Here is a 72,089-nt window from a genome sequence, read left to right on the forward strand (position 1 = left end):
GGGGGACACTGAGGAAGAAACCATTGGGGATGTCGGGATTGGGATGAGAAACTTTGTCGACTCTGCTTTTGGATTACACGGTGATGCGGTGGCAGGTGATGACAGTTTGGGAATTGAATTTGATGAGCCTTATGTTCCTGAACCAGACTTAGGAAAGAGGTATTACGATTATAAGAAAAAGGCAACTGAAAAATTGTATCCTACATGTGAAGGTCTTGAGACAACTCTCTCAGCACTTGTAGAACTTCATAATGTAAAGAAAGAATTTGGTTGGTCTGGAACTAGTATGACAGTACTCTTATCCTTGTTGAGGCGATGGTTGCCTAAAGGTAACACCCTCCCTGAGAAGTATCCGGTAATGAAGGAGATGTTGAAAGACTTAGGGATGAAGGCTACATGCATTCATACATGTGAGAACAATTATATCTTATATTGGAAGATGAACAAAGATTTGACAGAATGTCCCGAGTGCCAAGCACCAAGGTTTAAAGTTAAGGAGGGGAGTAAAGGGAAGAAGAATTCCAAGGAGCCTAACAAGGTACTGAGACATTTTCCTTTAATTCCAAGACTCAAGCGGTTGTATACTATACCGTGGATAGCGCAAGAGATGACATGGCATGCACGAGCAGAAACTTCTGCGGCTTATATGTGTCATCTAATTGATTCAGGTCAGTGGAAAATTTGTAAAGAAAAGTGGCCAAACTTTGCTAATGAGCAGTATGCGAATGTTTGGCTTGCAATTGCAACCGATGGGTTTAATCCACGTGGCATTCAATCTACTAATTATAGTTGTTGGCCTGTTATCACCGTGCCTTTACAATCTCCCCTTCTATGTGCATGAAAGCAGAGTTTAGGATGTTGTCTTTACTTATACCCGGTCCAAAGGCACCAAAAGGAGACATCGATGTTTTTCTTGAACCATTGTACGATGAGTTGAAAGAGTTGTGGAAAGGAGTGCCGACTTATGACATGAACAAAAGAGAAAACTTCACTTTGAAGGCTATGCTAATGTGGGGTATCCATGATTTGCCTGCATATGGAAACTTAGTGGGTTGCGTAACACATGGTTACAAAGCTTGTCCTGTTTGTGGTGACAATACTCCTTCCATATATTTGAAGTCTAGTAGGAAAAATGTATACTTAGATTACCGTATATTTCTTAAAGGCAATCACCCGTTCAGGAACGGCAAGTACTTAGGGCTAGTGGGTAGCAAGAAAGAAGAGCGTAGAAATCCTCCTCAACGATTAAATGGCGATGTACTTTTGCAAACATTGAGTTATGTGAAGTATAAACCTGGTCATAAGCGGAAGAGAGGTGGTCAAATTGTGGTTGACAACAATGAAGGTAATAAAGTTACATCGGCCTGGTATAGAAAGTCCATATTGTTTTTCCTTGTTTACTGGATCTATCACAAAGTTCGTCATGTTATTAATGTGATGCACATTGAAAAGAATGTTGCAGAGCACATACTAGACACGATCCTTAATAAGAAAGACAAATCGAAAGATATAGTCCAGGCACAAGAGGATATGAGGGAACTTGGCATACACCGGGATCAGTGGATGCAAACTGACCTTGCAAGTGGGACACAAGTTAAACCTACAGCACCGTTCTTCCTAGATAAAGCAGAGAAGATGAATTTCCTTAAAACTTTGAAAACTTTGAGGCTCCCTTCAGGTTTTTCATCTAATCTAAGTAACATTGTCAGTCTTGATCCACCTGGTTTGCTTGTAATGAAGTCACACAACTATCATGTGATTATGTAATATCTTTTGCCCGTGCTACTTCAACATGTTTTTCCAACTCATCCTAATTTGCGGAAAGCTCTTCATCAGATAAGCTTATTTTTTAACCTTTTGTGTTCGAAAGTTGTAATTCGGAAAGAAATCCAAGATGCCAAGTACATGGTTGTAGAGGCGTTGTGCGAGCTGGAAAAGTGCTTTCCACCATCATTTTTTGATATTAGCATTCACCTTGTTGTGCATCTAGCTGATGAGGCATTTATGTGTGGACCAGCTCAAAATCGTTGGATGTATCCGTTTGAACGGTAAATAATCCTTCTTTCAATCCCAATTCTTTTTTCCTTGCTTTTAAATAAAATTAATAAATGCATTCATGGGTTTATCACTTAATTAGGTCAATGAAAGAGTGCAAAGATATACCCAGTAACAAACGATTTGTTGAAGGATCGATTGCAGAGTCGTATCTTGTCTCAGAGTCTGTTAGGTATGCAATGGAGTACATTCCAAATTCACAGCCCAAGAATCACAAAACCAATGGTCAAGTGTTTCTAGATGAATATAGCGATGAGGGTTCTGTGCTTGAAGGTAAAGATGTGATTTTGTCGAAGGAGCAATTTGTACAAATCCGTAGATGGCTACTTTTCCGTTTGGAAGTCGATGGACTTGATGATCACTACAGGTGTTAGTTTTTGGCATGAATGTTTACTTCCCTATTAATAAATTCACACATATATACTAACTTATTTGAATAAATTGTAGTGAGTATCGTGAGTCTTTGCAATCTAGTTCCCGAGGCAGCAGAAAAGGGATAACAAAGACAAAAGTAGAGATACAAACAGATTTTATCGATTGGTTATATAATAAGGTATTTGTTAATTAGAATAGTAAGTTATGTTTTTATGTTATTTTCACTTTTTGAATTGTGGTTTGTTTTCTCTGAAGTTGTTGGAGAATGGCGACACTTCATCTGAATTGTGGTTATTTGCTAGAGGGTCATTGTTCAAAGCTAAAACTTTTCGAAAGTATCGCATCAATGGTTATGTATTTTCTACTAAGTCTCACGATGAAACCGTTCTTACGCAAGACTGTGGTGTTTGCATGAGTGCAATTACTACATTTACATCAAGTAGGAAAGATAAAAGTCATATCGATGCGTCTGCTAGGTAGTATGGAGTCATCAAACAGATACTAGAGGTGAATTACACAAATTTCAAGGAAGTGGTATTTTATTGTGATTGGGTTAGGGTGGAAGATAAGACCAATGGATGTAAGTTATGCCTAGACTCTAACTTGGTGGTGGTAAATTTTAATCGGCTCAAGAGTTCCAACAAAATGTTAGATGAGCCAGCCATTTGTGCCAAAGAAGCCAATCAAGTATTCTATTCGAGGGATTTGAAATATCCTGATTGGTGGGTGGTCATACATTCACCAAGGCGAATGACTAACAAAGTGGACAAGCTAAAAGCACCAGAACCAGAAGACTTCCAATCTACTCTTGCAGAGCAACCTCATTTGAGATCACTGCTAGAACCACGTCGTTGATTGTAATGTGCAATAATTTTGAAAATATGTTCAAATGCCTGCCTTCCTTTTTTTATGACCATCTTAAGATTTTCTAGTAGTTTGGAAAATTAATTTTGGATATTATGGTTAATTTGATAGTGCATATTCTTTTATTTCTTTTCGTTCTTTTTGAATAATTGGTTATGTCATATTTTAAGTGTTATGAAATCCTTAAGTGTTATAAAAATGATCCAGGGGCTTTCCAGCTTCTGCAACTGCAAGAAGACATTCAACATCAATCTAAGACAGACGGTAATGGCCCTCGAAGTGATGTTGAGTCACATACTCTGATGTTTATGAAGATGCAAGCAGTTCTGATAGCTCTTCTGATGAGGATTCACCAAGAGCACTTTCTTATCGAACTCCTGCAATCACTCAGGTATGTCCAATTATTCTTCACATCTACCTTCCTACAGGAAAGAAAAACTACCCTTGCCCTTGCCCTTTTATTATGTAGGTTGCCAAGTTCCTACAGAGTGTTGCATTCTATTAACTAAAATTTAGTCAAAATTTTACACTGCCAAGTAGAAAAGAACTTGCCACTCTTATGAGGACAACATATTTCACACTTAGCTATTAGAAAATTGTTATTACTATGTGACGCGTTGTTATATAATCTGTGGCGGGGCATAGGAGACTGTTCGGATGTCTTTGTAATCCAAAGATATGCGTGGATGATGAAGAGATCGTGTACAAAGGCAAATAATCTTTGCCAGATCAGTTTTCATAATTAGATACTATCCCTTCGCCGGACAAGTAATTATCCATAATGATGTGATTATCACTTATGCTAAGCCACTAAGGTACCACGAGAACATCTCGAACTCTTTTCATCACTTTCTTGTGTGTGTGTATTGCTTGAAAAGCTTGCCGCTTCTCTTATATCAAGTGCGAACAACTAAGATAATCATATGAATTCTACTAATTGTCTAAAATAGCAAGCCTTTGGTGATTCTACATTGCTCATATGATGATTTGTGGTGATGAGTTTGGATCTGTTGAATTGTAAACAATCGTAAAACGAAAGTGGGGCGATTGTTAAAATAAAGAGAATTTACAAACACTGAGATTTTTACTTTGTTTTGTATTTTCAGCTAGCATCAGAATATTCAGAATGTCCGTCAGGAAAGAAGGGTGGGGATCTTGGATGGTTTCCTCGGGGAAAGATGGCAGGTCTTTTTCTAGATGTTGCTTTTAGCACTATTATTAGAGCTACCAGTGCACCATTCAAATCGAGTCGCGTGCTTTCATTTGTTTGAAACCGTGTATGCTAGCGTAGAGTTATTGCTTCCCTAAGTTATGTATCTCTATTTATGTCGCAGGCTCATGGATTGCCTAACGTGATCAAGAGTATCACAGTTCACAAAATTTAGTTGTACATCCATTTTCGCCAAGGATAGCATGAAGATAATTAGATAGCGGTGTTATATCATATAAGTGATGAACATAGTGGGATGGTACGAGTCGATGTTGCACAGACTATTCAGCTGGATCTGTGGAAGTCCTCACGATGGCATGAGAAATTTAAGGTCGGTTTGATAAAATCGTTTTGAGGGAAGAGTTGTTATTGACTTTTGGCGCAGGCAGGTGGGAGAGTTGGTTCACATCTTTCTTTTTACGTTTTTTTCACAGATTTTAGTGATGATGATCCCGGATTGACGGAAACCTCCTTGTTGGCGTTTAGTGGGAGCTCATGTTGATCTTGTGTCAAAGGAAGAGTATGCCAATCTTTTGGGAGTGAGGTTTGTCTCTTTGCAACATGTTCCAATGCTTTATTTATCTCTGAAAGTGCATCCTTTACATGCAAAAATTGAAATGTATGTTTGGATACCATTTCCATCTAAGTCTATACTAAAGGATTTAACAGTCTTCAAGAACCTAAAGTCCATAATTTGGAAATTCAAAAAGGAAAAAGGAAATACCTTGCAAAAGGTTCAATTGTTGTTGTTTAGTTACAATATAAGGTAAATCATTTTGGAGTTTTGGATCAACTAGGCCTGACCTGATAGAACTGTTGGGCTGAGGCTCTAACTGCTCATGCCATTACTATTGCTATCTTGTTTTCCTTGTCCAGCATTACTATACTTCTTTTTTTTTTTTTGAACAGTTGAAAAGGTATCACCCTTTTCTTTGCAGGTGCTTACTTATTGCTAAAGGAGAGCTTAATAAGGGAAGGAAAAAGACCTTATGTCATTCCGGTTGGTGGGTCTAACTTTCTAGGAACTTGGTAAGAAGGGGTTGGATTTAATGTTCTTATTTCTCATAAGATAACTGCTGGGTATGTTACTCTTTTCAAAGGTTGCAAACTTACAAGAATACTGTTGATGCCTTCAAGATTTGAACCTTGTGGCATAAACCAGTTGTATGCAATGAGATATGGAACTATTCCTGTAGTTCATTGCATTGGAGGACTTAGAGTGAGTTAACTTCTTACAACAATATTTGGACCTTAAATAGATTAGGTCATATACTTGTAAGGCTCTTTTGACTATGCAACACCTTTTTCTGCAGGATACAGTCGAAAATTTCGACCCCTTTGCTAATAATGGCAGTGGTTAGGGTACTAGGTACGTACTTCCATGTCTTTATCTCATCTACCATAGACTCATAATTCCTCGATAATTAAAGTTTTGGAAAGGATACCTTATTGAAGGTGCTTCAAGGACACCCAATTGTAACTGTTTATATTTAAGACAGTCTGTTCCCCCCTCCCCTTCTGTAAAAGAGGCCATAATTATTGTAAACATGTTAAAATTCATGTACATTGGTGAACTAATGAATATTAGATTCAAACCCACTCAATCCTGAATGAGACCAACATTTTACTTTGAGGTAGAACTCTGCTCCTTTCATGGTAGATTTGAACTGTCGTAGGAACTTAACCTCAGTATTTTGAGAAGAACCAAGCAATACTACTATCTCGTCATTTTATTATTTCCTTTGAGTTTTTTGTTCAGATACATTTTAGTAATCACATACTCTGGCATTTTTTGGCAGGTGGAGAATTTTCCAAAAGAGGGTGGTGTCTGACGGATTTTTATTGGTCGATGGTTTCCTCGGGGAAAGATGGCAGGTCCTTTTCAAGATGTTGCTTCTAGTACTATTATTGGAGCTACCAGTGCACCATTCAAATCGAGTGCGTGGCTTTTCGGACAATAATGAGATTATAGGTCATAATCCCAGTGCAAAAAAATTGGTTGGCATAAGTAGGTGTCTACTTGTAACCCTTGTGTGGTTCATGAATAAACCTTTATTTATTTGTATCCTTAACATAATCTTGACTTATTTCTTTCACTTGCAGTCAAAATTGGACGGCCTGGCTACCGGGTAACTAAGCAATTTGATCTGGAGACAAAGAAATGGTCTATTCTCTTCCAGGTGTTTATCTTTGTCTAATACCATCCGTTTAGTTAACTTCTGTGACTTTTTTTTTACCAGTATTCCATCCTAATGCCTTTGTCAAAAAACATTTTACTAGAGCTAGTAAAGTCACAAAAACCATTGTGGGTCGGCTTAAAGTGATTTGTATGGGCTGAAATGTTTTAGTATGCCTTCATCTATAGAAATTAGTTGTTCTTATCCATAAGCTTTATTCAAATAGTGGTCTAATAGCTGAGGAAGTGCTATTGCAAGAGCTGACATTAGCCCACCACACTAACCCACTCATCATTTCTTCAGTTCTCACAACCCGGTGAAAAGTTTCATAAGAAATTTTGTAATGTTTCTCACTTTTTTCAATTCTTGTCAGGCTTTGTCAAATAAGTGGTGATATCGTGGGAGAAGTTATGGGAATTGCAGATGTGCACCCCTAAAACTGATGGGGGAACACTCGAGAGAGCAATAACAGGCAACCAGTGACGACCAATACAATGGGATATTCTATGACAACATATTAGACATCCCAAGATTAGGTTAGGTGAAGTCATTTTTATATAAGTTTGATTTGTAAATTGGGATTTGGACTAGTGTCTATATTTTTATAATAATGTTTAATTGATTAGTGGTTTTGTTTTTTGTTATTATATGTTGATTAAGTTTGTGGAATGTGATATCTCTATAAGATGAAATATTCATATGTGCAGGGTGAACTTTTTTTGACATTTTGACCCAGGAAAAAAATAAATATATATTTTTTTAACTGACAAAAATTTAGTAACGGATATATCCGTTACACACATCGATATCAATAGCAAGTGGCACATTTATTACTAACGGATGTATCCGTTACACATATCGATATTAATAGCAAGTGGCACATCTATTACTAACGGATATATCTATGACATATGAAAATTGATTTCCCGCCAGAAAAGTAACTAAAGCAGCGCCAGACGTTACTAACACTTATATCCGTTAGAAATGAATAGATTAAACTGTCGATCAACAGTTGGCTATCCGTTACAAAGAATTATAGTAACGGATATAAATGTTATTAAGATTAATTTAAGTAACAATTATATCCGTTACTAAATTTAGCCTAAGTGACTGTAACACCCCAGAGCTAACGGATATAAGCGTTAGTAAAAATATAAGTAACGGATATAGCTGTTAGTAAAAACCTTTTTTGGTGTAGTGTCTCTTAGCAGTGGGTGGAAGGGAAGAGTGAGTCTGGCCCTAAATTGACCGATTGTGATGAGCGCTACTTCTTTGTAGGCCAACTTATCAGACGATCTCCCCCACTCAATACCAATATCAGCAGGGATGTGAAATTTCTCTCGGATCAGTTCCAGGGAAGAAAGATCACCAAAGTTTATAAGTGACCAGTTGGGATTTATGATCGAAAAAGAGAGAAATTTTGGAGTTTTGGTTAAACCCTAACGGGAGATCAAAGGGTTCAGTGTACAGGGAAAAGATAGCGGAAGAGATAATGAGGGTTCTTTCACCAGATCCTTTTTATACAGATATGACGGATGGTTACAATTAGTCCATGCATTGCGTCTTTTAGGATAGAACTGCCATCATTACCTTTTTCGGGAAATGGCGTGTCTGCTCGAGCCGTCTTTCAGAAGTCTTAATTAGATAAGTATGTAAGCAGTTCCAACAACTGTTTATAAAAAATATTCTCGCGCCAAAAGCAGTGTCGCTTCAAGCGCCCACATGCTAGATGGCACAAGAGGGGGCATCTTTAAGGGGGATTTCCCATCATTGATTAGATGACACGTGTATGGGAAATGACCAAGGACTATAGATGTCCAAAATGAAACGAGAACCACTAGATAAGTACTGTGAGTTAGTGATCTCGTGTTTATCACGACTATTTAGTAAGCACGTGCTAGACACGTGACTGACCGCCTCTAGGCATAACAGTTCTCCAAGTCGTTAGGAACTGATATGGACAGTTCCTGAATAGAAGAAAACTGAAGAGGGCGATCTTTGATGATAAGGAAGGAATCGTAATGACATATCTTAAGAGTTACCTTTTAGATATAATCTTCCCATATACAATGAAATATTATGATCAACAAGGAAACCTACCTTTAATAAGATATGATATAGATTCAGACTTCCATAAGGAGAGGGTTCCTAATAGGAAGGCAGAGTCCAAAGATGGAAGGGAGCTCACAAGTAGTGAGGTTAACCCTAACCCTAGGACTCTCAAAGCTCTTCTTATATAAACCATAAGAATTCACTCTTAGGAACTACGCAAAATAGGGTTTGATTCTCCTAAATAAATAAGGAGATACATAGGCAGCCGCCAGGCGATTCAACCCTGAACTCTAAATCATCTCATCTCTTCTCTATCAAGAAAAAAGCTCTTGAATCACAAGGCACAGAGGATGATCAAGGGATACTCAGAAATTCCCCTACATCTTGTGGCGCCATCTGTGGGGACGAAAGCAGGTAAACATTCGTTTCGAACGACTGATTTAGTTTAAAAGCTCTTACCATTATGATGGCAGGAGTAAAGAAAACAAAGGGTGATACTACCACGTGTAGCGTCGCTGTCAGAGAAGAAGAACACGAGATGCCTGAAGGGGGAGGGGGGGGAATGTCGGTCACCATGATGCGAATAATCCCCTCCAAAGACCTGTGGCCAGCACCGATGGACTAGTTGCTCATGGTGCAGGCCCTAGGAACAACGCTCAAGAGGAACGTCAAAATGGTGAGAATGCTGTTCTCACCAACCCAGAGTCCATTTAGGCGAGCCTGGCGGTACAAGCTCTGGAACAGCAAAGAAGCAACCTTGAGCGAGAGTTACAGCTGCTGAGGCATTTGTATCAATCTAACACGAGGAAGGAGCCACTCATCAATCTCGATGATGACGACCTTCCAGAAGGTGGTCGTGCTAGGAACCCAAGGCGTGGGTATCTAGTTCGACGAGAACCATCAGAGTTGGAATACAGTAACTCAGATGAGGACTCAGATACAGCATCAGAGCCGTAATCAACTGACCAAGATTGTGATGTCGACCCCCGACACCGAAAAAGGACCCAGAACAAGAAACTTTCTACCAAAGAAAGTGCATGGAAAACTGAGAAAAATGACATGATCCGTTAGATCCATCAGATGATAGGAAAGGGGAGAAAAATTCAAGACTCCCTTGTTCAATCTGCCATAATGGGGGCAGGCAGATTTCCTTTCGCATCATGAGTAATGAGGAATCCCTATTCTCGCGGTTACAGACAACCGAAGTTCAGTATCTTCAGTGGCAAGTCAGATCAGGTAGATCACGTATTCAGATATCGTGCCACCATGGGACAATATGAAATGTATTCAACACATTGTCACTAGAACACTGCAGAGCATTAGAGATGCGCTCCCGCGTAGTGATAGACATGCTAGGACCTAACGTCATCAAGGAGAAGGATTTTCTAGACGTCGTAACGAGTCACGTGTAGATTCTGACTAGGCAGCCCCCTAGTGTACGTATAGATAGTTTATAATATTTAGTCGTTGTTTATTTTTATTTATTATGATGTTTAATTATATGTTTAATATTATATGTGCTTGTTTTATTTGTTTTCTTGTGGAATTTGGTATATGAGTAGAAGGTAATACAGATACATCATGCCAAATTTTTCCATTTTTCTTTCATGCATTTCATATATGTTTTCAAAAATATAAAAACCCAAAAAGATTTCATAGTAGAATAATTATCCCTAGTATAATAAACCATATATTTCTCATTCTATATCAAACAACCCACGCCCCAAACTTATTTGGGGGTGACATGTTTTCATCATGAAGAACAAAATACAGATGTATCACCGTTTTTGCTCATGTTTCTATAATAATCTCTTTCCTTATCTCTTCATACTTTGAGGACAAAACATAGTTATATTTTGGGAGTGGTATAGTAGCATTTTGCACAAACTATGCATTTTTTATATAATATATATAATTGTATATTTATTCTTTTCTTAAATTAAAAAAAAAATTTGAAAAAGACCAAAAGTATTTTTTTGTTTAGTATTAAAAAGTCCTGTTTCCCGTTTCTATAATTAATAAAAAGTTTAGAAGTCTCATTATAGCAATAGAGTAAGGTCTTGTTCTTCGTACTTAAACTAATATACGTACAATAGTTTCTACATCTTTTTATGAATGACATGCATCAACATTTGTTTGTATATAGTGGCGAGTTTCTGAGACCAAGGTTAGAACAATTAAGTTTCATATCCTGTGAGAATCTAGCCAAAAGCCTCATCTGAATGATTATTGAGTGATGAAACAAAGGATGTCCGGATAGAAAGACCACACGTCCACTTGCTTGATCACCACACCATATCCTATGAGAGAATTTAGGCCATTTTTGGATCAATATAGCCAAATAAACGTTAAAAACCCAAAAAGATATTTTTCCTCTAGTTACCCCTTTTAAGCCTTCACCATTTTCTAAAAAGCCTTTTTATTATTCACCAAAAATTCCTAACTCATTACAACACATAATAAAAAGCTTACCCAGCCTAGGCTATTAAATTGTTGAGTACTCCCCGAGTAATCAGTGAGTACTCGCTACTCGCTGCTTAGCCGACCCAACTAACAATTTAATCCCCGATCACAATCAGGCTAAAAAACTCCCCGAGTACTCGACCGATTAGCCGATTAGCTGAGTAATTGTGTTCACTATTTCAATGTTAAACATTGAACTCGACATTTCGCCGATTCGACCAACTCTCGATTCTGTAAAGTTATACACTTTAATCATATATTTTTTAGTTGATTGAGTGTTTTAATTGTTTATTGATTGATTGGGTTCTTAATTGGCTTCATTATGTTGGTATTTCAACGTTAAATATATTTAATAATTATTTGTAAAGAAATATAGTGTTATGAAAAATCGTCCAATTAATCCCGATTAATCCCTGACCGATTACATATACTCACTACTCGCTCTTCAAGCGAGTAGCGATTTAACTGCACAGTACCCAGTTGACGAGTTGAGAATTGGATGGATATTAGAAAAAGATAAGAGAAGACCTTGTACAAAAACAGATCAGTTAGTTGCTTTGAAAATAAAAGAAAAGAAAGACCTATCAAAAACCAAAACTCTAAAAAATCAATAGAGTCAAAAATCGAATCTCCCAAAAATTCAAAATCAAAAGGAGACGATATCATAAGCAAAAACAAAAAGAAACAAAAGCAAAGTTAGAACTCCCAAAATTCAAAATCATATGGAGTCACAAAGCCAAAGGGCAAAAATAATGTATCACAATTCGGAAGCAAAATAACAAAACGAGGTTCTTCCCTGGTTACAAGTATCTTAAAGACCCAGTTTGTCAACTTATCATATTTTGTTTTTCCCTTCCTTTTTCTTTCTAAACTATCACCTTAGCCCTATAACTCCTAATAAAATACCTCTAGCTCAATTAGGAATATGATGGTGTGATAGTAAGTGGCAAGTATGATCAATCGACCCCAGTTTCCTTGAACGTCATTTGAGTATGTGAGGAATATAAGTGTCCGCTACACTTGAGAGAATGAACCTTGAGTGAATCTATTAGAGAGTTGTGATTACAATACATCCCTTGGAGAACTCACCTTAATGACACTCTCCAAAAGTCTCATAAACAACTCTACTTTTGCATTTCATTGATCTTGTTTTGCACATTTATCTTTAGATGATTAAATTACTATACGTATGTTATTCTAAGTTCAAAGGAGCTTGTCCTTATTTCCCGCTAATGAGATGTATGGACTTCTGAGAATAAATAAGAAAACAAGACCTTTTGTACTAAATAGAAGAAGTTTGTGAGTACCTTCACTGGAAAACTCTCACGAGGCTTAAAGCTCATCCACTAGGGAATTCCTAGTGGTTTAAGGACTTGTTGCATATGGTCAATGCAATCGCACTCCGCGAAACGAGATTAGTATAACTTATAATAAATAACTCATTTGTGATCTTAGTTTTTTCTCTCATCCTGGCTTGAGGACAAGCAAGATGCTATTTAGGGGTGATGATCAGCTCCCAAATGTGCGTTTTATTACCTTTATATTAATGCATTGCAGCCCTTATTATATTTAATGAAAAGACAACTCATAGCTTTTATTGTCTTTTTCAGGTTATAGATAAATTCAGACCACTTATCATAAAAGCTACGTCTTAACACCAAAATGAGCCTTAATCACTCTTATTATGAATACCAGAAGCTGCTATGAAAAAGTGCTGAAAAAATCAAAGTCAATGGTCAAGACCCTCAACTCAAAATACCAGAGATGGGGGTCCTTAGCACAAAATATGACATTCTCTAAAACCTATCTTGATCAAGAATAAATAAAAAAAAAAAAAAAACAAAAGCATAAAGTAAAGGGTGAGATGTCTCAAATGTAATGGAGAATGGCAAATCAGTCAAAAACATAAAGTAAGAGTATATAAACTAAAAGTTATGGAGAGAAAATGCACCTAGACTTAATCTAGTGTCATGTAGGATTTATTTTTCTAGTATTTTTTCATTCAAGTCATTTTACTTTATTGTTCTTCATTTCAATATTATTATTTTGCTTTGTTATTCAATCAATCAATCTTCTTTTTATTGTTCTTTGCTCCAATCTTTCATTTCAATTATTCCTTTCAAGTTCATGTTATTTTAATTTTCAAAACAACTTAAGTTTTCAATGTTCTTCATTCAACTAGAAACTAAACAAGTCCTAAAAAGAAAACTATATTCCTATATTCTAAAACTCTCAATCATTTAACTCCAAACAATCTATGGTGAACCTCACTTATAATCTTTTGAAGATACACACCACAACTATAACTTCAGTCACTCGATGCCATTACGAACTATATAGAAATTTTGCAGGTTAGGATGTGCGGTGGTGGTAATGGGATATTTGCAATCAAACCCTTGCAGCACTGATTCGAGAGTGCGGCTAGGATGTTTAAAAAGAGACGATGTTCTTTGGAACCTTGCTTTGATACCAAATTCAAAATCATAATAATTAGTTATTTTATTTCATGAATCTATACAGGTGTGAGTGAAAGAGAATATTAGAAATTTGTAGTCTATAAAGTTGATACATGAAATGAAGTTGGTGGAATAAATGAATTTGATTGAAACAATAGTTAAATGGAGTTAGAACAATGGATGAATGCGATTGAAATGGTATAAATAAAATTGGTTGAGGCTATGAGGGTTGAGGCTTTGATGACAAATAAATACATGTGAGAGAAAAATTGGTTGAATTTGACTAAGTAAAAATCGTGTTGAGTGTCTAAAAAGTACAGAGCTGTCTGTCCATTTAATAAAAATGAGAGATAGACAAAATTGCCATTTGTAAGATGATAGAAACTGTGCCATTCGTCCTCGATAATTTATTATGGCAACTGCTAGACAATGCCACAAATTTGAGCTGGGTTTATCACACTAGCCAAATTTAAGACCCTTTTCTAATAGGCCAATTGGAATAACATTTTGGCGTTTGGGGCATTGGAATTGGTGTAACAATTTTTTATTTCGGGTAACGTGAGTGAAATCGGAACTACTTGTCAAAATTTTGACCAAACCATCTTCGGGTGACATAAAGAATCAGACCCAAACCGCACCACGACGAGTGTTAGATGACACCTCATTTCAATTATGGAATCATCAAACCCAAATAACAATACTAATAATTCACTCGAATCATTTCATTCCCTAAAAACAATGAACAACAATAACAAAATGGGTTCTGATCCAATTCCACAACAACAACAAGAGATTGAAATTGAAGGCGGTGGTGGGCAATTGAGTCCAAGTAGTAGTGGTTATGCTGGTGGAATAGGAAGCAGTAGTAATAGTAATCCTTCTTCTGAGATTGAGTCCTCCGAGATTCAACATGGGGAGAATAATTCGACTAGTAATGGGGTTGTTTATGATTCGGCTTCTTGGGTACCTGGAAAACGACACGACGATGAGGTCAGCTGTAATTCTTATCTTCCATTACGCCCCCTATTGCTATATAAACTTTTTCATCTCATCGATTTGTTCTTCTACGTACGTACAGGATGATGCTTCATTATCTTGGAGGAAAAGGAAGAAACACTTTTTTGTCTTGAGCAACTCGGGCAAGCCAATATATTCCAGGTCTGATTTTTATCATTACTTTACTGTTGTCTACGTGCACTAACGTTCTACTCTTCTGCTTCAAGGTATGGAGATGAACATAAGTTAGCTGGTTTTTCAGCAACCTTGCAAGCCATCATTTCCTTTGTGGAGAATGGGTAGATAGATTTCTACACTCATCTTTCATTTTCATTTCTTTTATCATATTATAAGGGGTATTTTATTTTATTTATGCCTTGCCTTGCTTTTCAGAGGCGACTGTGTTAACTTTGTAAGGGCCGGAAAACATCAGGTCACAACTTAAAACTCAAACACCAATGATTTTTTTTTTCCCACTTATTATTGAATGTCAGTTTCAGCTTTCTGTCTTGTTTGAATTATATTATTTTTCGGATTGGTTGGAATCTTCCTACAAATAATATAATAGTCAAGGTCCCTATAGACAGTTGTCCTTTGTGGATGACTCCTTGAGTACGAGGTGGCTATGAGATCCTTACCCAGCCTTCCTAACTCCATTTAAGCTGGAGGCTGAAAGTGAAAAAAGAACTTATATCCTTAACCATCAACGGGGATTTTTTTCATTGTCAATAGGGGCATTAAAATACTTATAGCAAAGGAGCTTACTATCAATGAACAAGTGAAAAAACGCCCATGGAATTATATTTGTACAACTAAGATGATATTTCTGAAAATTGCAAACCCATGTTTCTTTATAATATTAGGCTCAGTGGGAATTGGAACTTTAATATGTGAGAGAGATCTTTAGGGTGGTTTTTGGATATTCTGGTAGAGCCTGGGGGACTCTAGGGAGGGAGAGAGACGAGTATTAATCAATGTGCCTCTTGTTGAGTTGCCTCGTAACCATCAATTGTGCCTTGCTGTATTTGAGTAATTTTGTTAAACCACACATGATTCTTAAAAAATATTGCTCTATAAAATTTTACAGCCTGCAGTATTCTCTGGTATTGAGGATTGACTACTTATAGATCAGATAATTTGCGTGTTACTTTTTCTGTGTTCTGCATGAGAATGAAGTGTTCTATGCTTTTTGAGCAGGAATTTAGACTACCGTGTTAATTTGAACTTTATTATCTTCCTCCTGATAAGTACTTAGTTCAGTTTGGTAAACTTTGAGGAAACGTACCACACTGACAGAGAGTTTTCTTAATGTGAAAGTCACTGAGTCAGTGTATTCTTTAATATGGGTAAAGAAACTTGCTTGCACCCTTTAGGGGGGACTAGATAACCTTACATAATTGACTAGCTGCTTTGTATGTGCCTTCCACTCCACCATTCATATTGGACTACGAGAGCCAAAACCAATACTACCAAGTTTATGTTTATTTCTGAACAGTCTTCTTACATCTCAAAGATCTTATCGCATTGCTTACAGTACTTTATTTGCAATCATTTTTGACATATTTTTTCTTGGTTTGTTGCATATACAGGTGATTTTTCTTGTGAAAGGTCCAATTTACTTGGTCTGTATTAGCTGCACTGAGGAGCCACATGAGGCATTGAGGGGACAGTTGGAGCTTATTTATGGCCAGGTACTATTTTTCTTCCAGGATTGGAGTCATCTAATGAATGCCATTTTTTTTTTTTTTTTGATTGGTAAGCATGTTTTAAATGAGATTAGTAACTCTTTGATGCTGGCGGGGTTCGAACCCCATACCTCTGGTATCATCACCCAAAGGTTTTACCGACTTTGCTAGTCGGCACCTATATGAATGCCATTTTTCTGTTGTTTTATATTTTATCATGTGTCATATTTCTTTAGTTTTGAGTTTGCGGTGACTTACATAATAGCTCTTGGGCCTAGTAGGTGTTACACTGTCGAAGGCGCCATTTTTTTGTCTGTTTGTTTATGTGGAAATAGTTTCTATTTGTTGTCTGCAATGCTGCAGCACTGAAGTCGTCCACTTGGGAATCCTAATGCCTCATCCCTGACAGCACATAGTATGTGATTTCCCATAGTATAAGTCCAAAGACAAGCATTGCTTTGCCGATAGAAGATGATAGGGAGGGATTTGACCCCCCCAGGGTTGTGCATTTTTCGTGTTATCTTGTACGTCTTTGTTTAATTATTAATAAAAGTTTCACTAATAAGGGAAAAGAAAAAATGGTTCCCAGTATTATTCTATTTTGCGATTCAAATCGGCCTGTACTAATTTTCTGTTACCATTTTAAAGTTATTTTAGTCTTTTACTATATTTAGTATTAGCATGATTGATATATTATTGTTGTTGCTACTACTACTACTATTATTGTTGTTGTGATTATGGCTGTGTTTATCATTGTTATGATCATCAAATTGAGCCTAGATCGTCGTTTTTCTCTGTTTAATCAAAATAGGACACAAGGAACTGATATTGTAAACTACATCCTTGTGGATTGATGTGGCATTGCTATGTGGCAAGAGTTGTTAGAAGTGAGTACTTTGACCATATGGGAGTTGATTGGGGGTATTTTGGGCATATTCATTATGTTATGCAAATTTAGAATGCGTGCCACAATGTGGAGCGTCCTTCAACTTGGTGGTTCAGCAACGGTCTGTGCAACAATAGTGTTGCACTGTGATTTTCAATGCAACATTCATGTTGTAGTGTGATTTTGCACTGTGAATGTTGCAGTTAACCTTCTCGATGCAATAATGATGCTGCACTACACTTCTACTAAAGCTATTCGTAGTGCAAATAATATGGGATTATTTCATGCATTCTCTTAAGTGTCATGGTGACGCATCACAAGGTCTGATGGGGCAGTTCAACTGCAAGCCAGATGGTAGAATCTCCACTGCCGGTCAGATACTGGCAAAGGTTATAGCTCACGCAGTTACATGGTCCATATGGTTGGAACGAAATCGTTGAACTTTCGATGCTGAGTCTAGGGATGTCCAACAACTTATTGTCAAATGTAAAACATTGATGTGGGCATGGGTGTCTTTCTTACCTAGTGTTAAGAGGTTTGAAATTGGAGGACCTCATTTTTAGATGGGAGTCTGTGGTTGAGGGGTAGCATTTTTATGTAATCCTAGTAGTGTGAATCTCTCACACTACATCTTCATTATTATTAATATAAAATATTGTTTTGCTGATAAAAAAAAAGAAAAAAAAACATGATGCAACATTCATGTCTCACCAAAATCCAGAACTGCTTGGTTAAAATAGCATGGATACAGGGATGTCATTATAAATCAAGTTCGTCCCCATCCGAGACACACTTAGATCAAGCAGTGGGGGTCGGTTATTGTTATTGGTATTATAGTATCCGTATTGTTGGTATTGTTGGTCAGGCTACTTGTCGCCCCTAAGTGACACATAGAATTGACACCCTACTCAAAGGTGAACCTACACTATTGGTTATATATATATACTAGCCTAATTATATGTTATTATGAAATTGGAAAATTCTGGACCGTTAGATAAACGTTTAAAATTGAACACTAGTTTTCGCAAGGTTAGATATATCCAAATAGGATGAAATTTTGTGGGAATACTGTCCATTGTGAGAAGATCATATCCACAAAAAATAGGGTCTTACTTCAATTGGTAAGTCGATGGAGTGGCTCTATCCCTCCCCTATATATATATATATAAGAATGAGTGGACTATTATGTTCTTGTACTTGGTATTTCTTCATTTGTGCAGAACTACTTGCTGTAGCTGGCTTGGTTATGCTTTCTGACTTGTATATAGTAATGTGCATGCAGTTGCTAGTAATCTTGACGAAGTCAGTCAACAGATGCTTTGAGAAGAATCCGAAGTTTGACATGACACCTTTGTTGGGTGGAACAGATGTTGTCTTCTCGTCTTTGATCCATTCCTTCAGCTGGTTTGTTCCTTTGACTTTTGCGTGCATGAGTTTTAGGATTTACCTGATTGCTCATATCATATTAAAAGATTACTAGGTTAGCTGTAATTGTTGAATGAGAGCAAGGACTTAACAGTCCCAGTCCCTTTAAAAAGTCTTATGGAAAAACTTTGTATTAATAAACGTTGTTTTTATAAACCGAATTTTATAGGTTAAGAAAGCTGCAAACCTGGTAAAAAATCGGCGTGTTTTAAGTAGTCTTGAATAAACCAAAATTTTTTAATGTATTCATCCATATGTGCTAAAATCGATTCAATGACTTAATTCTCATACTGAATGTGAGGTTGATTAGAAAATTTACCACAAGTCACTAGCTGAGCGAGATCTTAGGAAAACATCTTATTTTCTTCTTCTCCATGTACCTCCTGTCGCGTGCTTCCTCCATTATGCGGTTTACTAGTACTTTGTAGATGTTTTGATGACTCTAAGATATTGTTGCGAAGGACTTGTGTATTTACTCAATTATACGGAATGTTAATCAAGCAAAGAAGAAGGTGACCTCCAGGTAAAGAATTCGGAAAGCAACATTACATCCACTTGGTACACATTAAACAATAGTAGGCTGCGAAGAATTCAGAGTCAAAAGAACCCCATTTTCCAACAGAACACTCAAAAAGTGTGCCACTAATGACTAAAGTCACTAAACTCCTTGAATAGGCGTGGTTTACACTGAAGAAAAGACTTTTGGTGCCAAGGATGACCTAAGTGATCAAAACACCAAATGTGCCCGCAAATGAACCAAACTTCTGGGTCAATTTTCATATGAAGAGATATGGTCATTAGCCTGAGAGTAAAATCCATTCTGTAAAAGTAAAGTTGTAGATTTAATATTTTATAATTGGTGTTAACTTGGAGGATGATCCTAATTTGACTCTTTCTATCAGGAATCCTGCGGCGTTTCTTCATGCATATACTTGTCTGCCTCTTGCTTACCCAACCAGGCAAGCTGCGGGTGCTATATTGCAAGATGTTGCTGATTCAGGTGTTCTGTTTGCGATATTGATGTGTAAGCACAAGGTTTGTCTTTGTACTTGAGCATTTTGAAATGAGTGAGATGGCTTGCATTAGCTTGGGCTTGGGGACACTCACCTTCCCTTTCTAAAAAATTTAAAATATAGGGAAAGGAGGTCCCATCATCCTATTGTCAATTATCATTGATCCCCTTATAAGTTTGCTCTCATATCATCATTCATGGATGCGTTTTGGCGGGTTCTACCCCAATTCAAGCCAGGCTCGTGCTGGTACTTTTAGGCTTGGATTTGGCTTTTCGTCCTGAGTGCAAGTCCTATAAGAATTGGGGTGGTGGAGGCTTGACACTTTGCTAGGTGGATCTTACCTGCATGTAATTACATGTGTGTTTTCTAGAGAGAATCGTACAATAATATGTGTTTCCCTACAGTTCGATATAATCAAGCGACAAGCGCCATTATAATTTTTGAAGAAAATGGTTTGCACTGTTGCACTGCAAATCATTTTATATTTATGGAGAACTTAAGTTGAAAACATTTATTTTTTTTAAATTGATCATTTATCGCTTAAAACCAAGGTTCAAAATATCGATATCGATGAATATATCGGTGTACCCAAAAACCGATATATATCGGATATATCCATTTTTTTGGTGATCAGTCCAAACTATTTAAAATATCGGAAATATAATATCGGAAATATTGGAAATATATCGGAAATATATTGGAAATATCGGATTTATATTAAAAAATGGTCAAAAAGTCAAACGATATATATCGTAAATATCGGATATATCGATTATATCGGCGATATAAACTTTTATATCGGAAATTCCGATATATATCGGAAAAAAGGGTACTATATTCGGTGGATATATGTCGGAAATATCGACATCGGTGTACCAAAATACCGATATATATCGGCGATATATCGGATATATCGTCGATATTTTGGTCCATGCTTAAAACTCCTAATATTCTTCCTATGGTTGAACATATGCATTTGTTTTCTGGAATTTCATTTTACGTTTCACTAATCTTAATATTCTTGCACACTCTATATAAAATAATGTAGGCATGTATAGCAAACCACGTTAAGGATTTATTGTTTATTTTGGACAGTAGATGTTGTGTACATCTATTTAGTTTGCTTCCTGTAATTTGTTCTTGAAGTGAGTATCGGTTGAATAAAATTTTAAAAGATGGTCTGTTTCATAAGAAAATTATGAAATTGATGTTTGCTATGCTGCTGTGTTCTTGAAAGTGTCTTAGTTCTATACATCTTTGGATGTGCAGTCAAATTATTTTTTCATGTTTTAATTTTTCCGGCTGTTTCATGTTGACTACTTTTTTATTTACATCTATGTTTTCAGGTTGTTAGTCTTGTTGGTGCGCAAAAGGCATCTCTTCACCCCGATGATATGCTACTCCTTGCTAATTTTGTCTTGTCCTCAGAATCCTTTAGGTATGGAGAACTGCTTATTGACTCAGCTATCTCTTTTTCGCTTGCTACATATCAATATATTTACTTTACAGATAGACCTGGGTTCTTGAACATTGCTCCTGGAATTCTGTGTTAGTTTGATCTGGTTATTTAAACCCATCAACTAAGAAATAAGGACCAAGTAAAACTTTCAAATACAACCGTTTAACAGTAGTGAGTAGTAATACGCTAAGAAGTAACTCACGTATTAGTCGCCTTAAAATTGCCTCAGTGAAAGATGTGTTACCTCTTCGGATTCCTAAAAGTGAACTTGGAGGACCAACAATATGCACAAAGTGTCTTTCCATGATGCTTCATGAATAAGGCTATTTCCTTGAGGCAACAACTAGTAAAATACATATGAATCTCTAGCGGGTAAGAGTCAAAGCTCACCCCCCACCCACATGCCCCCCTCACATCATCTCTGATGCTTATATCTTTGATTGGGCAATAATGTTTGTGTGATGGGCTGATGGCCTCTTATGAGAATCAAAAGAATGAAATATGGCATTGAAGAAGCCAATTTTCTTTGAAACAAATGTGGCTTGTGGAGGGAATTAAATATCTTTTGGAGGATGTTTCTGAGAGAAATTTTACTTTTGCCTTTTCACTGGTTACAATTGCCTAAGACTTATCATCCATGTATAGTTTCATATGCCCCTGATAATATAAGTTCTCCCATTTTGGTCGTATTTGAACACCAGTTAAAAGAAGGTGCAGTGCATAAGTTGGTAGGCGAAGTCAAGATATTCTCTTTGAATGGGGATATGCTACTCCATTGTTTAGGAGTATAAAATTTGTTGATTTTATGTGCAATTGGGATGTGCTTGTGAGATGAGGGAGCCATTGTTATTTGGGGATTTGGGACATTGTAGTATCTTTTTCATTATTATATTGTTAATACAAAGTGAACTTTACCAATCGACAATAATAATTTTAATAATAATAATAATAAAAAAACTAAAGAAAAGTTTCTCCCTTGAAAGTTCTCAAGGTGGAAAATTACCTTTATCTACGTCTATATTTTGCAACTCCTGGTCACCTAGTCTCTATGAAAGCAAAAGGGAAAACCAAAGTTCAGCATTAAACAATCAAATTATGGGTTTGGTGGAGACGACAGTTCATGTTAACATAAACTTGGAATCATATAAGTATATAACTTTACGATGTATAGTAAAGTGAACTAAATCAGCATTTATGTAGGTTTGGAAGTTGTTAATGAGTCCTGTTGCTTACATTGTCTGTTTAAATTTGCAGGACGTCGGAATCATTTTCACCAATCTGTTTGCCAAGATATAACCCAATGGCTTTTCTGTATGCATATGTCCATTTTCTTGATGTGAGTAAATTGGATTTATAACCTGTTCTAACTGTTGACCCCTTTGTCATCTGTTAATTTTCTTTTAAATCGAGTCAGTGCTGTCTGCTGTTTGTTATTTTCTGTTATATTCATCTGAATATAGGTTCAGTAATTTGTGGATGATATGATATTTCATGGTCTTGTGGCAGGTAGAGACATACTTGATGTTGCTTACTACTAGTTCAGATGCCTTTTTTCATCTTAAAGACTGCAGGTAACTTCATAATCTATAGATGTCTTATGTCGTCATTACTGCAGTTTCTTAAGGACGTAAATTTGATTCTATAGGATCCGTATTGAAATGGTTCTTCTGAAGTCAAATGTTCTAAGTGAAGTTCAGATGTCCTTGTTAGAAGGGGGGTTGTATGTTGAGGATCTTCCAATTGATCCGTCTCCCCGATCTGGATATTTATCTCCTCATTTAGGCCATCACAGACCTGGGACTGAATCTCCTAGCAGATGCAGAGATGCAAATCCTGGTATAGGAGGCCCTGCTGGACTATGGCATTTCATATATCGAAGTATCAATTTGGATCAGTATGTTTCTTCAGAATTTTCATCACCAATAAACAGTTCGCATCAGCAGAAAAGGTAATGCCAGTTCTTTCTTGACATAGGCTTGTGGTCTTGCACTGAAGAGCCACTCCTTCACTTTCATTCAGAAGATGACTGGGTATATTTTGGTGCAGACTGTATAGAGCCTATCAAAAGCTTTACGCCTCGATGCATGATAAGGGAACTGGCCCGCATAAAACGCAATTCAGAAGAGATGAGAATTATGGTATGTAGTGCATATTCGGAAAAATTAGGTTATAATGAAATGGGTCAATTGAAATTATATCGTAAGTTTCACGGATAGTAGTTTTTCCTATAATGTTTGGTTCAGGTTATGGAAAAGTTAATTCACACGTGATGGAAATATTAATAGAAAATATTTTATAACAAGAGTAAGAGTATAGTTATAAATATCGTATGACACGATATGTATCGTATCGAAAGCCAATCGATATGTATCACACTAGTGTATCAAAAGTTTTATGTATACAGGGAGCGTATCGTACGATACGATACACGATACATTCCGTATCGAGCGGTACGCTTCAAACACATGAAATATTAAAAAAATAAATATCCGAAAACGAGTTTTTAAGATTTATTTAGTTTTTTCTTCTCCTTTCTAAGCCATAGAAAGCCATCTAAGGTTTTAGGATATGATTAGGGTTGTCAATGGGCCGGGACAAGCCCGAAGCCCGATTGAATCCGAACAAGGTAAGGACTTAGACTTTAAATTTAGCCCGATAAGATTATTGGGCCAGGTCTGGACATACCTATGTCCGATCCGATAATGGCTCAGCTCGAAATTTATAATAGTTTATGTGTTTTATATTTAATATTATTAATATATCTATTATATTTATTGGAAGTTGACATAGAAAATTGGAAGCCATATTGGTTAGTATTGTGCCTGCCACACGAGTTGTGGGTTCGATTCTTCCCACTTACAAATTTGATTAAATTTTAGACAAAAATAACAGTTCCTATGTATTGCTAACGGACCTAGGCCTGGCCCGAATCCGAACTTGCCCAATAAGACTTCGGCCGGGCTTGGACTCAAGATATCAAATATGATTCGGGCCGGGCCTAGACCTAGGTGTGTCCTATTTAGGTCCGGCCCGTTGACAGCCCTAGATATGATAAACAACAATTGTAATGCAAAAACTAGTCTATCCCTTTATGTCTAATACTAATTTGGGCTTAATGGTTGAAAATGATGACATTTTGTACCATACACTAGTAGTATTGTGTGTGATAAGGCTATTTTTGTGCAAAACTTACATACACATGCACAAACACATGTAACGATAACCATGAGTCTTCACTCTTCAATGCTTAATACCCTTTCCTGCGAAGTATGAATTTATTGCATATATATATATTCAAATAACTCACACACACACATACAGTTTTGCTCTAGTCAGGACTTCCCAGATAAAAAAACTTCCGAACCCAAACAAATTCACGTGACTTTTTTTTTCTCTCCTTTCTCTCCACTTTTTTCTCCGACCCCACCTTTTCTCTCTTTATTTGACCTTGAGCAATTACTCACGCTCTCTCTCCTCTCTCTCTCCATTTTGACCGCACACTCTCTCCTCTCTCACCTTTCTTCTCTATGGAATCACTCTTTCTCCATTTCTCTTTCAATCCTAGCAACCCACTCTCTCTCAATTCTCCCGGATTTTATTTTTGAAATCCTATCAAGCCTTTTCAATCAGAGTAATAGAGACTCTGTGTTTTTTTATGCAACATCGATTATGCACAACTTCACCTATTCTTTTGCGCTGCATCAAACAAAAACGGTGACTGCATGGAGATAGAAGCAGAGAGCCTATAAGTGAATACTTACAAAATCATAGGTCCATGATCTTCCTTTCCATGGAAACCGGCATGAGGAAAGTTGAAGATGATATGATCAAATTGGCGCATCCCCAAATCAGTATGAAGTTTCATTTTGGTTGCATCAACCCCATGTATAATTGCCGCTCCGAGGTTCTTTAGACTTTCCAAATTGGATTTTCCATTACTATATTTTTTCACTACAGTATCTGGTTGGGAAGTTCAGTATTGTAATAAGATGCAACGAAACTATGGATTATACAATGAAAGGCAATGTTGGAAGCAGAACCAAAGCAGTTAGCCAAACTTAGAGAAAACGAGAAGTCCCCATCTCCAACTAGAAGTATTTGGTGTACAGAAGAGTGGTACTTTAACCACTTCTCTACTTCTTCATCATCATCGTCATCGTCTTCTATCACTATAACGTCTTGCTCTTTCTCGTCTGCCATTCACCGTTTCTTCTTCTTGTCGTTTAGTCAACATGTTTCAAAGTTGATCCAAGGATGTTGGAATGTTGATCTAAGGATGTTGGATTGGGTATAGACTATAGAGAAAACACAGATCATAGAAAGAACGGAAGAAGTTGTTTTATAACTTTATAAGTACGAGTGGTGGTGTGATTCTTGGGTGGGAATCTAATTGTTCTTGAAGTTTAGTTAGTAGAAAGTAGTGATTGGTGCTAGTTGTTGCAGACAATGTGCTTAGCAAAAGTAGTTGAGACTTGAGATACAAAAAACTTTGATGGAAAGCGCTCTTTTGCCCCATCCTTGAATCTGGACCTCGTTGATTGTGATGACTACTGAATACAACACCAGAGCAGATTCAATTCAATTCACTATGGTGTATCATTCAAGTTTCACTAACGAGGATGACTACACTAAAGCTTGCGGGTGCCCTTTGTTTCCCTTGAAAACTTATATTAAAGGTCTTGCTCCCCTCACTGATCAAGATAACACGGATATTGTGGATGAAGCCATTACATTCTTCCGAGCCAATGTATTCTTTAGAAATTTCGATGTCAAGAGCTCTACCTACAAGCTCATTTATTTGACTTTTTACATGCATCAATGTGGCTATGAAGAGACTTGAAGGTTGCCAAACGTTAGCTGGAGTGACCAAGGCTATTATTAATTTGGGCCTTGAGAATGTCCCTATCCTTGGGGAGGCAGGATTTCCTTATGCTGGCCTTTTAGCTATTCCACAGTCTCAGGAAGAAGCAGAGTTGTTCAAGAATTATTTGAAGCAAATAAGAGAAGAAAAGTGGGAGTGGATTTAATCATTTAAAGAAGAGACCCGGATTGATAATGCCAAGAGTTGATAGTGTTGTCTAAAAAAGTTTAGTTGTTTTTTGCCAAATGATCATATTTTGACAGTAAAGAGTTTTAGTTGCAAAGTAGCACTGAGTTACTGACGCACTTGATTTCTAAGGCTGAGCTAGAGAATCCAAAAGAAAAATCATGGAGTGCATATATTATTGTAATTTATGACAGAATGACAGAGAAGTCAGAGCAGCACCTCCCTAGCTTAGCTTAGGTGAGAAAGCACTATATGCTAAACCGTGGTTCACCACATCCACATGCCCACATCAGTACATTAGTGTACACAAGAACTAGTGAACTACAATACTATTTTTGAAAAATAAAATAGCCTATTTGTCCTTCAATTGATTGGAATCAATTCTTTAGATAACCTTAGCAAGCGTACCGAGAACTAGCCGAAACTCACTGAAACTTGAAGTTTAAAAAAATCATCAGATGAAAAAAAATAGCATAGTTGCTCCTCAATTCATATACCAAAAGTAATGCTAGTTCTAGCTACAAACTTCGTTTAATATACCGGGAAGGAAAAAAAGCTACAAACTCCACAAATGGACATCGTTAACTCTCTGTCGGTTCACTGTTTTCACACTTGATGCTTCTCTCACAATCATGGCCCACTCAAGATAATCATTCAACTTGTGTAGAGACTGACGACATACAACTGCCATCTGCTGGACTTTGGGTGCTAGTTGAACCTATAACATCAAACATTAAGCTCACTATAAATAAAAATAAGAGTACGTATTAAATAAACATAGTAATTAATCGATTATTACTAATCAACTTCGGACAGTTTCGTTTGTCATGTGATTGCCCAGTAAGTCCACATCCGTTACAACGCCTCGCTTGACTTGCTTGAACATGCCCCTTCTCTTTTCCCCCTTGCAATATATGTTTTCCACTACCCTTTGCTCTAACAAGATTAGGCTCATTCAAAGTCACATGTCAAGGCGTTTTTTCTGTTTGAGAAATTCCAACTCTTTTACTAGCTAGCACTTACTTAATCTTTTCATGTACCACTTTCAAATGTTGTTCATATATTTCACTTGCTTCTTCACAAGCTACAACGTCATCAAGTACCCTTGAAGTAAGATGAGATAATTTTGTGTGCTTGGCTCATTCAAAGTCACATGTCGAGGCGTTTTTTATGTTTGAGAAATTACAACTCTTTTACTAGCTAGCACTTACTTAATCTTTTCATGTACCACTTTCAAATGTTCATATATTTCACTTGCTTCTTCACAAGCTACAACGTCATCAAGTACCCTTGAAGTAAGATGAGATAATTTTGTGTGCCTCAACAACATAAAGTCGTTACTACTTTCTTTCACCTCTTTCCCACCATATGTTATTGTTTCTTCCAATCTTGTGTCTTTCCTCCATCTACTCAGTATATAAGCATCCGGCAAGTAAATAATTTGACTAACTTTCAAGTAAGCCAAAATGTGTCTACAAAGAATTCCTTCAAATTCAAATTTCTTGCAGCTACAGGTAGCAAAATTTAGAGCCATATCATACACAACTTTCCGCGGTCTAGAATCTCTTGCACTTGGCCTTTTAACCATGTAAACAACCTGTTTTTCATTATCTATTAAACTTTCAATCAAGTACTCTAAACTCTCCCACAACTCATTCTGAAATCTATGAAAAATAGACAATGTATAAATATCTACCATCTACTTCTCCGTAGAAATTGGGGTTCTCATCACGGGACGTTCATTACTATCAACATGATCAGTTTGCAATTCTTTATGACGTTGGTATTTGAGTGCGCTATTAAATCGCATAACAAATTCATTTAAAGAATTTTCTCTAGAGACATATCTCTTGAAAAATGCATGTGCACTTTTCGGCCTTTGACTACTTGACATGCCAGCAGAGAAAATGTGTTTCATGCATACTATACATTGCAACTAACCAAATGTTATCGTTTAGTACGCTTTTCCCTATTGTATCTTCCCATATTGCCTCAAAATCTTCTCCAGACTCTGTATTCCAAATGCATTTTTGAAATACAGTATAGTGATCTCTATAAGCAATTGCATCCAATTTTTAAGAAAACTTGTTTAGAATATGCCAAATGCAGTATGTATGAAGTGTTTTTGGAAGAGCTTGAGCAATTGTTTTTGACATAGCCGGGTCTTGATCAGTGATAATCATTTTGGGAGGGCCAACTGACATTACTTCCATCCCTTTTTTGAATAGCCAAATGAATGAATTTGTTGACTCATCACACAGTAATGCACAATCAAATATTATAGTTTGACGATGTTTATTTACCCCTGCAAATGGTGCAAATATCATACCATATTTATTGGTATTGTAGGTTGTATCAAACACTACCATATCACCATAACGCTTGTACGCCTTTATTGCCTTCGCATTAGCCCAGAAACAATGAGTCAACATGCTTTCGTTGTCTCTTTTAGTTCTAAAAGAAAATGAAGATTTTTTTTCCTGCTCTGACAAAAAGTATTCCATCAATATCTCTGCATCATGCCCATCTACCAAGCTCTTTGAATCTCTAACAAAATTTCTAAGGTCTTTTTCTGTACAGCCAATATTTTTCTATTCCACCCACTTCCATTGAAAAAAATACTAATTTGTTGGTTAATAGGTATATTAGCAAATGATAAAAGTTGAGACAATGATTTTTTTGTATCAGATACGCCACGGTGGGATCTTAACAGATGTACTTTATGAGGGGTCGAAAGTGAATGGTTGTGGACCTCGATAAATTGGCTGACGTTGTAACCTGACTTCAATTTATTCCTCAAAATTGACAATTTTGCCTTGCAAGTTGCAACCCTCGTGAACAATCCCCCTATGCCTTTTCTTTTTTCTCTCATTTTTCTGTTTAGGTTTCCCCTCTTTGAAACAACAATACTCCTTCCTAGTTATTTCATTGTTTTCTTTATCCTTCTTACTAGAATTACTTCGTATCTTAAACCCAGCCACGTTTGCATAATTGTTGTAAAATTCATAAGCCTCATCCAAAGACTGAAATTCTTGTCCCATTTTCGGTTTGCATTCTTCTTTTATTTAAGGCATATAAACCATATCAGACTGTTCTTCTTCATTTGAGTCCAAATGTTCAAACTCCATATCCATTCAATAGATGCTACACAGAACAATTTCAAACTATGAACAAAATTATAATTAGTTGGCATTTAATAATAATTCTCCAGAAATTAAATGTATATAAATTGAACATACCAGCCCAATATGTTGAAAATGGAATATAATTAATTAGCATTTAATAATAAAAATTAGAGAAAAAAAACAGGGAAAAAATTAAGCGTACCAGTGTACTGATGCTGAAAAGCAAGTGTTATGTAGCGTTGGCTATTTTGTTCCACGTTGGAACACTCTTAAAAAGTGAAAAAGGTGTGGTGGTGATATTGAGGTGAGAGAGTGGGAAGGTGGGTCCGGAAGTTGGGAAGTGTGGAGAAATGAATTAAAAGAGAGAGAGGAGAGAGGCGTGAGAAGCAAAACTGGAGAGAGAGAGAGAGAGAGAGAGAGAGAGAGAGAGTGGGGTCAAACAAAATCAATAAAGTGGGGAAATAAAGTGGAGAGAGAGGAGAGAGAATAAAGAATGGTTTGAGGTCACGTGAAAGAAAGTGGAGAGAAATGAGAGAGAGAAAAAGTCACGTGAATTTGTTTGGGTCCGGAAGTTTTTTTATCCGGGAAGTCCTGACTAGAGCAAAATTGTGTGTATATATATATATATATATATATATATATATTTTATAATTAATTTTAAAAATACCCGTATCGTCCGTATCTGACGATACTTGATACAATATGTAAAAAATGGAAAATGATATATGATGTGATTTGACAACTATGATAATATCTCTAAGTGATAAAAGAAATTGTTTCTGGAAAGTGGAAAATGTTTTGGCATTGAAAACTTTCCGTTTCTATGAAAACGATGATAAGAGGAAATTTTGATAATGCGGAGTTTTTATATATATATATATATATATTTCATAATTAATTTTAAAAATATCCGTATCGTCCGTATCTGACGATACTTGATACAATATGTAAAAAATGGAAAATGATATATGATGCGATTTGACAACTATGATAATATCTCTAAGTGATAAAAGAAATTGTTTATGGAAAGTGGAAAATGTTTTGGCATTGAAAACTTTCCGTTTCTATGAAAACGATGATAAGAGGAAATTTTGATAATGCGGAGTTTTTTCCTTTGAAGTTATATGAAATAATCGACACATGTAAAATCTCAAACCTTAATTATGTGTAGTCTAGTTTTCTGATATTTATATCATTTAGTTTATTCACATATACTATGTAACCACCAATAGGGATTTTTCTTTTGATATACAACATATGTTGGTGGAACCCGATTCCTTACCTTAATGTGTTGGGATCTTAATTTCCTCTCCTTTGCTTCTTGATTGCATTTTTATTTATCTTGTTCTTTACAAAAAATCTGCCATGAATGAAACAGTTTAAAAAGAAAGATAAGTACGCCTTAAAACTTAGGGAGATTAGATTTATTGTTCAATAAAATAAACTTCTGGTGGAAGTTTCTGTCTGATATCTTAATTTTTAGGCCTTACATTGGTTTTGGGTTTATTGAACCCCAAATTAGCATTGGCAGGTTCTAAGTTTTCACTGGTGTTGTGATTTTTAACTGTTTCTTAAGCGTGTCCCACCTAGTTCAATCTCTACTGTCCACATGATTTTCATAAAATACACCCTCATTACAGGACTACAAGTTCGAAGTCCTAGAGTAATTCTACATGGTATAAAACTTTCATATATGGGAGGTTGTAGGTTTGATCTTTTCCAGGACATATTCTCTGAAGTGGAGTACTTGAGATTTGTTGTTCCTCCCCTAGGTGTGTCCCACCTATGGTCAATTTCCCGGCCATTTTTTTTTTTTTTTTGTCATAAATTACGCCATCTCTACAAATTTGATCTTCTAGAGTAGATGGTTAGCAGGGTAGAACTTCTTCTGAATCCTGTTGGTACCCATCAACCACCTGGCGAGTTGATGTTCATGCCCAGTAGACTTTATGCATGCAAGAGGCATAGGTTTCTGATCAGAATGGACAAGATGCTGTTAGTATTGTTTGTTTTTGTTTGTTACTGCTTTTCCAAGCTTCAATTATCTTTAGACAATATTTTTCCTGCCTCCCTTGAAAGTTTCACATGACAAATATATGCAAATGTTTTAATGTGGCAGTTCTGCTATGTTGGATCACTCAAGACTTCGAACTTTATGCTGCATTTGATCCACTTGCGGATAAGGTTGGTTTCTTGTTTGTTCTTGATAATGTCTTCAGCGTTCATTTACTCTTTTATGTCAGAAGACCAGAAAATCCATTTGTATTTAGTTTTAAAGGCTAGCATTGACCCTGTTATATCAGCCAAATTGTACAGGAATCTTTAACATTGTTTCAGTATCACCACCTTATCCCAAATATTTGTTATTAGTTGGATTTATTACCTCCGATGGATTTTGTCCGAATAATCTTTTGAAAACTTAGTCATCAAGTCTTCTTTTACCATTTTAGGCCACTCCCTCTCCACTCTTCTAGCACACCGTTATGCACGTCATCCCTTAGACAAAATATTATATTGGAAAAGTTTCGACACATGATAACCCTAAAAGATTATAATAACAGGATGGCATCTTGTACTCTGTCTCGACCTCTATTTTCCTGTATTCCCTTATGTAGTATAGGCCATAAGTATAGAGTTTTACTCTTTAAATTATTATTGCCCTATTAGAAGCAGTTTACGTGTTCTGTGTTCTGTTGACATGGTAGTCATTTTTTATTATTTTTGGCGGTAAAAATGCGGCAATGGTTTTTATGACTTGATCTGTAAAAACGTACTTATAGTAAGATGTAAGTTCAGAGGGAACAAATTCACGTTTGCCTTGTAGGAACAAGCTTTACAACTCCAAAAATAGGGTTAACTAGTATTACCCCCCACTAGATGAGCCAATTAGGATTGCCCCCAACTAGATGGGATTTCCCCCCTACGTACACAAAAAAAAAAAGTCAACTTGGGTTGACCGTGTTTTTTTTTGTGTGTACTTGGGGGGAGACCCTAATTTCCCCATCTAGTTGGGGGAAATCCTAAGTGGCTCATCTAGTAGGGGGGTAATACTAGTTAAGCCCCAAAAATATCGTCAGACGATAAAATATGATGGCTTTACCTCCTAGAAATGGTGTACTGGAGGAGGATTAGCTGAGAAGTGAGCATTAGGCCAGTGTTGTAATTGAACCTAGTAATTGTAGTTTTAGAGTTCTATTGTCTTTTTCCGTTTCCCCCTTCATTGCACTTGATTTATCATCTTCATCTTTTGGATACATGCTGACTTCATTTAAAATTGATATTCACAGGCTTTGGCAATAAAAACTTGCAACCGAGTATGCCAATGGGTTAGAGATGTGGAAAATGATATTTTCTTGTTAGGAGCAAGCCCGTTCTCTTGGTGAAATTTTGGTAGTTGTATGTACGCAATGTATACTAGTTTAGTTTTTCTAATAAAATCGTCCATTTTTTTTCACTCCACGTAGATGGTATCTGTATACTAGTTTTGTATACTATTTAATCCTGTACAAACATTTTTTAATTTTTTGGGGATATAGTTGTGGCTTATGGGGTTAAGCAGCCCACACCTCTTATTGCGAAATCAGATTTTTTACAGTGCTTTCCCATGGCATCCTCCTGTACACATTGAAGTTTGGTCTTTAAAAACTGGTTGTGATACTTCGTAATATTAGTATCTAAACCAGTAGACTTAGCCATGTAGTCTGCAGCTGCTCAACCTTGCTCCAGATTAGCTTCTTCCTAGACTTATTATCTCTACTACGTATAAGTGGCCGGGCGAGTCAGCTGTTTAAGCTGTAAGTCTGTTCTGCCAACTGCTGTTTTATGGACACGTGTCCCATATAGCTATCTAAGCCGGTCAAACAAAAAATCAGTTCTATTTTTTATTTTTTATTTTTTCTATTTGTTTTGTGGGGACAAAACTGTTTGTTCAGTTCTGTCTCTGAATTCTGTCTGTTTTTAAATGTTTGTTTTTTGTTGGACCCTACCACAAAAAAGTGAATAGAAAAAAAAAAAATTAAGCAAATGTAATTCTTGCACGTGCTAATTGCTAGTTGATTTAATGATTGTTAAAGTTACAATGAGTCGGAGTAAACTAGAACCTTCAACATGTTTCTGTTTAGACACATGTAAAGTCCTGTCTCCATGGCTTCTAGCTTTTGAGAAAAACTAGTCTTCTTGCTGATGCTACTTTGTAGGCCATTTGAATGTGTGCCAAGTGATTTTGTGCAAGACCTCCGTTTCCAAAGCTATGTTGTAACATTGTACATTGTAGTCCGGCTCCTCTCCGCAACGGATAATTTCTTTGCTTTGGAATATTGCACCTACTTCAATGTTGTCTAGAAATACTCTTGCACTGTCTTCTACTTGTTTTAGTGTCTTTCGTCTGTAATCTGTTATTTTGTTTAACACTAGCTGTCTTCAAATCTTCTAGCATTTCTTCCCTTCCCAATTGCGGGGTCTGTTACAGCACTTGAAGCCCTAATAAGTTTTTAATATCTTCCCTAACACGGACAAACAATCAACGTACATGCAGTTTTCAGAGTTTTCTCTGCTGTTCTGACAAACAACAAGGGAGTGGTTTAGAATCCTGTGTTGGACCAATCTATCTTGAGTTGGAGGCTACCTGACAGAAATTGTTAGGAAAAGGAGTGTCTAGGAACAATATATTCCCCCAAAGACCAAACTAGGTTGCCCCATCTGACCTTATTTCTAATTTTCTCCAGTGCATTATAAGCAGATTTTGCAGTGACCTCAGTTGATCACTTGGTCAACGTCAAGCATATCTTTGATTGAATCCCGCAGCATCCACTGTTTGGGTTTACAATTCGGGGAGTTGTCACCCATTTATTATTTGACATCAAATCAACTGACTCTAGCATCTTCACGAAGGTCCAGTTGTTGTCTTACCAGTGCATATTCAAGCAGTGGGATTTCACTGCAATACTACGCCATGGGTCACACCATATGAATGTCTGATGATCTGATCTACTTCTGTAATCAGGTGCTTTGGGTGCTTTGTGCTTCCGCACCCAGGAACATTCTGTGGGAACATGTGCAGTCGAAAAATGTGTGTTCTTTATGTTGTAGCCATGTAGGACGAAACGCATTTGGCCCTGCACGTTTGGAGTATACCGAACCACTCATTTGAAGAGTCACCAATGCTAGTACCCAATTCCAATTTAGACTCAACTCCTTGCCATACTTTTTTTGAATAAGCACAGTCAAAGAAGAGATGCCTCGCATTTTCTCTTCCATGTCCACATAAGCTGCAGCAAGAATGAGAGATGATGCCTTTGTTGAGCCAGAAAGCAATTGCCATGCACAAAAAGAATGTTTCGGGATCACATATTTTCCCCAATTTAAAGTCGGTAAAACCTTTGGGTGATGATATTAGAAGTCTGGGGATCAAACCTGCCAACATCAAAGAGTTACTGGTCTCATTTAAAACAGGCTAAAAAAAAAAAAAAAACTTTCGCCAAACCACTTTACAATTAACCTTTTTCAAGGTAATGTATACAAATTCTGCTAACTTCACTGAGTACATTTTGTGGCAGTATAAATGTCCTAGACTAGTAGGTGTGGAACATGAGAAGAACCTGTATAAAGTATCAGAGAAACCATCCCTCATGGGGCTTGAAGGCTGTTTCAAACCAGGTAAGAAGGTATGATTCATTTTTAAGATTATAAATTCAAATCCAAGCAACCCTGTTTACACAAATATGTATTGACAAGATGGTGGACAAGTTCCAGCAAAAAAAAAATGATGGTGAGAAAAAGATACATTAGAAGAAAACAAAAGAAGAGATAGTCTAGCATTGTGTTGTATTCATAGAGGAGTAGGTGATTCAAATTATAAGAAAATTGTTGTTAGGAAAATATAACTTAATTATACTTACTCTTTACCAATTACCAAACTATACAAATCTTTTGTCTTGTAAGTGTCTTGTACTTCTTAATTAAATTCGAGCCTAGTGTAGATACACTATGTCCTTAAGACATATTTTCCCCCTCACAGTGCTTGAAGGTTGATGGGAAATTGTCTCCCAAGATAGAACGGATTTCCTTCTATAGAAAGCTAGCACTTCAAGTCTAAAAAATTAGCGAACACAACATAGTATTTGACTAAGAACAGAGAGAGAAGAGAAAGATTAGAACTCTGTGTGATCTGGTGTGTTTTTCTCTCCAAATTCATCCACTATTTATAGGTGAGTGGTGTCTCTTCGAAACAACACAGTGACTCTTGGGAAAAAGTAAGCAACTCTTTGAAAAGCAAGAAATGAGGCTCAGCCCCTTGGTTCTAAGTCGGTTGAGTATAAACTCCCTCCCATCGACCCATATCACATAACCTCCCCATTATTTAGGTCTTGTTAAATAACCTCCCTGTTTTCCAAAAAAGAGATAAAATCTGGTTTGTTTTTATTTCCCATTTGATCTTATTTCCTTTTTTACCCTTTTGGGATTGAAAATTTCCTGACTATATGTAAATGTATTTTTACATAGTCATATATATATATGTAAAACTATATTTGCATAGTCATTGGAGTTATAAAAACTTAAATTTACATAGTAACTTTTGGGATTGAAAATTTTCCGACACCTGACAGAATATATGTAAATGTATTTTTACATAATCATATATATGTAAAACTATATTTATATAGTCATTGGAGCTATGAAAACTTAAATTTACATAGTAACTTTTGGGATTGAAAATTTTTCGACGACACCAGACAGAATATAAATTTAAATTTTCCTATGAAAAAAAATTTCATATGAAAATTTAAATTTAAATAGGTTAAGAAGACTGTGTAATTTTATATTGTCATATGTAAATACAAATTTACATAGGATGACGTCAGCCCGGTTTGTCCTTAAACCGAAATTATAAGTAAAGATTGATGACATTAGCCCGGTTTTCACAGGGTCTGTTTTGGCTTTGATGTTATGTTTTAAATAATAGGGAGGTTTTATGCATTTGTTCACTTACAGGGGGTTTTTGTGCAACCATTTAAGTACCAGGGAGATTAAACCCATTGTCTGCTTTGAAAAGTCACATGTTTCGAAAAGACACATCATTTCGGCATAAAGCACTGTTTCGAACCAGTGACTATTTCGAAAAGTCACACCTTTTCGGCATGATGCACTATTTCAAACCAGTGCACATTTCGAAAGGTCGCACATTTTCGGCATAATGCACTGTTTCGAACAAGTGCATCATTTTGAAAAGGTTTTTCTCACTTTACGTACTGTTTTAAGAAAAACCCATTTCATCTCAATGTGGGATAACTTGGGAGACAAATTACTCATTTATATCTTAATGGATTTATGCAAATCCATTTTTCTAACAATTGCTTTCGCTCAAAATTCAAAAGATGCATGGGAGATTTTGCATGATTGTTTTGATGATAACGGTAAAGACACAAAGGTAGACAGCAAAATTATGGTGTTCCAAGTGCGCAAAATTTGGTTATCGTAGATATGAGTGCAAATTAAAAATTCAGTGTTACAAGTGTTAAGAATTTGATTATTGTATAGAATTTTCTTTTGTTAATTACATAAAAAATAGTGTAGATGAAAATCAAGAAATTGTCACTGAGAAAGAAGAGGAAGCGGGAAGAGAAGAAGAAGAAGAGGGAAGATGAAGAAGAAGGGGAAGAAGAAGAGGGAAGGGAAGAAGGAGAAGGAGAAGGAGGTAGGGCTGTCAATAGGCCAGATTCGAGCCGGACCTACATAAGTCTAGGTCCGGCCCGACTAGAGAATATTTTTTGGGAGTCCAGAATCGGCCCAGCCCGATTGGCTAGTGTGCAAGTCCGGCCCGAATCCGACCAGCCCGAAAACCCTCACTTGATTCATTTCATGAAGATCCAGAAAAACACAACTATAATTGGGCGGGAAATGTTACAGACATGGAAGAAATATTTTTGTAATTATTGAACGAAGTTTTAGATAAAACTGTTGAGGTTCATTATTCGTTGTGTTCTACTCAAGACTTCAGGCTGTGAGTCTGACTTAAAAAGTACAATCAACTCAATCTTCTTGATAGGCATGGTACAGATCGAACATACTCAAAACATACTCGAATAGCATATTCAAATACCCGATGACTACAACAAAGCCTAAATAAACAACTATACTCGTAATAGTACTTCTTCCTTAACAGGACCCTTTGATAATATAAAAATGAGTAGTTTACCTACGAAATGAACTACGAATCCAAAACGTAAGTAAACTAAACTTGATATAGGTGTCTATTATCAAAGCTTCTACTCTCAACTAATAATTGCACTAAATGGAGTCTGAAGTTCGTTCCACTCCTAGTTCCCTAGCATGGATTGTTTGTTCTAAGTCTAACTAGTCGCTCTTTAAGTCAATGAGAGCTTTTTTAAATATTATACTACGGTACTTAATTAAGATGATTACTAGAAATTAACTACAAATGCTATGGAAATACTATTGTTTGACTCTAGATAAAGGAATTAGAGGGGAATCAATCAACGAATCCAACTTAATGACCTAGTACAGATTGCGGTATCTCGATTCTTACGCGCCACGGCAAGAATTCGAAGTCTAATCCCTAGTGTTCATGGCATTTCTACCAAGTACTAACTAGCATGTGAGGTAAGCCCACCCATTCATGGCTTAAACGACCTTCTAGAGTGGAATAGATGCTACAACGCTTCTATACTAAACAGGTTTCATCAAGGCTTCATCAACCCCCTCTAATGGAGGTTTAGCCTTGAGTCATCAATCTAACATTTACCATTGAATCTAAACTAAACATAATGTGAGAATTTGAGAATTACTTAATTTAACAATAATGAATCTAATTTAATGGTCGGAATAAAACAATGACAAGAATTGAATTTAGATCTAAAATGGAAATGACAAATTCGAACTTGATAAAAATTACTACTTTATTTATCTAATCTATCAAGAACAATGATTCAGATTTAATCTAAAACAAGAATTTAAATGGAACTAAAACTTAATTTAATTAATAAAACTAGATCTATAATTCTATATCTTAATTTAGGTCTAACTAGCTACCATTAACAAAGAGCTAAGCTTTTTTGTTTTTTTTGTTTTTATACATCCAGATCCAAAATTCGTGCATGGGCTTGGAGCCATGGGTTGGGCCGTGAGAATCGTGCCCAAAACCCAATTCTTCTTCAATCCAAAAGGCCTCTTCAGCTGCAGTTAGCTTCCACAGACTTTTCGTCCACTTCTGCTCCTCTGATTGGGTCAAGGCTTGACCATTGCAAAGCTCTTTCCGAGCCGGTCGTTTTGACATAAGGTAGGCCTCAATCCGAGGTCTGAGTCCAAAGATATGGCATTCGAAGTTCTCAATGACTTTTGCTCCTTTATCTCGCTAAAGTGGCACATTTCTAGCAAGATAATGGATCATTAACTCTTACTTATTATTCACATAATTGGTCTAACAGTATGATTATTAAGGGGTTAAAACTACAGTTTTGGGCTCTTATCACCCTTGTGTCTCCAATTTGAATCTTCAGAAATTATCATCCCCGTATCTGGAATGCCATCACAGTGAATGACAATTCTCAATGTTCCATAATCACACCTTTTTAATTATCTGAACCACGTCCTCATCTTCTAACTCGTGCTCCCTTCCCACTCTTTGGGGTCTATGTTTCACGCGTGAGCCCCAAACCAAGGCAAATTTAAATTGTTTAAGCATATCTTTGAACGAAGTTGAAGAAGAATACCTTGTAGGGATTGGAGAAAACAAATCTTCACTGGATAAGTTGATAATTGGTAGTGATGAGCCTTTCTCACATCTCTTATGCATTTATAGGTGTAGTTTTTGACAATCAAGTAGTTGGGTTTATTAGTACTTCTTGGATGAAGATTATTATCTTGGAGTAGGAAAGGGTTTACATTGGAAGAAGAAGAAGAAGCCATCTCAATTCTCAACGTTGGTGGAGGATTCTAGACTTCTAGTTGGGTAATATTAATGGTGGCATCTTAATGGTCTAGGTTAATATATTTTTTGCACTACATTATATCTAAGTTCGGGCTGGGCCCTTATCGGGTTCGAACATGGTGAGTCCAGAACTGGTCCAATAGCTTATCAGACCGGACCTGCTTCAGGCCGGACCTTGCGTTCCAGACATATTTTGAGGTCTAGGTCCTAAATTATCGGACTGGACTTGGTCGGGATTCGGGCCTAGCCCGACCCATTGACAGCCCTACAAGGAGGGGTCGCAAAAAGAAGAAGAAGAAGAAGAAGAAGAAGGGGGAGAAGAAGAAAAAGAAGAAAACATTGAAGTACATGAAGAAAAAAGTTTGGTCGTAGATATGGTGGAGAAAGTCCATGGAGATGAGAAAATTGAGACAACGAAGTTTACTGAGTTTCTTTGTGAGAAGACGGTATTTGGTGTCAAACAGGTGCAGAAGAAAAAATATAAGCAAAAGAGGAAGGTGAATGATTTGAAATCAAGAGTGGTAAAAGAACTACACAAACAACATTGTTACAAGCCAGAAAAGGGGGATAGTTGTTTATGATGTAAATTGGTACAAAATGTTTATAAACCAAATAGAAAAAGACACAAAATTGAAAAGGGAGAGAGTAACATGAAAGTTTTAATGGTGCCACGAGTATGCAAACAAGATGGTAAAAGGTCCAAGCCAAACTTGAGAAGATACAAGAAGGGTTCGGTTTTTCGTGGGAAGAGTAAAAATGTAGGAGGGGAGAACTCATCAAGATCCATATTGGTTCCAAGTGTTTGTAAGAAAAATAAAAAACCGTACAAGCTAAAATTAAAGCGGTACAATTCTAAACCGGAACAGTGCAATAAGGTTTTGATATTTAATGGGAGGAGTAAACACATGGAAGTCAAGTATAAGTACAATGTTAATGTTGCAATGTAATTTCATCAACTAGGATGCCAAATGCCAGGTAGCAGATATCGTTACGGAGTCGCTGAAAATTGAAGAATTTATCAAGCTAAAGACGTTCTTGGGAATGACTATGTTTCAAAATCTCAATTTAGGAGAGGCTGTTGATTGGAATTACTAAATTGAGATTTAGTACTTATTGCTAGATCTCAAATTAAGGGAGGCGGTTGGAATTAGTAATTTTAGATATAGTTATTTTACCAACTAATATATATATATATATATATATATATATAGTTATTTTGGTTAAATTAGAGTTGCAGGTTAATTAATTAGAAAGTGGTGTGATTAGCAAGTATGAGTTGCTATTAGGAACCAAGTTGATATTGGCAATACAAATAAGATTAGAATTGGATTTGTATTAGAAGTTTCTAATTAATAGTTAAGTAGGGATTAGTAATTGGAGAAGCTATATATATGTGTGAGTGCGTAGACATTAGCTTAAGAAGAAGTGAGAAAATAATAAGAGAGATGCATTGTCGAAAATAGATATATCGGTATGAAGTGGTAAGTTATATATATATATATATATATATATATATATATATATATATATATATATATATATATATATATATATATATATATATATATATAACTAGTTATTGTAGCCACATTGTGGACACAACCAATCCACACCATTGATCTCGTGCATCAACACAACTGATCCTACGGACATAGTCCATTCTTCTCCAAAAATGAAATTCGAGAAAAACAAAATTTTAGAAATCGAAAAACAAAAACATTTAAATATACAAAAAATCAGTGTTTACCTTCTTCTCCAAAAAAATCAGTGTTTAACACTTTCGGTGATGTCGGTGTTTACCTTCTTCAAAAAAAATCAGTGTTTAACATTTTCGACAAAAAAACATTAAAATATACAAAAAATCAGTGTTTACCTTCTCTCTTTTAATCTTCTCTCCAAAAAATCAGTGTTTCACTCGAAAACAATTAGCTAATTAACCATTGTTGAATTAAGGTGTTCATTGACGAATCAATCTTCGTTTCATGCTTGGTTTTCTTAAGTCGGAGCAACTTTTATTTTCACAGGTTTGTTTCTTCCATTCAAACAAGATTTTGTTGTTCATAAATTGGGATGTTACTTCTTTTTTATGGAACTAATTGGCGTTGCTATGAGTTTGTTTGATATTTGTTTGCTTTATAAACATTTAAGTGGGATTGAATTATTAATTGAAGATATTTTGTTTGTTTACTTGATTGGATTTATAAGAGATGAATGATTCAAAATAAATAAATCATTAAATCAAGCAATGAAGTTATGAACTTATTGTCTCTCCTGTTGATATCACTAGATTTTTATTTGAGGCCATTTGAACTCTGTCAGAGTTTGGTGAAGTAGCATATTTGGTGAACTCTGTCAGAGTTCGGTGAAGTAGCATATTCGGTGAACTCTGTCAGAGTTAGAGTTCGGTGAACTCCGAGTTTTGAACTCTGTCAGAGTTCGGTGAAGTAGCATATTCGGTGAACTCTGTCAGAGTTTTGAATTCTGTCAGAGTTCGGTTTTTGAATTCTATTGATTTGGGTACTGTTTTCTCTATTAATTTGGGTACCGTTTTCTCTATTAATTTGGGTACAATTAATGTACTGTTTTCTTTTGAGGCGTTACAATTTCTTTTGAGGGTACAATTTCTCTATTGTACCATTAGCTGAAACGTTAATTTAATCTTGGATAGACTTTGAAAATTCAAAATGAGTGATAAGAAAATTAATTTCGGTTTTTGAATGGTTTTTGAGGCAACAACAGATATGGTTTTTGAATTTCCTTATGCATTTTCTCGACCAGCCTTATTATACATTTACACTTGTGACTTGCTTAAATGGACAACAATTTGTTTGAGTTGTAGTTGCTACTATACTTTGTTCACAATGCCCTTGTTTCCACAATTTTGACATTTTTTGTTATTGTAGATGGACGACTCAATATTGATTGATGAAGTCGGAGAGAAAGAAGAATACAGTTCAGGTGAGTTAATGTTTCAATTTTATTTTCGATTTCTACCAATGAATTCAATACTGTATTATTGTACCGTGTTAGTTTATTTGTTTTTTTTTTACGTGGACACATTTATTTGCAGTAACCGAGTCTTTTGCGGCACCTTCTGCGGCACCTTCCGTGGCATTTTCTTCCTCTGTTCAACCTCCGGAGTTTGAAGTGGAAGTGGAAATTGTGAAGCCACCATGTTTGGGAATGTGTTTTGAAACTCTTGAGGCTACAAAACAATTCTATATAGATTATGGAAAATCGTTTGGATTTAGTCCCGTAATTCGAAGCTCTGAAAAATCAGTTTCTCGTTCAGATGAAGTTAGTAGTTGTCAAATGACTTGCTCGCGATTTGGGGTTTATAGAGATCGAGGAGGCAAAAATAAGAATGTGGATGGTACTGAGAAAGAAGTGAGAAAAAGAAACACAAATACAGTTAAATGTGGGTGCCTTGCTTCAATGAGGGTGACAAAGCAAAATAGTGGAATCTGGAAAGTGATGAAATTTAGTTGCGAGCACAATCACAACCTGGTTAGTCCGGCAAAAAGAATGGGTATGCCTGTTAATAGAAATATGCCTGCTGCAGCTAAGGTGTTGATTGACTCATTTCGTGATGGTGGTGTACTTGTGAATAAAGTTGTTGATATACTTGACGGAGTACAAATTGGTTTTGATGATAGGGATTGTTGGAACCATTTGGGCCCCTCGAAAGAATACAAGAAACCGGTGAGAGGTGATGCTACCGCGATGCTTCATTTTTTCAAGAAGAAAAGTATAGAGGATCCTAATTTCTTTTATGCAATATAGATGGATCATGAAGCAAGGGCCATTAATTTTTTCTGGGTAGATGGTCGGTCGCGTACACAATTTCAATATTTTGGTGACGTGGTTTTCTTTGATACCACATATCATAAGAATGTATATGAAATGCCATTCGCCCCATTTACTGGAGTTAACCACCATATACAATCAATCCAATTTGGTTGTGCACTACTTTTGGATGAAATAGAAGATTCTTTTCAGTGGGTTTTGAGACTTGGCTTGGAGCTATGGGCGGACGTGCCCCATCTGCAATTATCACAGATCAAGATAGAGCTATGACTCTAGCTGTTGGTACGGTATTCCCTAATACTCAACACAGATTCTGCCTATGGCATATTATGAAGAAGTTTCCTGAAAAATTTCCAAATTATTATTATCGGAAATCAAAATTCAAAAAAGAATTCAAACACTGTATTCGGCAAATATTTATTCCTGATGTGTTTGAAAGGAGGTGGGCAGAATTGATGTCTAGTTTTAAGTTGGAGGAGAATGAATGGCTTCAAGAGATGTACAAGATTCGACACAAATGGGTTCCAGTTTATCACTTGGATACTTTTTATGCGGCACTTCGACTCTAGGGCATTCGAAAGCATGAATTCTGTTTACAAGAACTTTTTCACATCTACGACAACTTTTAGAGAGTTTGTAGTGAAGAATGATAAGTGTTTGATGAGGATTGTTGAAAGAGAAAAAAAAGAGGATTATATTACTGAACACTCGAATCGGATTGTAGGCGGTAATTCATTTCTCTTGAAGAGTGCAGCAAGTGTATATACAAGGAATGTGTATGATAGATTCAAGCAAGAATTCGAGTTAGCTGAAACTGAGTATGTCCTACATGATGATGAAAAAGGTACTGACGGCAACAGAACCTACACTTATAAGTCGCGAGTTACAGGTGACGAGCGTGAATGGAAAGTGAAGTTCAACCTAGCGACAAAAGAAGGTAATTGTGAATGCAAAACTTTTGAGTTTCTGGGGATACCTTGTGGACACCTCATAAAGGTATTTCAAAGTCGTGATATTGAGATTCCCGAGCTCTTTATTCTTAAGAGGTGGATGAAAGGGGCAAATAAGTATAGAGCTGAGTATGACCGTGGACTGGTAAGTGGCCATGAGAACTCTGAGGTACTGAGAATTACTCGACTTCAAATGGTTGCTAATCCGTTGGTTTATGAAGCTACGGAAACTGATTCAGCTTACCAATTAATGCTACAAAGACTGCAAGAACTGTCAGTGGAGCTCAAGAAATAGAAGGAAGTTGACCCTGGTGTTTCAGTTGTTAATTCATGCACTATTGCTGATAGTTCAGCACCGCCACTTGACGACCCATCCCAAGTTTTACTTTTGAATCCTAACATCTCTCAAACAAAAGGAAGAAAAAAAGTCGTGAAGATTTATAAGAAAACTAAGGACAGTGGTAGAATAAAAGGGGGTCTTGAACAAGCATGCGCGAAAGCCAAAGCAAAGACAGAGAGGAGATGTACATGTTGTAACAAAGTTGGTGTTAACCATGAAAGACGAAATTGTCCTGAAAATCCAAATAGAAAGAAGGACCCAAGTAAGTATAATATTGTTTCCTTAAGCTTAATTCGTAGTATCCTATCTTACACAATTGCCTTTAAAACTTAACGTTTTCCATTCTTTTTGATTTTGATATTGGATGTAGAGTTAGAGGGACGAGAGGCGGCGGCGATGAGGAGAATGAAGATGAGGATGGGGAGGGAGAATGAAGACGAGGGCACAAATGATGGCCGAATATGATTGAAGCTTGTATTTAGCGAAAGGTTTGGCGAGTTGCATGGCTACATTCTTTGCTTTGCAAGAAGTCTTGAAGAAGCTCTAACATATGATAACATTTCCCTTTATCCGTTTTATCCCGCTCATATGGACCCTAGCAAGGAGCGGTGGTGGGGCTGTTTGAGGACCACGAATATCTGTGCCATTCATGTCATCAACTTTTATTTGGGGGGTCATTAGAGTTCGGAATTGTGAAGAAGTTTTAGTGATTTGAGTTTTATTTGGGTGAATTGTCAGAGTTTTAGTTATCATAGTTTTAGTAAACTATTTATTCATTTTGGAACCAATCAGAAGTTTTAGTAAATTATATGAACTTGATTACCTTTCAGAAGTTTTACCTGTCAGAAGTTTTAGTAAATTATATGAACCTGATTTTATTAGAGGTTGCATGTTAGAGGGAAGGGGCTCAGATCCATTTTCATGATTGTCTGAATCACCTGAAGATATAAACAGTTGATTTAACATGTATGGATGGATGGATGGATGCATTATCCACATATAAAGTACACATGTATAACAGTTGATTTAAACGTAATTATGCATGTAGTAATTATTGATGTGTACAGTGATTGGACTGGACTGAAAGAAAAAAATTCGAGGCTAAAACGGCCTAGCTAGGTAGTTGTTAGGTACACCGTTTGGACTTTGTCATACCGTTTGGACTAGTGTGGCCACACCGTTTGGATTTGAACTTGGATAAAAATGGTGTTGGTCTTTTTGCCTTTGGACGGTGTGGCCATGCCGTTTGGGATTTGATTTGGATAAAAATGGTGATTTGAACTTGGATTTTTGCCTCTGTTTTTGCCTCTTGAGCGGTGTGACCACACGGCATGACCACACCATTTTAGTAGGTCCCCAAACAACATGGCCACACCATTTGGATTTGAAGGTCCCAAACGGTGTTGGCCTTTTTGCCTCTTGGGATTTGAACGTTTGGATAAAAATGGTGTTGTCCCATGTTTTTGCCTCTTGAACGGTGTGACCACACCATTTGGATTTAGTCCCAAACGGCATGGCCACACCATTTGGACTAGGTCCCAAACGGTGTGGCCATGCCGTTTGGGATTTGAACTTGGATAAAAATGGTGTTTCTGTTTTTTGCCTTTTTGCCATTTTGGACTTGAACGCCACACCCGTTGACTTAGTCCCCACACCATTTGACTTAGTCCAAACTAAAATGCACACCGTTTTGGCAAAACTTAGTCCCAAACTAAAATGCCATGTTGTTTGGGATTTGGCATGCCGACTTTTTACTAGATGATTGCACTGATAAAACCGTATGGGATCTTAGGTGAACATGAAAAATCAATTGACAAAAGTCCAAGTAGTAAGATCACGGGCGTCCTATTAAATTCAATTTCATATTTAACCAAAGGCCAATGCCGTTTTACTAGATCTTGCACCAAAAATAGGATCTTAGGTGAACATCAAAAGAATGACAAGTCCAAACAAGATCAAATTTCATATTTCAACAATGTGACACCATGTGAAATACATATCAACATAAACTACATTCAACAACTTTACAAAAGAGTCCTAACATAACATTTTTTGACTACAAAGAGATTTCCAGTCTAACTTTCTGACTTTAGTTGTATATCTAACTCTTTGTTCTTTATCTCCTTCCTGCAAAACAAAAAAATTGAATAAACAGATAAGTCAATCAAAGTTAAATCAAACTGCTTTATTAAGGGTTGACAGAAAAACTAATCTCTCCACTTGCTTCCTCATGTTCACCATCTTCCTCCACCACCATTTGCCTAATTACCCCCCAATAAAAACACATGAATCAGTATAAATACTACCACATATGTCAAATCCAACACCAAATCTAGAAACCTCATTGATTGGAAAACTCTTGAACTTAAGTCATGATCAACTCTCAAAAGAACAAAGAAAGACAAATGCCAATAAACACTCCCCCGTGATCATCTCAAACAAAAGTATACAACTCAGAAGCACTCCCCACATCATCTCAACTAACACAAACTGAAAAGTAAAAGCAAAACCCGTGATCATCTCAAATGCCAATAAACACTCCCCGCATCATCTCAACTAACACAAACTGAAAAGTAAAGCAAAACCCACCAAAAAACAAACACAAATTCCAACTAAAATGATCTCCTAACTCTTTCTTTAGCTCCAAGACACACAGTACACTTACAACTCTCAGTCTGCTAAAGAATCAGAGTTAAGAAAGAAAGAATCTTGGAATCAATACCCCTCATTTCCAGTGTGCACAATAACTCTGTAGCACTATGCACAATGCATGAGCATTTTTATCTACCAGACGAAAAACAAAACCACCCTCACTCCCCACTTCCCCACTTAAAACTCTAAAAAAATAATACAAGAACTGATAAACACTATTGAGAACTGATAAACCATTGAGAACTGACAAACAAACCATTTCCATTTCCAACACTCGTCCCAACACAAGATAAAAGGAGGTAAACTAACCAAACTAACCACTAAACCCTAAACTAACCAAACTCAACATACCTAAATCCTATGCTCCTTCACGATATCGTCCGCCAATGAACTTGCACCGGGTCAAATTGTATGCCTCCATGAACTCGTTCTGTGCATCGTCTGGAATCGCAGTCCCACCCAATTGGAGGCCTTGATTGAGCAAGCAAGAAATTTCATCGACGACGGGGTGCTGTCAAAATTAAAACGAAAAACTACATTAGTATATACATTTACATTTATAAAATACCAAAATAAAACAAAATAAAAATTAACGTTGTAAGATATTAACTCACCAGATTATGATATGGAAGACTCTGTAGGGAGTAGTGACTAAGATGATCAGGGTTTATCATTCGAATATGACTATTGTTTTCGTACCAACTCATGTATCTACTAATACACTCCCATGGATAAGACGGAATGGGTCCTCGTTGTTCAAGTTGAATCAAGTGATTCTGCCATTTACTCCAGTAGGAAGACCCAATATTAAATTTCACATCATACCCGCGTCCGGAAGTAGTTCGCGTCGAGGTCTTTGGTCTTGGGGGATCTGAGGGTACAAACTGCATATGACCCAACTGACGCACAACCCTTGAAACATTTTACTGCTCGACATTATCAAGAAAGCATATAAATCCCTCGAAAAATGCTATTTCATCCACCGGCCGTGTAGCTCAGACTTCAACATAGGGATACCATTCAACTTGTCAAATAGCATATGATCGAGGAAATTAATCATTAACCACATACTAATAATATCAATTGATAAATAAAACTATTTACATACAAAAATGCTTACATCAGTACAAGTCATATTATCAATGGTGGCTCGGGTATGCTTCAATGCAGCTGTTGTGCTAGCATAAAAGATCGAGTAATCGAAAGTACCTATGAGCACGGGACATGCTCAACTGATAGTCCTCATTTGGGTATGGCCTGAACACCGGGAAGTACTCATAAATCCATGCCTACATTAATATAGACACCCAATTAATATTGTAATAGATAGATAAAATTGACATTGAAAAGAAAAACAAAAAAACTAATACCTGTAGGAGAGTGAAATAGCCTGAAACACCCTTCACCTTGGCACTTGTGGCAGTCCCAAGACCCCTGTACAAGTAAGCCAGTAAGGCTGCACCCCACGCGTAGTCTCTGATCTCGGCAAATTTCGAAAGCAGTCTCAGATAACAAACGGGAACTGCAGTTCCAGACGTGTCGGTGAAGGCGGTACATCCAAAGAAAAATAACAGATAAGCTCTCACAGCAAACTGCACCTCTTTTTGGGTTGACGCCTTCTTCATAACAACCCCATTTTCATCATGTAAATCTTCATCTGTTACCTTCCCAGCAAACTGCTTCATCAAGAAATCCATCCTAACTTTGGAAGTGAACTTATTGGATTTCATCTCGTGATCTATCTTATCCATGGGTATGCCAAGATCTTTGTGGAGGAGTCTTTTGTTTGTTCAAGGTCAAATCGGTGTCCCTATCACCGCTTTTTGCCTCGATCGAACTCCTAAGAGTTGGGAAACATCGTCCAACGTGATTGTCATCTCGCCCCACGACATATGAAACGTGTTGGTCTCTGGATGCCACCTCTCCACAAACGCAGAAACCAACACAAGATCCTGATGCCTGTATACACCTAAGACCAGAGCACATAAGTCGGTCCTTTGAAGCTCCACGTGAAAAGTAGAACAGTCTGAACACTCTCCGATGATATCCCATTGTACCAACTTGTTTAGGTGCCCATGGCACTTCAACACCCCTCGCTCCGCCTAAAACAACAAAAACTTAGTATTAATGTATGCACAAGTTTCAGTAATACAAAATTTAAATACTAATAGACACTATATGATAATATTACCTGCCCTCCCAAACATCGCGAGCCACGTGCACTGCATAGTCATACAACAGATGTGACACACAAGGGCCACCTCCATAAACACCTCTCTTGAACTCCAAGTCATTGTTAGACTTTCTCACAATATTCACTGGAGGTACAAGTACATGGACTTCCTCGTCATCCTCCTCCGCGTCCTCTTCCTCCTCGTCAGTCTCCTGTTCTACATCATCAACACCCTCTTCTTCACTATCAGCATGACTTAGAACTACACTCTTCCCACGATCCATATTTACGTCATCGTCATCTACATCTACATCTAAATCTAAATCCACATCTACATCTACATCACTCAGAACTGTCCCATTTCTTCTCTTTTGATTTCCTAACTCTACACCACTTACAACATTATTGGGATCATCCGCTTTCCGATCCCCTCTACAAACTGATGCCGAAGTGGTTGTTCTCTTTCCTCTCTTTTTCTCAGGCTCCTCATCGCGACCCGAACTACTACTCCCCCCACCTAACAACTTCTTAGCACCCATGAAAACACTTTTTGCTGCATTCTTCACATTCACATTCTTTGTTCGAGGCATTGCTACAAAATAAATAGGAGTTAAAAATAAGACATTCAACTAATTCAAATTGTTGCAATACCAACGTGAAAAAACAAAGAACGAAATAAGGCGGTGTGCATGCCAATCTATATCTAAGGTGTGCATACTATCTAGGCAAACTATACTCCTCTATTAAATCCCCCCTCCACACACTAACAAAAAAAACCCAATCTAATTCAAGCATGCGAAATCGAGTAGGAAAACTTTGCGAGAACAACTCATGTAAAACTTTAAAGCCACCATGGATATAATGAACATCGAAAAAAGAAGCACATTTGTAAAACGAAAATAGTCGACGCGGCATAAGAGAAAGACAATATAAGAGCTGGAGCTCGATGGGGAAAATGAAAGGGCCATAATCTCACGAGTGGAGGAACGATGAAAGACCAACATCAAAGGGGAACAACTGTCGATACTTGATCTTAAGTCTCTAACTAAAAAACTAATGAATATGAACTGAGTGTAGAAGCTATTAAAGTCACAGTTGTATACATAGCACATCAAGATGAAGAAGTCAGATAATGCATCTACTTTGCACACATATATATATATATATATATATATATATATATATATATATATATATATATATATATATATATAGCAGGAGGCATTATAGAAAAATTGCTATCAGTTATTAAGTTGGATTCGAGCATATGGCATAGATGCAAGTTAAATGCAGCCACGTGGTCTTGAGTTTGAGGCAAGTACAGTGTCGGCGATACACATTAATGAATTTTGGCGTCTCTCTTGCTAGTTTGGGACGTCCAACATAAACTAAAATGTCAAAAACTTTTAATCTTTTGTACTTGCATGATCTTCATGGCAAATTCTTAATTTGGAAAGAAGCCTTACGACCATGCGAGAGTACCGGTAGGGCCGGTAGGTAGTCGGGACCTTAATTAGTTTAGTTAAGCGTCACACTCCTACTATGATTTGCATGTACAAAATGGGTGTCTAGAATTCAAAAGAATTGAATCAAACATAACATTATATATAAAAAAAAAGATAGAAATATAGAACAGTTACCTGAAACAGAGCTATATATTTATTTTGAATCAAGCAAGCAGTACTCCAGTCGATATGGCCTCAAATAAAAATCTAGTGATATCAACAGGAGAGACAATAAGTTCATAAGTTCATTGCTTGATTTAATGATTTATTTATTTTGAACTTGGATAAACATAACATTGATGTCTCTGTCTCCATTTCTATAAATCGAAAAAATTAAAAATATAAATAATTTAAACAGTAAAAAATCCCAATATACATAAAAAGTGTAAATAACTTAAACATCAAAACTCTGACAGAGTTCACTAAACTCTGACAGAGTTCACCGAATATGCTAATTCACCGAACTCTGACAGAATTCAAAACTCTGACAGAGTTCACTGAATATGCTACTTCACCGAACTCTGACAGAGTTCAAAACTCTGATAGAGTTCACCAAACTCTGACAGGGTTCACCGAATATGCTAATTCACGAAACTCGACAATTCAAAAACTCTACAGAGTTCACCGAATATGCTACTTCACCGAACTCTGACAGAGTTCAAAACTCTGATAGAGTTCACCGAATATGCTAATTCACCGAACTCTGACAGAGTTCACCGAATATGCTACTTCACCGAACTCTGACAGAGTTCAAAACTCTGACAGAGTTCAAATGGCCTCAAATAAAAATCTAGTGATATCAACAGGAGAGACAATAAGTTCATAACTTCATTGCTTGATTTAATGATTTATTTATTTTGAATCATTCATCTCTTATAAATCCAATCAAGTAAACAAACAAAATATCTTCAATTAATAATTCAATCCCACTTAAATGTTTATAAAGCAAACAAATATCAAACAAACCCATAGCAACGCCAATTAGTTCCATAAAAAAGAAGTAACATCCCAATTTATGAACAACAAAATCTTGTTTGAATGGAAGAAACAAACCTGTGAAAATAAAGGTTGCTCCGACTTAAGAAAACCAAGCATGAAACAAAGATTGATTCGTCAATGAACACCTTAATTCAACAATGGTTAATTAGCTAATTGTTTTCGAGTGAAACACTGATTTTTTGGAGAGAAGATTAAAAGAGAGAAGGTAAACACTGATTTTTTGTATATTTCGTATTTTTTGTCGAAAGTGTTAAACACTGATTTTTTTGAAGAAGGTAAACACTGATTATTGTCGAAAGTGTTAAACACTGATATTTTTTTGGAGAAGAAGGTAAACACTGATTTTTTGTATATTTCGTGTTTTTTGTTTTTCTGATTTATGAAATTTTGTTTTTCTGGAATTTTGTTTTTTGGAGACGAATGGACTATGTCCGTAGGATCAGTTGTGTTGATGCACGAGATCAATGGTGTGGATTGGCTGTGTCCACAATGTGGCTACAGTAACTGTGCCTCTATCCCCACCCCATATATATATATAGTTATTTTGGTTAAATTAGAGTTGCAGGTTAATTAATTAAAAAGTGGTGTGATTAGCAAGTATGAGTTGCTATTAGGAACTAAGTTGATATTGACAATACAAATAAGATTAGAATTGGATTGGTATTAGAAGTTTTTAATTAATAATTAAGTAGGAATTAGTAATTGGAGAAACTATATATATGTGTGAGTGCGTAGACATTAGCTTAAGAAGAAGTGAGAGAATAATAAGAGAAATGCATTGTTGAAAAAAATATATCAGTATGAAGTGGTAAGTTTTTTTGTTCATTAAGTTTAATATAAGTGGTTGAATTAATATAATAAAGTTTGTTTGAGTCAAGTTTGTCATCTAGACGTATTATTCAATTTTGTGTGTTTGAATCAAAGTTTAGATTCTACACGCTTTCCTATTAGATGAGCTGATGATATTTGTTGAGCTGATATTGTCTAAAATAATTCTCGATTAGTGTAGCCCACATTGAAGAGCAGCAATCATCTCTATGTTGCGTCAAATTAAAATGTCGTCGAGACTTTTCTTTTCCAATACTAATATTTAATGCGAACGTAATAGGTTCTAAATGCCAAGAGAGGGAAGAAGAGAGGTAGACTCTGATAGAGCCTTGATCACAGTCATCACACCCTATATGCTCAGGTGCAATCAGCAAAACCTATTTTAAAGTTAAACTTTACTCATGCGTAATGGCTCACTAAAGCAGAAAAAGGCTTTGCACAGTACAAAAGGCTTTGCACCTTGCTTAGCAGCTCTGAAGACATCGAACGTGACCACTGACCAAAAACAAATAAATAAGCAACGAGACACAACTTCAGTTAGCCCGCTTCAGAAAATCCAAATTTCATTTTTAATAGATAACTCTTTAATCATTAGTCTCAAAATTCTACCACTTGATAACACAACTCCATTGCTGAAACACCACCATTCAATGGCCAACTTTGTAGTGGTCATTCTAGTTTTCTTTACAATATTTTCATGTACAGAATGTAAGTACATAGCTTACAACGCTTCACAAAGTAGAGATAGTGCCTGGAAAACTTAATGTTCACTTAGTTCCTCACTCATGATGATGCTGGTTGGTTGAAAACTGTTGATCAGTTCTATGTTGGTTCTAATAATTCCATTCAGGTTAGCATGTTGTCGCGCATTTTATGTACCTTGCTTCATTTTATATAGGTTTTTTTTTTTTTCATGTCTTTTGATTTTGTACTTGTAGAGAGCTTGTGTTCAAAATGTATTGGATTCTATCGTTCCGGCATTGTTAGCTGATAAGAATCGCAAGTTCATTTATGTGGAGCAGGCAAGAAACTCTTTGTTTTCCAATATAAACATGTTCTTTAAACATGTTCTTTGCAAATTTCATATTTGATTCTTATACCTTAGAGCATCTTTAGGAGAGCAACCAAAAAAACACTAAAATTTTGAACAAAAAAAATACCAAACTAAAAAAACACCAACCATCTTTAGGAGCAACATCAAATTTTCGACATTAAATGACGCGGTTTTGGATAAACCGCGCCAATAGCTTACGCGGTTTTTCAAAACCGTGCCACTGAAACCCATCTGACAGGCCCAAGCCCACGCGTGGTGTTCTCAACACCGCGTGCTACTACTATATATACATGACTAAAACCGCGCGGTTCAATCACTTTCAACTTTTATTTCAATTATAAACCCTCTCCTTAGTAAAAAAAAAAAACAAAAACCTACTTAAACTCTTGAAATTTTATATAGATCCTTTTGAACCTTTCGAGGGTGATGATTGACAGTGCACAAACAACATTGGCGATGGGGGAGAAGAACCCGAGGATGTCGCGCCGACTGATATACATTCCTATGTACTGGAGTATCAGATGAACGACTTCGATTGGCAATTTGCACCCGGTGAAGTACTTGATATGGAAGTTGTGTCTTCTACACGTGATACAAAACACGGTCGAAAGTCGCGATGGCTAATACTTTCGAGGTAATTAATTAGTTTTGATTAAATATTTTGAATATTATGCATTAATTAGTTGAGTTGGACCAATTAATTATTTATCTTATACGCATTATTTTTTTTTCATAATATCAGCATATTATTGACTACCGAGTTAGATCGGCTTTACTTAGTGTTAGAGAGTGGTGGAAGGTTATTAAGAATTTGGATGAGTTTGTACATATTAGAGATAATATTTTGTATACACCTTTGGGTCTTTTGGTTGATGTGGATTATGAGAAGGCTGATTGGGCAGTGGTCATAGCTTTAGTAGAAAGATGGTGGAGTAGAACTCATACATTTCATTTTTCTTGTGCGGAGTTAGGGTTCACACCACTAGACTTTACCATGATTTCTGGGTTGAGTATCGGTATATAGGCCAACCGATACCTTTTCATACAAATTATGAGAATATAGATAGTATGCTTATGAGTTTTCCTCGCTTGGATGCGGATGCTTATGATTCTTCTGGTATTAAGCTATCTCATATTAAGACTGCATATATAGAACCCCTCTTGGATCCTGATACACGAGCGGAGTTAGCTTTGACTGTTCTACTTGATAGTGAGGGTGCTGATGTGTATGTTATGACTTTTTTGATGTTTTTTATTGGGCATGTTCTGTTTCCCAATGGTCATTCTACAGTACGACGGAGATATTATGCTTATGTATCTGATTTGCATACTATGAGAGATTATGACCTGAGTAGCTCAGTATATGCCACATTAATAGCGGCGTTAGATAACGCTTCACAGACATTCGGAAGTAGAAGTCCTCAGATTGCAGGATTCACAGGACTTTTAGAGATTTGGTTTTATGAGTACTTTCGAACTCTTTGTCCTAACATAGACATGATTGTTGATACTCACCCTAGATTTGGTAGTTGGTCAGGGCCTTAATTGACTCGTAACAGGGGGCAGATTAGAAATAATGTATGTATGGCTCGTGCTCAGATTGATATTAGATCATTGTCATCTATTGAGTGGAGACCTTGGCGTTTGTCTACTGCCTTTGATGATCCAGTTGTACAGCATGCTTGTGTGTTGTCACGTCATAGAGTTGTTTTTGCGTCACGTGACTGTAAGGTTTGGTACTATGGCGACAAATGTTGGAGGCAAATGACTAGACGTTATGGAGTTCCATGTGCTCCCATGCCAGATGTTAGTGATGCGAAGTCATGGGGTAGAACTCAAGTTCATGAAGTTCATGCCAGTGGTGGTCCTTGGCCAGATGCGTATTCTTTTGTTGTTGAGCAGACTGCTGATCAGTATTATAGATGGTGGAACCGTGTCTCCATTGATCCGTTGTTGCCCCCCTGTTGATCGGGCTAGCAACTTCGAGTTTGTGGGACTGGAAGGGATGAGACGTGAGCTACGTATTCTTCATCCGCCACAGCCTGTTTACAATCCACAACCTCTGAATGCATATCATCCAGCTCCTGTGTCTGCCAGTAATCCTCAGATGTTTGCCGTGTATGGACCTAATGGGGAGGCTACTTACATTTCCATTCCTGAGGTGCCTCGTGTTCGTTGCCATGAGTTAGAGCCGCAGATTGATCAGTATACCACGATGAGTTTAGTTATTTTATTTTTCTAATTCATTATATATATATATACTCACAATGTATTTTCTTGGATTTTCAGGTTGAGATTCGAGAAAGATATGAGAACTAGATTTGTATGTTTGATGGGATAAGGACTGCCGTGAGGGAGGAGGCATATTCTCAAACATATCAGCAATCCCAACGTGCATATGATGAGACTCAAAAAGCGTATGAGGATATTCAGCAGGTGTACACGCAATAACATCAGGGATATGAGGAACTTCAGGCTGAGGTAGTTAACCTTCGTGCAGACAGAAAATATCTTGATTATCAGGTTAGGAACTTAGAGGAACAACTTCGAAATATCTAAATAGAGAGAGGAGAGGTATCGAGTGGTAAGGGGTGTAAGAAGAGAGCTAAATAAATTCTATGTAATATGATAGATTTTGGATAATTTTGGATAATATATCATAATCATAGATTTTGGATTGCACAATTCTTAATTTCTTTAATTTTTTTGATTTTGGATCACAATTCTTAATTTCTTCAATTGCACAATTCTTAATTATTTAACTTCCATGCACAATTCATAATTTCTTAAGTTATATGCACCACACTTCTAAATTTTTAGAAAAAATGCACGCGGTGTTGGCAAAACCGCGCTAATAGAAGCCTAAGCCTAGGCGGTGTTGCCAAAACCGTGCCATAGAAGCCCATTTAGTAGCCCAAGCCCATGCGGTGTTGGCAAAACTGCGCAGTTTTTCTAAAACCGCGTGAGTGATTTGATGCAGTACCAAAACTGGAACCAAATATTGGCCGATTTGGTGTTTGGTTTGGTGTTTTTTTGGTGTTTTCATTAACATGTGACTCTCTTAAAATTAAAAAAACACTAAATTCCAATAATTTAGTGTTTGATGCTAAGTTGATATTACTCCTAAAGATGCTCTTAGAAGAGAGAATGAGTGTGTATTTGGATATGAATTGATTGCGAGGCGTTTTTCCAGCGCTGGTGGAGACTGGAGAGACCAGAGCGAGTTGGTCCAAGATACGGTCAAGAAGCTCGTCAGCTCGAGTCAACTAGAGCTGACGTAGTAACACATTTAGATAGATTTCTTCTGTTTTTATGGATTGTGTTGATGTCGTACTCTGTTTCATAGGTTGGTATGTTCTGCATTATGTAGAAAGTAGTAGACACCATGGACCAAAATATTGCCGATATATCCGATATATCGCCGATATATATCGGTATTTTGGTACACCGATATCGATATTTTCGACATATATCCACCGAATATAGAACCCTTTTTTTTCCGATATATATCGGAATTTCCGATATGAAACTTTATATCGCCGATATAATTGATATTTCCGATATAATCGATATATATCGGTTGACTTTTTGACCATTTTAAAATATAAATCCGATATTTCCAATATATTTCCGATATATATCCGATATTTCCGATATTTTAAATAGTTTGGACTGGTTACAAAAAAAAATGGATATATCCGAAATATCCGATATATATCGGTTTTTGGGTACACCGATATATTCATCGATATCGATATTTTGGGCCTTGGTAGACACTAATTAGTTATTGTACTGTTATTTACTTTGAAATAGAAAGGGGTATGTGCATGATGAACGCAGCAATATTACATTGACATGATTGCGGCGCAGACAACTCCTGGGGATCGCTTAGGGATGTCCATTCTGCCCGAAACCCGAAACCCGCCCAAAACCCGAAAAAAAAACCCGCACCGAACTCTGCCCGAGCCCGACAAAACCCGAACCCGAACCCAGACCGAAATACATAGGGTCGGGTTTGGTCACACTATCTAAACCCGGACCGACCGAACCCGACCCGATAATTTGGCCCTAAACCCGTTAAAAGGGTTAAAAAGCCCGAAACCATATCCAGACCGAACCCGAACCCAAAACCCAGTTATATAGGGTAAAAATGCCCGACCAAAACCCAAACCCAAACCCGAACCAGACCATAATTCCCAACAACTATATTTTCATTTATTATCTATTTATCTTCAACAAACTTTTAGTCTTTTGCTAATTACTATTTACTTTTGGTCTTCAAGACAAATTATCTTTGACCGTACCCTTACTACTCTTCTCTCTCTTCCCTCCAACAACTCCCCAAGAACAAGACAACCCAATCACACGTTCATGATGAAGAGATTGGTGGGTTTGATGGTGCTGCTAAGTTTGCATTCACTCAGAAAATTTGCAGCACCTCCTCAAATATCTCTTTCTAAATGTGGTCACCAAGGCTGAGCAAATCAACAGTCGGATTCACACCACCACAAGCGAAACTCCAAAAAGCCATCAATCTTATTGTCAAATCAACAGTCGATTCACACCACCACAAGAAGTCGAAACTCCCAAAAACCATCAATCTTATTGAGTTATTGTCTTTGGAATTGCTTTGCTTTGCTTGGTCTTTTCTTTCTTTTGCTTTTCAAAAAATGCAATCCTTGTGTTTTGAATCTTTGATATTTGTTTTGGCTTTACGATGTTAAAGTTAAATAGATCAAATCCAATAAAAGAATATGGCTTTTGATTAATTAGATGAAAAAGTTTTTTTTTCGGAGATCTAATAACCGAAAATGGCGTTCACGATGAAGAGATTTAATATTCTTTTATTTCATATATTTCGGGTTTTACCATACCAAACCCGAACCCGAACCCGATCTGCGAAATATAGGGTTAGGGTAGGGTTTGGTCACATGTATCCAACAAATACTGAACCCGAACCCGACCATGAAAGAATAGAATTAGGGCCCGTAACCCGATACCCGTTCAAAACCCGAAAAATCGGGTTCGGGCCGGGTCGGGTACCCGTTTGGACATCCCTAGGATCGCTTCATCAAACAAGAGTTGCGTCAGACTTCTATTCATCAAACAGTCACAGTCCCAGTCACAGTCACAGAAACACAAAAAATTGAAAAATAAATAAATAAATAAAAATCAAATATTTCTTTAAAAGCAGCATAAAAACTAAAATATTGTTTTGTGCCTTCTTACACAAAAGTTTAATAAAAAATAGTAAGACTACAACTTATGAAGTTAATTAAGAAAATGGTCTCGTTGCTCCTTAACTCTCCGCTCCAAGCAATTTGATCTGGCAGGCTCCAACTGCTGCATTATCCTATAAAAAAAACATATCAAACATAACACACTCCACTTATATTGAAATTATTTGGAATACAAAGTTATTTTAGCAGAAACTAAGATCACTCCCTTTATGTGTCCGTTAGCAGCAGCTTGTCCCAGATTCTAATAGCTTAGAAGTCTATAGGGCAGTCCCGTGATATAGAAATACCATTCTATGAAGAGGTTGGAAAATATGGCTTTAAAACCATAGTACAAAATATCTCGATATATCGCGATATTTGGGAATATCTATCCAGATTTAAGAGAAAGATATATAAATATCACGATATATTTAGAGATATATACGACTATAAATATTAGTGATATTTTGATGATATTTATGATATTTGTGATATTTGTGATATTTGGAGATATTTGGCGATATTTTGTGTATATAATAATTTTATTTAATATTTACCATTATATTTCAAATAAATATAAATAATGTATCATGATATATCAATAAATATCTACAATATCCACGATATTTGTCGATATTTTAGATATATCCACGATATTTGCATGTGAAACAATGTCAAATATCCCCAAAGAGGAGGATATATCCACGATACATATCCAGAAATTGAATATCGATAAATGCCTATATCCTGATATTTTGTACTATGTTTAAAACCATCCGCAGTCTCCTCATCACTGTAGCAGGTATACTGCACGAGTAAAGTACACAAGACGACCTATCTTAGGAAAACGGTCACACTAGTTCCATGGTCAAGAAGTTAAAACAACAAAACTATTTAAAATAGTAAAATGAAATAAATTTGCAAAACGGTTGTTTTCAACATTACAAAAATGGATATATTTTAGGATTTTATTTTATTTTTATTTTTATTTTTATTATTATTATTTTTTCCGATAATCATGTACCGTTTCTAGTTTAAGCAAAGATGAAATAAAAGATGGTTGTAACAAATTTTAACAATTGTAAGTATTAACATACATACAAAATCCTCCACAAATAGTTTAAACATTAGATGATTTCTTAATTGTTCTCGCAGTTTCGTGTATCAGGCATAATAAGCAATTCTCCGTTTGGCCTTAGACTACGACATTTTTTGTACTGCACTGATCCAACAACTCAACAACTGCAAGACAAGTAAGCAATGTGTTTTCACATGGATCCTCATATCTCACCTTCATTAGCTTTTGTTCAATTTCCTCAAAAGTTCCATAATGTCATAAAAAATGACATCTTCAATGATTTAATAAGGAAAGGTTTTCAGGTATCTCTGTTCGAAATGTGTCCCTATTCCCTAATATGCTAATTTTGGAAGAGATTGGTAGTTCTAATTTCTGAAGTTTTTATTCGACGCCATTTTAGGTATTATGGTATGGTGTAAATGGGGATAAATGTACCATTTATGTCTGTGACTGGATTTTATATGAAGTGGGAAGCTTTATACAGAAGTCCTATCCAAAAAGGTATAGCTCCCAAAGAAACTTGATCCCAGGGGAATCAATTTCCAACACAACTCTGTATTTCCAATGCTAATTAAATGAAACTTTGTTGTGACCTATCTCTTCTCCTCCTTTACTATTCTATTTATAACTCCCCTCCTCTCCCTTGGGCCCTCCATCTGTCCACTCATCTTGCGGTCTATGGATTGCCATGTGTTAAGTTCCAGTACAACGTTAGGGTTTCGCCCTTGCTCCTGCTAGGCACGTGTCCAGATGGTTCAATTCCATGTCAGTTAGCCTTCCGCGCTGCGGCTCTCCGCTATCGGTCCTCGGTTCTCGGCCTCCATACTTGACTTCCATGTCCACGGTCTTAAATAGCATGTCCGTCGTCCCACACCCCGTCCTCTTTCGGGCTCCATTACCCGCCAGGCCCACGGCCCTCCTAAACCGGTCGCTATAATGCCCCTCTCGAAGTTCGCGAACCTCCCGAATGTTCGTGGACTCGAACTCAAATCATCCGTCTTTTTTCAGAACTTCTCGCCGCAGACCTTTCTATTATCGACGACGCGTGTCACCCGCGTGCTTGCTTCGGGTCGCCTCGTTTCTTGCTCCTCCACGTGTCACCTTTCCTCTGGTTCAACTGACGGCTCCTTGGTTTTCGATCCCATTTCTTTCCCCTTTTACCCCCTCCACGCTTCAACTTCTACTTACTCATTCTTTCCTTCTCATTTCTTTCTCACCCTTCTATTTCTTCCTTACCAGACGCCATTTTTGAACCTTCCAGTTTCCTTCCCCGCTGCTATCGCCCCTTTTTACAGTCAACTCCTTCCCCTTTCTAGTTTTTCTACCACTCCTCCATTCTACCCACTCCGCCTGCTTAACCGTTTGCCTCTGCTGCTGGATTGGTGCACCAGGTTGGTACTCTTTTCTCTTTAATTTGCGCATTTCTTTTCGTAAACCGTTCATATTCCTTAGCTCCCTCCCATGTCGGATTCCCAATCCGACGGTCCGACTTCCTCGCGATCGTAAGACTCCTCCGCCTGATCCCACCGCGGCCCCCTCCACCACTGGGCGGCCTTTCAAACTTCCACCGCCTCCCCCACGCTCCCGTCGACCTAATCTGGAAGCGATTAGGGTTGGCTATGGCATCCCATACGACATCCTCCTCGAGCACGTGCCCGACGTGACTCACTTCCCTCATCTGGTTCCCCCCAAACTGGGATGCCTCGTGGTCACAGTCGGCCAAATTGTCTCGGGCTTGCGACTACCGCTGTCTCGACTAGATGTCGAAGTATGTAACCACTTCAACATTCCCCCTTGCCAGGGTATCGGCAATTTTTGGCGTATCATGTATGCTGCGAACTATTATAACCTCCACCACGAGCCCCGAATAGTCCTCCGCGACATAATTTCTCACTATTACATACGCAAAAGTACCAAAGATGTGAGCGTTGGGTACCACTTTTTACGGTCCGCGTCCGTAAACAAATCCTTCATTCTCAAACTCACCACCTCGGACAAAACTTGGCATCACTACCCCCTGTATGTCTCTAGTAATTTCTTGTCCGCGGAGGTTCCATCTGAAGTGACTCTCAACCATCTCTCACCTTCCCGCCTCGTGGTGAGTTCGCGCATCGACTCTCTTTCTTATGTTGACTATACTGCGGACTCACTCCTTATCTCTCTTTTTCTTCTGTGCAGGTTGGAAGTCTGACTCCAAATCCCGATTTTATGTCGGCCTGAAGTCTGCAATCTTTGAGCAAATCCGCAATCTGGGCTCTTCTCAAGCTGAAGTCCTCGGCATAGATCCCTCTCATGGAACCCCCTTACTGATTGACCCATCTCTGCACACCTTGGGTAAATATTCAGCTCCCTTTTATCGTCCTCCGCCCCCAAAAGAACGAAAGCCTCGTCCTTCTCCTTCCTCACTATCCGCCTCCCATCCTTCCCAAAGTAAACCCCACCGCCGCGGCTTCACTCGTAAAACCACCAAGTCTCAGGCCCGGGCTCGGGCTCTAGAGGAGATAGTCAGAAAGTCCACCGCCCACCTTCCTTCTCGGCCCCGCCAATATACATCTCCTTCTTTCCGTTCCCTTACTGACTGGGACGATCAATATATTCCCCCCAATTCCCCTCCAGCTGACTCATCACCTCCCCCTATGGACGTCTCCAAGATCAAATTTGTTTTGACAAATGACTTCGGACGACGATGACGTGACTGAAGTCCCTCATTCCCGCACTATCCCGGCCTCTGCTGTCCCCCACACGTCCGCGGATCCCTCATCTGAAGAGCCCCCACAAGCGCCGCAGGTCTTCTTCTACTGCAAGCCTTTCTGCGGCTCCTCCGCCCTCTCCCCATCCACAGCGGCCCGGCAAAGAAACCGCTCGCTCTCTCCCTGGGTCTGCGACTCCAGAAACTTTCCGCCCCCATTTCAAGGTGCGCGGCCGCTCGGTCAATGTAGAGGACTCTGCTCTAGAAAACCCTGCTGTGGCCTCAGCCATGTTCTACGGCTCCCATCTTCCCCGCGACTTGGCCTATGCTGATTCTGGGACCTTTGAACAGCATCGCACCTCTTTGTATGCCGGCTGGGAGAAGGTATGCCTCTCTTGCCCACTTTGCACTTTCTACTTTGCCCCTTATTCTGACTGCTCTTCCCTTGCTAGGTGAGCCTGGACATGGCCTATATGATCCGCGGTCTCTTCTCTTCCCTGAGTTCTGTGGAATCCTTGGAGAAGGAGGTCGGCGGCCCTGATGGACTAAGGGCCACCTGTGAGCGCCTCCAAGCTGATTTGTCGGCCGCGGACATGGCCAAACTCCGAGCTGAGGATGAACTGAGGGTCGCTGAAGCTTCCCACCAGGCCTTCATGGACGGAGTGAACGACCGCCTAAGCAAACAACGGGAAGCCCTTGTCCTCCAACATAAGGAGAATACGGCCACTCTCCTTCTGCAACACACTCAGGACATGGAGCAGCTGCGGATAAGCTTTAAGGCTCAAGCTGACAAACGAGTGGCCAAGAAGCTTGCTGAGGAACATGTGCGTTTAATCAAAGAAGGCCGACTCCTTCCCGAAAAGCCCCCCTCTCCCATGTCGGAAGATCCATCAGCCGCGGTCCCCATTGCCGCAGAGCCGCTTGCTTCGGGGTCAGTTGACGTTGCCCTCCTCGATCCGCTGCCTGAAGGCTCTGTTTGCGAGGCCGCCTCTCCGGGCCCCGACTCGAGTGCTCCCGACCCTGCTCCCCTTGCCGAAGATCTGGCGCAGAATTTAGATTAGCCCCACGTTGGCTGTCTGTTATTGTGTTAGTTATTTTGTAACTTACTCTTCCAACTAAGTGTGCCACTAATCTTATTGGTTCTTTCCCTTTCACTTGTATGTTGGTGTGACTAAAAACTGTTTTCACTCTTCCGATTACATGTATGATCTCTTAATTTTAATTGCTGCTTTGTCTGGCATGCTGCTGTTCATCATTTCTTGCCTCTATTTCTTCTCACTTCGTCCTTATCTATGCTGGGGCCTTCTCTCTTCTTGCCCCCATGTGTGATCCTCGCCTCTCGCTCGGGAATGTCTCTTTTCCCTTTGGAGTCACTCGTTGACTCTGAGTTCCATCGGGGCAGCTCGACCTGCCGTGGGCCCGATTTGAACCATTCGACCGCGGAAGGCTCATCCCCATCGCGGCCTATTTCTGGAGTGGCTTCGCCTACCGCTGGGCTTCTCTCTTTGCCCCCGGTGCAGCGTAAGCCTTTCTTCCACGGACGGCTATCCCAAATCCGCGGCTCTATCTTGAGGTGGACCTCTCGTCCTCGGGCGTCTCTTGCCCTCAACCGTGTTTAGCCTCGATTTGCGTTTTTATGTAGGGTGGTGAAATTTACTCCTCAAAAGTGCCATCGTATTATATATTTACAAATAGCTCCAGTGTATCATTCTGGACTTTCATTACATTCAAACATGAAACTTTTTTAACATCCTCACATTCCATGGCTTTTCTAGCACCTTTCCTTCCGTTGTTCTTAGCCTGTAAGTACCAGCCCCTCCTACGTCGACCACTGTATAGGGCCCCTCCCAGTTTGGCCCGAGCTTTCCGTCATTCTCTCTCTTGGTACTCTGCGTCACCCGTCGCAATACGGCATCCCCTACCCTGAACTGTCGCGGCTTGACTCTCTTGTTATAACGTCTCTGCACGCTGCGGTGATATTCCTCTAGTCTGATTCGCGCCTCGTCTCTTCTCTCTTCTGCTAAGGTCATATCCGCTGCCAGTATGCCCTCGTTCAGCCCCGTCTCCACAGCCCGTGTCCTCGTCGTAGCTGCTACCATTTCCGTGGGGATCACAGCCTCTACCCCGTAAGCCAAAGAGAAGGGAGTTTCTCTCGTTGATGTTCGAGGCGTGGTCCTGTATGCCCATAGAACATGACTAAGTTCATCTGCCCACACTCCTTTCTTATCCTCTAGCTTACTTTTGAGATTGTGCATAATGGCCTTGTTGGAAGACTCTGCCTGCCCATTGCCTTCTGGATTGTATGGGGCCGAGAACCCCTGCTTTACCTTGTATGCTTGCAAGAATGCCTTCACCTTGGACCCGGTGAACTGGGTTCCATTGTCGGCTATGATAATATATGGCAACCCAAATCTACAGACGATATTCTCCCACAAGAACTTGATCACATGAGTTTCCTTGACCTGTTGCAGGGCCACTGCCTCAATCCATTTGGTGAAATAATCTGTGGCCGCCAACATGAATCTCCTTTTGCCTGTAGCCATGGGCAGCGGACCCACTATATCCATTGCCCACATCGCAAAAGGCCACGGACTTGCCACACTATGTAATGGTTCCGCTGGTGCAAAGATCATCTGAGCGAACTTCTGGCACTTCTCACATCGTTTAGCATAGTCCACGGCATCCCTTTTCATATGTGGCCAAAAGTAGCCCCGCGGATATCAATCGTGTCTTTGTTGTTCGCGCATTTGAGTGACTCCCGCGATCTCCCCATGCAACTCCGCTTAACACTTCTAGGGCTAACTTCGCCCGGAGACACTTTAACAAAGGCCCACCTGAAATTCCTTCGATATAGCTCCTCTATGAGCACGTTATCTCGAGGCGACGCTCCGATCTCCTTTTTCCCCTTTATCTTTCACCACGCCCCCGACAAAAACTCTTGATGGGTATAATCCATCCCCCTTCTTCCTCCTCTGCCTGACATATCTCCGCCACTCTTTCTTCCCCCTCCTCCGTACTAGGTTTCTCCAATCGCTTTACCTTTATCACCCTCTCTTCCGATCCAGGGATTGCGGCCGCCACGTATGCTAGGGCGTCGGCATGTCTGTTTTCACCGCGTCCCAAGTGTATGAACTTAATCTTCGCAAACCCGGCAGCCCTCTTTTGCAGCACTTCCAAATATTTTGCCATGCGTGGGCACCGCGCTACAAACCCTCCGTTTGCCTGACACACTACCAAATTTGAGTCGGAATACACTGTCAATTCTTTCACCCCCACCTCTTCTGCCATTCTCACGCCCGCTATTACTGCCTCGTACTCTGCTTCGTTATTTGATGCCGCGAACCCCAACTTCATGGTTAATTTTATTACGTTTTTTTTGGCGCGGACTAACACCGCCTCTATCCCATCGCAATTATCAGAGGTGACCCATCGGGCGAAGACTCTCCATCCATTCAACCGATCCTGTGGGTCCAACCAATCTCGTTCCATGATCCTTTCCGGCTCCATGACCATCTTGTTTCCCTGTGGGGTCCTCCACTGGAAACTCGCTAAGAATTCTGCCACCGCCCGCGCTTTTGCCGTTTCTAATCGACATCAGATCTCGTGAAGAACTCAACATTACGCGCCCATTTCAAAGATCCTTCCCGACTTCTCCGACTTTCAATGCTTGCTTTAGCGGCAAATTGGTCACCACCACTACAGAGTGCTACCAAAGCACGGTTTCAACCCGGGCCGAGAACACCAATGCCAAGGCATATTTTCTATTCTACTATATCTCGGTCGGCTTCCAAAGCAGATGTTTTACTTTGGAAGTACACCGCTTTTCCAATTTACCCACAATTCTCGACTAGTACCGAAGCTAATGGCGTGCCGTGACCTTCTAAATATAAGTACAACTTCTCTCCCTGTTCGTTCCGTCGCGACAAAGATAGGGCCTTACCTAAATAACCCTTTAACTCTTGGAATGCCTTCTCGCACTCCGGGGTCCATTCGAAATCCCGCGTGTTCCTCAGCAACCGATACAACGGCCTGCACTTATCTGACGACTTCGAGATGAATCTGTTCAAAGCCGCGACCCTTCCCGCAAGTCTCTGCACCTCCTTGACATCTTGAGGTGACGGCATCTCCACTAGGGCCCTTATCTGCTCGGGGTTGGCTTCTATTCCCCGGTGAGTAACTATGTATCCCAGGAACTTCCCCGTAGTCACGCCGAACGTACATTTCTCTGGATTAAGTTTTAAATTGTACAACCGCAGTATTCTAAATGTCTCTTTCAAACCCTCTAGATGCTCTTCCTCCGACATGCTCTTTTCCACCATGTCGTCTATGTAAATCTCAATCCCCTTTCGGATCTTGCTTCCGAACATTCTCTCCCCTAGCCGCTGAAATGTGGCCCCGACGTTCTTCAATCCAAACGGCATTCTTGTGTAACAGTACGTCCCACCTTCCACCACGAAGGCTGTCTTTTCCTGATCTGGCCCATACATGGCCACCTGGTTATATCCCATTGACGCGTCCATGAAAGAAAACACTTTAAACCCTGCAGTTCTATCCACCAGCTCGTCTACTCTCGGCATGGGGTAGCTATCTTTGGGACATTCTGAATTCACGTCCGTGAAGTCGACGCACATCCGCACCTTGCCATTCTTCTTAGGTACCGCTACCACATTTGACAACCAGTCGGTAAAGGACACCTCTCGTATTATACCTGCCCCTTTCAACCTCGCGACCTCCTCGCGAATTCCTTCGGCGTACCTCTGTCTAATCCTCGTGATCTTCGTCTTTTACCGGGTTTGGCGTCCCCTCATATGTAACTTATGACATGCGAACTCCGGGTCCAATCCGGTGACTTCCTCGATCATCCAGGCAAACACATCTTGGTTAGCAGACAAGAACCGTACTAATTTGCTCTTCCATTCCTCAGACAGACTGGACCCCACTGATGTGAACTTCTCTTCACCGTTCTCCCCTAAGTTTACTACCTCTATCTCATCCAAGGTCTTCGGTCCTTCTATTAACTCCGCCGATCCCTCCACGATGGGGTGATAAGAGCCCAAAACTGTAGTTTTAACCCCTTAATAATCATACTGTTAGACCAATTATGTGAATAATAAGTAAGAGTTAATACTGATTACGTGTTTTTATACATTTCAGGCTTCAAAGTCCATTATGTGCGAAATGTGCCACTTTAGCGAGATAAAGGAGCAAAAGTCGTGAGAACTTCGAGAATGCCATATCTTTGGACTCAGACCTCGGAATTGGGCCTACCTTATGTCAAAACGACCGGCTCGGAAAGAGCTTTGCAATGGTCCAAGCCTTGACCCAATCAGAGGAGCAAAAGTGGACGAAAAGTCTGTTGAAGCCGAATCTAGCTGAAGAGGCCTTTTTGATTTGAAGATTGGGTTTTGGGCCTGATTCTCTGGCCCAAAACATGGCTCCAAGCCCATGCACGATTTTTGGATCTAGATGTATAAAAACAAAAGCTTAGCTCTTTGTTAATGGTAGATTATTTGGTAGTTAGTTAATGGTAGATAGGTTAGAGTAAAAAGTAGCCATTAAAATAGCTTCTAGATCTAGTTTTATTGAATTGTTTTACTTAAGTTTAGTTTCAAATCAAATTCTTGTCTTAGATTAAACTATTAGAATCATAGTTCTTCATTAGTATTAATAAATAAATAGCTATTTGTTAATTTCGATTTTTGTCATTTCCATTTCTAGATCTAATTTCAATTCTTGTGTTTATTTCATTTTAGTCATTAAATTAGATTTCATTATTGTTTAATTAAGTAAATTTCAATGCTTTATATTATGTCTAGTTTTAATCTAAATGGAAATGATTGCGTAATGATTCAAGGCTAAACCTCCATTAGAGGGGGTTGAGAAACCTTGATGAAAGCTTGATTCCGATTAACGTAGATTCGTCGTAATTTTCTTTCCACTCTAGAAACGTTTAGTTCACCATGAGAATGGGTTTAATCGTTCACATGCTAGTTATTAATTGGTAGAAATGCCATGTGTAATTAGGGATTAGGAAGAACCAATTGTTTTTGCGGCAGATTCAATTCGGATTTATGACGATTAAGTAGTTAATAGGATTAAGTCGAGTTAAGGTGGAATCAATTCCCCTCTAACTCCTTATCATCGAATCAACGTAGCATTCCCTTAGTTATTCTCGTAAATCGACTAGTTGCATTTCGTGGGTAGTTGCATCGTAGTCTAGTTGCCTTTTTCGTAAATCTCTCATTAGACTTTTAAGTAGAGAGTAATTACACGCGTAAACAAGCATGCGGAAGGACTAGGAGTGGAACGAATCACTCTACTCCACTATATCTCATAGGATTGAGAGTAGAATCTTTGATAAATGTATGCATGTATTAAGTTTTAGTTTACTTAGGTTTTGAGTTTTATCGTTCATTTCGTAGGTAGACTATTCATTTTACATTTATCACGGGGCACTGTAATTGCTATGCCTGCCTCTTCCTGGACCGCGAGGTCTCTTCCTCTGACCCGCGGATCAATCTCTTTCACTGTACTCTGGTGGCTATTTTTGCCGACACACGATCCCCAGCGGACCTCATATACCCCGGCAGGGGTAGGGAACCGAATCACTTGGTAGTAAGTGGATGGAACTGCTTTCATCTCGTGAATCCACCTCCTCCCTAGGATGGCGTTGTACTGTGAGTCGGCATCCACCACCTTAAACCTTGAAAACACCGTAACAGGTCCCGCAGTCACTGGGAGCAAGAGCTCCCCCAAGGGTTCCGTCATGCTCCCATTGAACCCATACAAATTTGTTGGTGATGGTCTCAGCTGCTTCCTTTCTATCTTCATTTCTTCCATTGCCCCTCTAAATAGTAAATCCACAGCACTGCCGCAATCCACCAACACCCTCTTTACTATGTAATTTCCCATAGTCACCGTGACCACCAACGCGTCCTCATGCGGGGAGTCGATGGCTCGGAGGTCCGCGTCGGTGAACGTTATGCTCTTCCTTCCTTTTGCGGCCCCGTAATCCGTCCGCGACTGCCCTGCTGTCTCATGTACTTGCTGTACACTTGCCGCTCCCCTTATTCTGTCGCGGTGTGCATTGTGGCTTAATATCTCTCCACTGAAGATCATGTTGATCGTTCCCAGTATCCTCCCCTGGGTAGGCGCCTGCTCCCCTTTTTCCCCTTCCGCTACGAACTCCTTCAATAATCCCTTTCCTATCATCCTCTGAATTAACCACCTTAACGCATAGCAGCCGTTCGTCTCATGATTGTGTATTTGATGATAAGCACAATAAGGTCTGCCTTGTACCTCCACTGGCTTGGTTCGCGGACCCTCATACCCCTGCAAATTCTGAATCAACGGTAGTATTTCACTCAACGACTTATTCAGTGGCACTTGCTCTTCCTCGCGATAGGGCTTTTTGTCTCGACTCTCCCTCCTAGCCTCTTCTCGGCCCCTCTCGGGCCGCGAGGAATGCCTTCGATACCCGCTACCCCCTTTGTCAGAGGGTTCATATTGCCGACGCCCCTCAGCTTTGTCCAACGATAACACCGCCTTTCCTGGCCTTCTCACCTCCTTCTGCATGGTGTCCTCATACCTGATGTACTTTTCCACCCTCGGATACAAGTCCTGTAGCGTTGCTATCTCATTCTTTGCTACCAATTCATGTACCCTGGTTCCCGGGCGCAACCCTCTCTCGAAAGCTATCACCGCCGTCCTTTCGTCTAGATTCTCCACTTTCAAAGTCTCCGCCTTGAATCTACACAAGAAATCTCTCACTGATTCCGCAGACCTCTGCCTTACGTTAAACAAGGCTGGGATGTCCACCACACGCCTCTTTTGGTGTATGAAGTGATCAATGAACGCCTGCTCCAACTCCTGAAAGTTATTAATACTCTTAGAAGGTAACCTGTAATACCAATCGGATGCTCCCCCTTTTAAGCTTGCCGGGAACATCATACATCTTAGTCTGTCATACGCGGCTCCTGCCACAACGGCATCTGCTGCCGGAAATGATGAATGTGGTCAGCTGGGTCTCCCGTTCCATCATACCTCTCAAACCTTGGCTGGTTGAACCTCTTCGGCACTTCCGACTTCCATATCAAATCTGCCAGTGGGTTGCGATTCAACCCCGCCACCACCTGACTCGCCGTGCCTCCTGCTCCCTTGGTCTGTCCCAAGCTAGCCTTCAGATCGCTGGCTATCATTTCCCTGACTTGTTCCTTAGTGAGCCCCACCCCCGTTTGTTCTTCCGCATCAGTTCCCCCTTCCTCCTCTTTCCCTGCTCTAGACACCTCCTTTTCTGACTCCTCTATTGTTTCTCTCTCCTTTCTTAACCCCTCATTTTCCTCCCTCAACCTCGATATTTCCTCATGCAACAACCTTGTTTCCTCAGCTCCAGACATTACTGTCTCTTCCCTATCCTACTCCTCCCCTTCGTTCCTTATTGACTCCACGTCCATCTCGGCGACTGCCGTCTTTTTTGGTCGCCCCACTCTTCTTTTTGTTGCCATCTTTTTTTTTTTTTTTTTTTATTCTCTCTTTCTTTTCTCTCCCCACAGACGGCGCCAAATGTTGTGACCTATCTCTTCTCCTCCTCTACTATTCTATTTATAACTCCCCTCCTCTCCCTTGGGCCCTCCATCTGTCCACTCATCTTGCGGTCTATGGATTGCCATGTGTTAAGTTCCAGTACAACGTTAGGGTTTCGCCCTTGCTCCTGCTAGGCACGTGTCCAGATGGTTCAATTCCATGTCAGTTAGCCTTCCGCGCCGCGGCTCTCCGCTATCGGTCCTCGGTTCTCGGCCTCCATACTTGACTTCCATGTCCACGGTCTTAAATAGCATGTCCGTCGTCTCACACCCCGTCCTCTTTCGGGCTCCATTACCCGCCAGGCCCACGAGCCCTCCTAAACTGGGTCGCTACAAACTTTTTTTCTCCTTAAATCCACTTTACTAAATGGACATGGTCAGAGAGTAATATTCTCATTAAGGAATATTAAGCACACATTAAGCATAAGCAGAGATCATAACGAACTCATGTCACCAACCTCTAAGATCGAGTCCTGATCAGCTTGCTTCATGTAGGTGGTACACTTTAGTTCGCTCAAGAATACCTCAAGACGAATGAACGACCTAAAGGAGAACGCTTCGAATAAAGACACCATCCCTAATCCAGATGTAATCATCATCAGAGCCTTACCTGTATGTCCAATCACCGTGAAATATGAACTACTGCACCCACTCTCCATCATCACACAATTCCTACCAAAACCAACCTAACACACACTCATAATCTCCACCCTACATATGTACAAGGGAGTACATGTGTCTCGAAGATCAACACTCTCTTGGGCCTATAAATACTACCTACTTGAACTACGTGAAACCTGATTCTTCTCTCCCTCCAGAATCAAGAGAAGATACGTAGGCAGCTCGCTCCTTAGCGAACTCGGTTTTTCCCAAATCCAAACCCCTTCTTCTTCCTCCTTTGTATGTAAAGGAAAAACACACTTTTACATTGGCGTCGTTTGTGATCTCGATTACTTGAGAAACCACTTTCACACAAATC

General features: G+C 38.5%; 3 protein-coding genes and 1 pseudogene across 3 annotated transcripts in view; all 4 read left to right on the forward strand.

Annotated features, from left to right (window-relative positions):
- Positions 1-841, forward strand: part of LOC147488619 (uncharacterized) — a 1,158-nt gene extending 317 nt beyond the window's left edge. The window contains exon 1 of the mRNA XM_086574434.1: positions 1-841. This exon is cut by the window's left edge and continues 317 nt beyond it. Within this exon, the coding sequence (XP_086430560.1) occupies positions 1-841 (841 nt within the window).
- A 13,176-nt stretch (positions 842-14,017) lies between these two features.
- Positions 14,018-32,882, forward strand: LOC147488620 (SAND family protein). Its single transcript, XM_086570078.1, has 14 exons — positions 14,018-14,642; positions 14,731-14,810; positions 14,876-14,947; positions 15,042-15,081; positions 16,238-16,339; positions 18,502-18,623; positions 19,547-19,679; positions 21,004-21,095; positions 22,371-22,452; positions 22,623-22,687; positions 22,762-23,064; positions 23,163-23,254; positions 31,408-31,472; positions 32,576-32,882. Exons 1-14 carry the CDS (start codon positions 14,325-14,327, stop codon positions 32,669-32,671), a joined length of 1,662 nt encoding a protein of 553 aa, XP_086426204.1. The 5' UTR covers positions 14,018-14,324; the 3' UTR covers positions 32,672-32,882.
- LOC147488621 (actin-related protein 2/3 complex subunit 3 pseudogene) lies at positions 25,529-26,279 on the forward strand (annotated as a pseudogene).
- A 10,741-nt stretch (positions 32,883-43,623) lies between the features above and the next one.
- Positions 43,624-44,796, forward strand: LOC147488622 (protein FAR1-RELATED SEQUENCE 9-like). The gene is made up of 3 exons (XM_086574435.1): positions 43,624-44,264; positions 44,340-44,593; positions 44,702-44,796. The coding sequence occupies exons 1-3, from the start codon at positions 43,624-43,626 to the stop codon at positions 44,794-44,796; spliced, it is 990 nt and encodes a 329-aa protein (XP_086430561.1).
- The last annotated feature ends 27,293 nt before the right edge of the window (positions 44,797-72,089 follow it).

The sequence above is a fragment of the Coptis chinensis genome, chromosome 7 (genome assembly GCF_015680905.1).
Source record: "Coptis chinensis isolate HL-2020 chromosome 7, ASM1568090v1, whole genome shotgun sequence".
Taxonomy (NCBI): domain Eukaryota; kingdom Viridiplantae; phylum Streptophyta; class Magnoliopsida; order Ranunculales; family Ranunculaceae; genus Coptis; species Coptis chinensis.

Excerpts from the sequence above, each read along its gene's own strand:
- LOC147488622 (XM_086574435.1), top strand. The coding sequence starts at position 43,624 with ATGAATTCTGTTTACAAGAACTTTTTCACATCTACGACAACTTTTAGA. Across the intron at positions 44,265-44,339 it reads CTACAAAGACTGCAAGAACT|TTCAGCACCGCCACTTGACG; the intron begins GTCAGTGGAGCT and ends TATTGCTGATAG. Across the intron at positions 44,594-44,701 it reads AAATAGAAAGAAGGACCCAA|AGTTAGAGGGACGAGAGGCG; the intron begins GTAAGTATAATA and ends TATTGGATGTAG.
- LOC147488620 (XM_086570078.1), top strand. The coding sequence starts at position 14,325 with ATGGAATCATCAAACCCAAATAACAATACTAATAATTCACTCGAATCA. Across the intron at positions 14,811-14,875 it reads GGCAAGCCAATATATTCCAG|GTATGGAGATGAACATAAGT; the intron begins GTCTGATTTTTA and ends TTCTGCTTCAAG. Across the intron at positions 23,065-23,162 it reads AGTTCGCATCAGCAGAAAAG|ACTGTATAGAGCCTATCAAA; the intron begins GTAATGCCAGTT and ends ATTTTGGTGCAG.